Source organism: Onychomys torridus, chromosome 17 (assembly GCF_903995425.1).
Source record: "Onychomys torridus chromosome 17, mOncTor1.1, whole genome shotgun sequence".
NCBI classification, from domain to species: Eukaryota; Metazoa; Chordata; class Mammalia; order Rodentia; family Cricetidae; genus Onychomys; species Onychomys torridus.
Genome location: NC_050459.1, coordinates 10,233,245 through 10,303,484, shown reverse-complemented (window position 1 = coordinate 10,303,484; position 70,240 = coordinate 10,233,245). Strand labels below are relative to the sequence as shown.

Genomic DNA, 70,240 nt, shown 5'->3' with positions numbered 1-70,240 from the left:
GACAGAGAAACCAAGGGGACGTGGGAGGAAAAAGATACTCCGTACACCAGGATCCAGTCTGGCCTGCCTGCAGGCTCACAGGCAGCAAAGCCAAGATTGCCGTAGAGAAAGGTGTTTCTGAAAGACACCCTAGGCCAGGGTGCTGCGGGCGGCAAGTGAGCTGCGCCCACTCAGGGCCTTGAGCTCAACTCCATCAGCATTCCTCAGCTCAAACAACACACCACATATGGCCACCTTACAGCTGAATTCACACAAGCGATTCTCTAAGACAGAGCTAAGGAAACCAGTTCATAAGTAAACTTGCCCTAATTGTTAAACTGTGCTTAATCAATCAATCAATCAATCTCTCTCTCTTTCTCTGTCTCACTGTCTGTCTCTGTCTCTCTGTCTGTCTCTCTGTCTGTCTCTCTGTCTCTCTCTCTCTGTCTCTGACTCTCTCTGTCTCTGTCTCTCTCCTCTCTCTGTCTATCTGTGTATGTATCTCCTGCTTGGACAGGTGTTTTGTTGTTTTGCTTTGCTTTCTGAGACAGGATCTCTGACTCGGGCTAGCCTCAAACTCTCTGTTTAGCCAAGGCTAGCCTTAAACACCAAATCTTTTTGCTTCCGTCTCCCGAGGACTGGGATTATGGGAGTTCAACACCATGCCCAGTTCAGATTGCTTAACCATTAAACTTTGTCATAAACTACCTTATTTGAGCAATGTAACTTTCAAAGCCTGTGTGGAGACACCTGAGTGTGCCCCCTCCCTCTGGAGAAGTCCTCATCTCTGCCTTGGGTGTCTAATGTCCTTTTCTCCGTCTCTCTAAATGCCCACACTTAAATCTGCAGTGTTCTCTCCCAAGTCTCTGCTTGATAAACTCAGTAACTTTCCTTCAGACTCATCTTAAACTCCTCTGGGGCAGCAGAGACAAGACCCAGAGTTTCTTCAGTGAAGTTCCTAAGTGGAGAATGTCTCAGGTTCCCAGTGGCAGTTTGTTCGGGGCTGCATCTTCTCACCAGCACCAGCAGGACCACAAGCCTTTGCTCTTTAGGTGACACTGCAGGCCTCCTGGACTCCAGCACGACAGTGCTTGAATCTGGGACATCTCCAAGAAAACCCAATCGCAGAAAAGAAAAGAGGTAGAGTTTGCCTCCCGGGACAAACTTCCGTGTGTAAGGAGCATTCTCATCTCTGGCATGGATCCATGGATCCATGGATCCAGCGTGGATCCACTGACAGCAATAAACTGGAAGAATTGCTACAGCACAAGAACAAAACAAACCCACGAAGCACTGATGCACAAAGAACCGCAGATCAGGAAGTAGAGGATGAAGGAATGGAAAACTAAACCAAGTAGGTCCCAGGGAGAGTTCAAAAACGACCATGGGAGCCGGGCGGTGGTGGCGCACGCCTTTAGTCCCAGCACTCGGGAGGCAGAGCCAGGTGGATCTCTGTGAGTTCGAGGCCAGCCTGGGCTACAGAACGAGCTCCAGGACAGGCACCAAAGCTACACAGAGAAACCCTGTCTCGAAAAACAAAACAAAATGCCATGGGACTTCAGTACCCAGGGGCCTAACTCAAGCTTAGGGGCTGTGTGGAGTTTGCTCATCAGAGGGAGAAATCAAAAGCTCGGGCAATGCCGCCACGGGGGAGGGGGAGAGCAGGTGTGAGGGAGTAAAAGTGCCCGCGTTCCACAAGTGCGCAAGCCCTGGCCCAGCACAGCCCCCTGGCTGCAGAAACCACCCCGTGGACGGGCGGTCAGTGTTCACAGCTGCCCTCGAAAAGCCTCCGTGTGACGACCGTCCATGAGGACGGGTTTACTGTCATGGGAGACACTCCCGGGCATTGGGAAGGTAGATTCCTGCTCTGAGGCTCACACAGCAGAGCCACTGTGAAAACCCTGCCACCTGGGAGCTTCAAGTGGGTGAATTTTATTGTATGTGAATCTCATTTCTATACCGCCAGGAGAATGGGAAAAATTACCGGAATTAAAAGGCAGGGTGAGCTGGGCGGTGGTGGCACACGCCTTTAATCCCAGCACTCAGGAGGCAGAGGCAGGTGGATCTCTGTGAGTTCGAGGCCAGCCTGGGCTACCAAGTGAGTTCCAGGAAAGGCGCAAAACTACACAGAGAAACCCTGTCTTGAAAAACCATTAAAAAATAAATAAATAAATAAGGGAGTGGGGTGGAGATTTAGCTCAGTGGTGGAGCGCTTGTCTAGCAAGCGCAAGGCCCTGGGTGCTGGACAGATGGTTAGGTGGCTAAGAGCATTTGCTGCTCTTGCAGAGGACCTGTAGCAGCTCACAACTGTCTGTAACTCCAGTTCCAGGATATCCAATGCCCTCTTCTGGCCTCTCTTGGGCAGGTCATACATCAAAACCCCTCATAAAATAAAAACAAAGAAAAGAATGTCTTACATGGCAGACAGTAACAAGTAACAATTTATCACAAGCGAAGAATACACACTCACATACATGCACATAAACACAACACATGTGGAGAGAGAGAGAGAGAGAGAGAGAGAGAGAGAGAGAGAGAGAGACAGAAAGACTCCCCGCAAAACAGAGAGGGGACTGGTTGACAGCTGTTAAGTTCCAAACAGCTGAGGTGCTGATTTAACATATCCAAGCTGGACCTGGCAGACAGGGTCTCCCAGCTTCCCTCAGTCTCTACCTGTTACAGGGTATGGCTGGCATACCCCACCCTCTACCCTGAACTCTCCAGCCCAGGGCCTGGGCTACCCTTCCCCGAGAGGTTCTTCCCTATATAATCCAGACACTGTGGTTACCCGCCCTTTTGGACCTTTGGCCTCCTGGCTGTGGCACCTGGTTCCCCTTTCTCCCCTCTCTCCCTCCCCTCCCCATCCCCACACACGGCCCAGCTTGGCCTGGTCCTGTCCACTCTGGACTCTCCCAGATGTCCGTGCCTCTGACTATGCTCTCCCACATATCTATAATAAACTTTCTCCTCCATTGTACCTAGGAGCAGTCCTTTCCTCTCCTTCCTTTTTTCACTCAAAAGTCCCTTGGGATGGCCTGGGTCTCTTAAGTTTTTATTGTTTTGGTAGCTAACACAGGGTAAGTTCTCCTTCCCTAGTATATTGGGCTGGTCGGCTTAAACAAAGAAAGGGACGCTGATAAGCCCACAGCTCTAGGTAAACACGTTCAGGACAGGCCTGGTACACATCTGACCAGCCTGGACCGGTCTCTGCCCCTCCCCCCCAGGCCTTTGTCTTCAGGTCAGGAGGGCGAGGAAGAAGCTGGAAGTTCGCCATCTTGATTATTTCTCTGTGACCCCTTTCCTATTTGTCTGCCTGTCAGGGATTTTTTTATATTTTTATTTTTATTTTTATTTTTTTTGGCTTTTATGCCCTCAAAAGGACAGATCTGACTCCTGAGCATTGTTCCTTGACCTCTCCACAGATTCTGTAATGTGCCCCTCAAGACAAATAAATAAATATAATAAAGAACTTAAAAGATGAAAGTATGCTTGCCTTTTCAATGACTCTGATAGAAGAAAATCAAAATATTCTATTTGCACATGCAGAGTTCTCCAGACTCGCTGAGCCCCTTGGGGACACTCCTCCCGGTCTCCTCCGACGCAGGTTTCTTCTGCAGACACTACCTACCAAGCAGGAGTTTGTCCAGGAACTCGGAAGGATCAGCCAACATGTATCTGGTGACCTGTCGTCCCCCCCCCCCCCCAACACAAGCCCCAAGAGAGTGTCCACACCTTGTGTCCTACCCCTTAGATCGACCTCCTTCGTAACAAAAAGATGAGGGAGATAAAAGGACACAAAGGAGAGGAGTAGGATTCTATCACGTGAGGCGCCTAGCATGGGCACACCCCACAGGAGTAGCCACACTGGCTGCGGAGGACTGTGGGGTGTGGCAAGAGGCCAAGCTGCAGCATGGGAAGTCGGGATGTGGTGATGGGCACACAGCTGTGTGTGTTCTGCCAGTTTGAAGGAGGGTATGAGCTGGAAAGGTGGTTCAGCCATTAAAGAGAACTTGCTGCTCAATAATCATGAGGACTGGAGTTTGGATCCCTGCATTCATGTTGAGTGGATCACCTGTAACTCCAGCTCCAAGGGATCTGATCTGATGTCTTTTTCTGGCCTCCTCAGAGACCTCCATAAACACCATCTTAGATACACACACACACACACACACACACACACACACACACACACACACACACACACAGAGTACAGTGCAGCCCTGACATTGGTGGGAAAGGTTGGGTAGGGGTGGTTGAGGCTGGGAGCAGACACTATCTTCTCCTATGCTTAGGGACACTGACACTATCTTTTCCTATGCTTGGGGACAGCTGTAAGACTTTGGCTTAAGGAGTGGCAGGGGTGGGACTGGCTGTTGACCATTGACAAATGTCAACAGCTTCTAAAAATAAACGGGCCAGAACCCTGGTGCTCAGAGTTTGTGAGCTTAGTCTTCACTCAGTAAGTTCTAGAGGTGCAGGCAGCCCCTTTGGGGCATGCCAGCTTCCCAGCACCAGTTCCAACCTCACCAAAAAAACCCCAGGCTGCTGTTATAGATCTGAGACACATGACCAAGCTGCCCACTGTGTTTGAACTGTGTTTTTATGACACACCTGTCCCCAGGATTATGCATCAGATGCTAATGCACAAGGCTGTGGCCATGCCTGCTTATAATCCCAGCATCCAAGAGTCTCGGAGGGTTGTGGGGTGAAAGAACCCCCCAAAGCTTGAGGCCAGCCAGGGCTGTGTAGTGAAGTCCTCCTTCAAAAATGCAAATCAAAACAAGGTTAGGGGAGACAGTCAATTGAGTAGAGGCTTCTGCAGCCAAGTCTGACCATCTGAGCCTGATTCATGAAACCCGAAAGGTGGAAAGAAACTTGGAAGGAAAAAACTATCTCCTATGAGCTGCCCTCTGACCTCCACATCTGTGTGTGTGTGTGCACGCACACGTGCACTCTGGCATGCACCATGTGTAGGTGTGCATGCACCATGTGTATGCATGCATGCATATGAAATAAATAAATAAAGCAAATAAATATAATAATTAAAAAAAAACCAACAAACAAATCAGGGAGATGGACAGGGGTAGGTGGAGGACTTGGTAAACCAAAAATAAGTATGTTTAAAAATGCCACGAGGAAACCTGTCACTTCATATGCAAATCAAAAATATTAAATTAAACTTATGCCAAAAGGAGAAGGAAGAAGTGTCCTGCTGGAGAGGAGCCAGATGCTCTCCAGGCTGTTTGGCAAGCTGTCAGAGGCGTGGCAGGCAGGGAGAGCCACATTCTCTTTGTGGGAGGAGCCTCTTGACCCAGCAGATGTTCACTGTGGGGAGGAGCAGGTGACTTCTCCAAGAAACAGGGCGAGGCTGACAATTCTGCATTTTCTGGAGGCCTGACATCACCCAGGACTCTGCTAAACCCACCCAGACACAGACCCGGCCCCGGGGGACTGGACAGAGCCTCAGTGCCTCTTTATGGCATTCTCAAGGCTTATAAATACTGCAACACGTATGGTTTTATATTTAAGTGTCTCACCAGTAGCATTTTCTTCCACTGGCTGCCATCTCCAAATGTGCTTAGTCACCGATGGGTGGCAGGGCCAGAAAGCCAGATGTGGTACTGTAAAGTCCCTGTGTCTAAACATGCATTGCCAAGGCTGGCTGCTCGGCCCCCAAAGACGGCGGCCAAAACCTTTACCCCGCTCCTCTCTTTTTCTCTTCTTCGAGGATACAGTCTCACTACCAGGCTCAGGCTGTCCTGGTGCCCCTATATAGTTCAGGCTAGCCTCAAATTCATAATCCACCTGCCTCAGCATCCCTAATACAAGCATGACCAGCTATGCCTAATCTATTTCAAACATTTTATTTATTTATTTGTTTGTTTGTTTGGTTGGTTGGTTTTTTAAGACAAGGTTTCTCTGGGTAGCTTTACGCCTTTCCTGGATCTTGCTCTGTAGACCAGGCTGGCCTTGAACTCACAGAGATCCCCCTGGCTCTGCCTCCCGAGTGCGGGAATTAAAGGCGTGCACCACCACCTCCCAGCCTATTTCAACATTTTATTATTATTGTATGTGCCACAGTGTGCATGTGAAGGTCAGGGTGCCTGTGTGTGAAACTTTCAAGGTTCAGCTCTCTTCTTCCTCTTTGTTTTTCAGGCAGAGTCTCCATCATTGCTTCTGGCATGTTGTGTCCTCCAGGGAGCGTGGTCCTAGACCTCCTGTCTCCATCTTCCATCTTGATGTAGACGTGCTGGGATTACAGCACATTACACTGGGATTACATTGAATCTGGCTTGATTCTCACATGAGTTCCAGAGGTGGAACTCGGATCTCGAGGCTTGAGCTGCAGGCACTTTACCTCTGGAGCCTTTTTTGCCAGCCCTGCTTTATTTTTTATTATTTTATTTCATTATATTTTGCGACAGAACCTCATGTCTCAAACTCAGGCTGGCCTCAAACTCATGTCATATCCAAAACCTAACTCTCAGGGGCGGTGGAGGCACACTCACCCCTTTAATTCCAGCATTCGGGAAGCTGAGGCAGGTGGATCTTTGTGGGTTTGAGGCCAGCCTGGTCTACAGAGTGAGTTTCAGGATACCCAGTGCTACACAGGGCTGTCTCAAAAAAATGAAAGCAAACAAAAAAACAAATGTGGGGGCCCAAAACAGCTTGACCACACAGCTGCCACGACAGGCTTACTGGCAGGCAACACCTGGATCTAGGAAAAGCGATAAGCTGACACCACCCAGGGACCCACTCAGGGATGGGCCAGCATCTAAGGGGAAGAACCTGACATCCCAAAATAAGATTAGATAAGATCAACAGATGTCCCTGAGCCTAGCACACACTTATTTCCCTTTTACCAAGATACTCCTAGACAAATGTCAGCCAATCAGGATCCTGAGCCCTGGAAATCCCCTTATCCCAACATCTTTGTTATGATTAAAAACTCTACCCTGCTCACTCACTGCTCTCACCTCTGCATCAGACAGGTGGAGAGTCCAAGCTTGAGCTTGAAATAAAGGCTCTTTGCTTTTACATATGAGATTTGGTCTCCTAGGTGATCTTTTGGGGGTCCCACAATCTGAGCATAACACAAACAAAAAACATACCTCTCTCTCAAAGGAGATAAGAGATACTATTTTTTGGAGCCAAATATGAGTGACCATAGCCTGGGAACTCAGATTTCGCTTACTCTAAAGTCCATGTAACAATGTGGAAGCAGATTTATAAAGTTTGTCTAGTAGCAGAATAAAGTCATAAGTAAATAAATAAAAGTCATAAAAAATCAGTCAAGGTGCTTTTCAAATACAATGGAGGAAGCATGGGGAGGCTGGCTACAGCGAAATGGAATAAACTCTGCTCTAGCCCTCAGATACTGATGACACACAGCTTTGGGGCTGGTAGAAGCTAGTGAATGCATTCCAAAGGGAAACTGGTGTTCTGCTTGTACATTCCAAGTGTTTCACCTCCTGGTCACAGAGCTGCTAGGTCTTAAGAGGGATTAAAGACGTCATGAAATGATTTGGCTCTGAACTTGCAACATTCCAACTTCTTCATAACCATTGGTTGCTCCAATCAGTTAATCAGCCTTGCAGAAGGTTCAGTTAAAAAATGCAGCTTCTTTCTGGGAAATTTTGTCCATTTTCACCATGTAGCTGAGGCTAGCCTTCAATTCTGGGTCCTTCTAGAGTGAGAGGGAGTAAGCTAACATTCATCTGCTGCTCCAGACATTCAAGGTGTGTCTCATAATGAATGTAATGTCTGGACCGTCGACTATTAAGTATCTATTTCATAGGTAGACATCATGTTCAGAGTTTTAATGTTTTTGTTACTGTTAGATTTATATCGTTGTTGTTTGCTTTTGGTTTTTCAAGACAGTATTTCTCTGTGTGGCCCTGGCTATCCTGGAACTCAATCTTTAGACACCAGGCTAGCCAAACTCAGACATCCACTTACCTCTGCCTACCGAGTGCTGGGATTAAAGGTGTGCTCCACCACCACACTGCTGGGTTTTTATGCTTGTTTTTTTTTTTTTTTTTTTTCTTTCTTTTTTTTTTTTTAAGATTTATTTATTTATTTATTTACTATGTATACAGCAGGCCAGAAGAGGGCACCAGATCTCATTACAGGTGGTTGTGAGCCACCATGTGGTTGCTGGGAATTGAATTCGGGACCTCTGGAAGAGCAGCCTGTGCTCTTAACCTCTGAGCCATCTCTCCAGCCTGGGTTTTTATGTTTTAAACCTATACTCTATCAGGATGAACTCAGTACCTTTCATCACACACTCGCCTAGAGTGCTTTTCAACTTGAAGAAACCTGTCTTCCAGGTACCCTGGAGCCATGGGAGGGGATTCAAGGTGTGTGGTGGAAGTATGTGGATGTTAGGCCTTCCTCTGGGCTACTGGGGCAAAGTGCTCTTCATCTGGCTTGAGCGAAAACTGGCCACCACCGGACTCTGGTCTGTCTGGCCATGCTGCACAGAGGAGAGGATCCCCAGTGACTCAGACTGAACCAGACAGAAGGTCTTCCTTCCCCCAAAGAATTCTCAAGAGGTTGTCTGTCTTGTTGCCATGGAGAACAACTCTGCCTTTTCTTTTCTTCTTTTGTTTTCTGGAGACGAGGTCTTGCCCAGACTGATCTCAAATTTGCAATTCCCCTGCCTCTGACTTGTAAATCCTGGGATTAGCAGCTTCAAGGGACTTTCATCTCAAATCTCTCTCTCTCTCTCTCTCTCTCTCTCTCTCTCTCTCTCTCTCTCTCTCTCTCCTTCAAGATGCTGTCAAGGCTATCTAGCCCAGGCAAGAATGTGATCAACACAGTGTGGTGTCTTTCAAGGGGAATGATGGATGTTCCCTGCCCCCTATCCTCTCCATCCTAGGGATAATCAGGCCACACGGGGCTGATGGGAAGTAGGCTCTGCCTACATGAATTGGGATCAACTCTGGGCCGGTAGGTTATAATCCACATTCTACACATATGGGCATGTCAGAATGAAACCCATTATTTTGAGTGACTAACATAGACTAATAAATTGAAAAAGAAGCCTTAGTCTGTTTTACAAGCTGCATTTGGGGCCAGTTCCCTGGTTCATGATGGCCCTTAGGAGCTCCACTCTGGGAACTGGAAGGTCTGGACTCACCCATCCTCCCCAAGCCCTACCCATTCACCTCCTCAAACCTGTTTTCTTTCTTCACAGTACTCCTGGACACAATCTCAGGGGAGGGGCTGTCAGGCTCTGGGAGGGCCTTCTGGATCAGGCCAGGCAGGGAAGGCCCTGATTTTGGAGAGTTCAGCATCTGGCAAGGATGAAGTTGCCAGCTCAAGAGACCCCAGGCTGACCACAATGCCACCACTGCTCTCAGTCCTGTGAGCCAAGTGATCCTGTTGAAGTGACTCTTACCGGTGTAACTATGTCAGCCCAATGCATCCCAGGACCCTGTGGCCAGGGTGAATTGGTCCCCTCCGTGATTGCAGTCTTGGGCCCTACTTTGGCCACATGTAAAATGTTAAGAGGAAGCTCAGGGGCTCTGGAGGGAAGGTCCCAAGTTCTGCCAGGATCTGGAAATTCAATTTATAGATCTGTAGAGCAAAGTGGCCTAGAACTCACAGACTTACCTCAGGACTCATAGATGCTGGGATTAAAGACATACAAAACCTGGGCATTTTCTGAGATCACTGGGGAACCCCCTTTATACTGATCCATTTATCCCTTATTCATGGCTCAGCGCTAACCCCACTGCATCGGACACAGCAGCAACATGTCACCTGAGCCCTTTGCAGAGAAAAGTACAGTTTCTGTCCTAATCCTCAGGACCCCAGCATTTGGACAGATGGGGTTCTGTCTCATTTCCACATTAGGAAGCTGTCCAGGGCACAGGGCTGGGGTGGAAGCCAGTGATTTGTTCCAAGAGGAGAGATGGAAAATTTCAAATACAGACAAAAATCTCCCCAGAGGCTCATTATCCAGCCACACAGAGGGTGTTAGAATTCTCCTTCTCCTTTTCACTTAGCTGAAGGGGTTGCGTTTGCTTTTGTGTGTTTTTGTGTTTATCCTAGCGCTGGGTACCGTAGGCAAATGTTCTACCTCTGGCCTGTCCCACGGTCCTGCTACTGTCCCTAGCCCCCACCAGTCGCATCATCTCTAAAGCCACTTGCAAACTTTATGTTCTTCTGTCTTGTCAAGTTTTTCAGAGCCTGCCAAACTCACAGATGCTGAGAGCTGAAGGTGGTCAGTTGCTGGGGCTGTAAGGGATAAACACAAAATTAAGAAAACAGGAATGCACGGAAGCTCTGGCCATCCTGACTGCAAGGTCACGGGATGGACAGAAGGAAGCTCTCTTCTGAATGGCACTCAGATCAGAAGGGCAGCACGTGAGGTTGGGTGAAGGGCAAGCCAGAGAACCTGCTCCCCAGAGGGGCCCTGCTCAGGGGAGGCTAAAGGTGAAGGGACAGAGAGGCACTCGGATCAGCAAAGACACCTGCACAGGCTTCATGAGGCAGAAGGTGGAGCTGGAGGACCTATGTCTGGCCTGTCACATGGGCCATGGCCAGTCTCATCCACAGCACATAGATAGGCAAGGAGCTGTTTCCTATAACACAAATCAGGGGGTATTCTTTATCCGTCTACTTTCCAACTTTAAGGGCTCAGATAAAGTCCAGCAACATCAATTTCTATTACAGATAATTAGCCGAAGAGGAAGAAAAGGACCACAAGTCTCCACCCACAGCTTCTGGAGGAAGGAGGGGCAGTTTCTTTAAGGGCATGGCCCCTGGTGGGTCAATCACACTCCCCTGGATGGCCCCACAGCCATGAGTGTATGGGCCGTGCAGACTCTGCAGGTTATGTGGAGAAGGGGGAGGGCAGGAGAGGTGGTTCAGAAGTTGAGACCACTTGCTGCTACTGCAAGGGACCTGGGTTCAGTTTCCAGCAGCCACATGGTGGCTCACACCATCTGTAACTCCAGTTCTAGGGGATCCAGCACTATTTCTGGTCTCCAGGAGAACCTGCATATGCATGATGTTTGTATACACACACACACACACACACACACACACACACACACACACACACACACGTATACATACATACACATGTATATACACACATATATATATGTATGTGTGTGTTTGCATGTGCAAAACACTCATTTAAAAAACTCCTTAGTGTTAGGTGTGGTGGCACATGTCCTTAATCCCAGCACTTGGGAAGCAAAGGCAAGTGGATTGCAGTTATTTTGAGGCCAGTCTATTCTTCATAGAAAGTTCCAGGCCAGCCAGGGTGATGTAATGAGACCCTGTTTAAAAAAAAAAAAAAGACACGAAGTTAGGAAGGGTGAGAAGTGGGAAAAGTTATATGGAGTAGTCATGGGTGAATATGATAAAAATATTTGGTATGGTGGCTGGAGAGATAGCTCAGAGGTTAGGAGCACCCACTGCTCTTCCAGAGGTCCTGAGTTCAATTCCCAGCACCCATAAGGTGGCTCACAACCATCTATAATGAGATCTGGCGCCCTCTTCTGTATACATAATAAATAAATAAATCTTTAAAAAATATTTGGTATGAAAATATGAAATCTCAAAGAATTATTAATAAAAATACTTTTTTGATAAAAGGCAAAAGCTGTAATAAGACACCACAGCCAAGGCCACTTTATAGAAGAGCTAGTCCCAGAGAAGATCACAGCCCCAGAGAGCTGGAGTCCATGACCGTCATGGTGAGGAGCATTGGCAGCAGGCAGGCAGGCAGGACACTAGAGCAGTAGCTGAGAGATTACATCCTTATCCTCAAGTAGGAGGCAGAGAGAGCTAACTGGAAACGGCCTGGGCTTTTGAAACCACAGAGCCCCCCCCACCCAGTGACACACCTCCTCCAACAAGGCCACACCCCCTAATCCTTTTCAAACAGTTCCACCAACTGGGGATCAAGCCTTCAAATATCTGACCCTCTGGGGGCCATTTTCATTTAAACCACCCCCTAAGCTGAGCACAAACATTCACTGCTTTCTCCTTCCCGACTGCCACTTAATCAACGGCTGCAAACTCTTGCTGCCCTGACTTATATGCCATGATGGCTATACCTGGAACCATAAGCCAAAAACCCAAATCAGCTGGGCCTGATGGTGTAGGTCTGTCATTCCAGGCGGAGGCAGAAGGATCACAAATGTGAGGCCGTGTGGACTAGTGAGTGAGTTCAAGCCAGTCTGGCCAACTTAGGGAGGCTTTTTCAAAAGAAAAAGCGAAAAGTGAGCAGGGTATATAGCTTAGCGGTAGAGCACTTGCTTAGTAAGTATGAACATGAACTCCAAGATTCGGTTTCCTGTACTACAAAAATAAAATCCCACACATGGAAAAATACCCACCAGATAAGAAGGCTGGGTACAGAGACACACCATCATCCACACACTCAAGAGATGTGTGGCTCCCTAAGCTCCATGTCCAGATTCCAGCCTGTCACGTCTCTAAGGGCCAGTAAATCTGGCCCCTGGTTCAGTAGCTCCCATACGGCACAATGCATCTCAAGCCTCCATTAAGCTACAATACCTGCCCCTCCCTTTCTGCCTCAGGTCCTCTGTTGAAAACTAGGGGACATGGGTCTGTAGCTTGTCACACATGACCTGTCCAAAGACCAGCTAACCAGTCTCTGTAAATTCCTAAGTCCTGGTGTAACATTACGGCATTAAGACCCACAGTCCCACACACTGTAACTTGCAGCCCCTGGGGGTTTCAGACATTTTGCTCTGTAATTTCTAAGAGGAAAATGTAGGCAACCCATCCCCAGTGACCTGTTCTGAAAGTTCTGTCATGGTTGGTGTATGAGAGACAGATTGGCTCCAGATTCAATGAGCCCTTCCTCCTCACCCCAGTCCATCAGTGGCGGCCGGGGTTGGGGGGACATATTTTGAATGAGAATGGCCCCAGAGGCTCATATATTTGAAGGCTTGGTCCCCAGTTGGTGGGGCCATTTGAGAAGGATTTGTGGCCATGTTGGAGGTAGGTGTGTCACTGGGGGTGGGCTCCAAGATTTCAAAAGCCCATGTCATTCCTAACGAGTTCTCTGCCGCCCGCTTGTGGATGGGATGTGAGGCCTCAGGTACTGCTCCAGGGCTGGTCTGCTGCCATATTCCCTGCCACGGTTCCCATGGGCTCACCCTCTGGAACTGTAATCCCCAATACACTCTCTCTTCTATAAGTGGCTTTGGTCATGGTGTCTCTTCACAGCCATAGGGACATAGCTAGGATGGGGTGGGCGGCATCAGGGAGCACATGATGCCTGGATGGCCATCTAGGTAGTTGGCATTGAAGATATGCCGGTGAATTCAGTGGTTGCCATCTTCTTCACCAATGCCCCGTCCACCCACCTTGGGCCTATCTCACTTTCCGTTAGTCCGAGGGACACGCTTCACTCCTGAAGCAAGGCTGGGTTTCCCTCAGACTCCGGGTCACTGTGCCGAGTGCTGCTGTATTCTCACGTTCCAGTGTAGGAGGCCAGTGGACACTTCCCGGTCTGCCTCAGAGCCCCAGGCCAGGCTCTTCTCTGAGGCCGCAGAAAGGACCCAGGGTGGGACTCCTGCGCTCCATCCACAGAAGGACAGGAGCTCCAGAGAGCGCTGTTGAGAATGCCTTTGGGCTGGGGTGCTGGAGAGGGTGGGAGCAGGCCACAGAAAAGGGACCAGGAGGCAGGGGGCGGCACCCAGCTTTGTCTCTTTTATTTTTACTGCAAGAGCCCGTCTCGGAAGAAAACAGAAAACAGGCTCGGGAGGCAGAGGCAGGAGGATCCCTGTGTGTTCAAGGCCAGCCTGGTCTACTCAGTGAGCTCCAGGACACAGACTGCATAGAGAGACCCTGGCTCAAAACCAAAACCAAACCAAAAACCTCAAATACATAAATAAATAGAAGAAGAAGAGAAGGGGGAGAGAATGTGGAGGAGGGAGAGGAGGAGGGGGAGCAAGTGTGGAGGAGGGAGAGGAGGAGGAGCAAATGTGGAGGAGGGAGAGGAGGAGGAGGAGCAAGTGTGGAGGAGGGAGAGGAGGAGGAGCAAATGTGGAGGAGGAAGAGGAGGAGGAGCAAGTGTGGAGGAGGGAGAGGAGGAGGAGCAAATGTGGAGGATGGAGAGGAGGAGAAGCAAATGTGGAGGAGGGAGAGGAGGAGGAGCAAATGTGGAGGAGGGAGAGGAGGAGGAGCAAATGTGGAGGAGGGAGAGGAGGAGGAGCAAATGTGGAGGAGGGAGAGGAGGAGGAGCAAATGTGGAGGAGGGAGAGGAGGAGGAGCAAATGTGGAGGAGGGAGAGGAGGAGGAGCAAATGTGGAGGAGGGAGAGGAGGAGGAGCAAATGTGGAGGATGGAGAGGAGGGGGAGCAAGTGTGGAGGAGGGAGAGGAGGAGGAGCAAATGTGGAGGATGGATAGGAGGAGGAGCAAGTGTGGAGGAGGGAGAGGAGGAGGAGCAAATGTGGAGGAGGGAGAGGAGGAGGAGCAAATGTGGAGGAGGGAGAGGAGGAGGAGCAAATGTGGAGGAGGGAGAGGAGGAGGAGCAAATGTGGAGGAGGGAGAGGAGGAGGAGCAAATGTGGAGGAGGGAGAGGAGGAGGAGCAAATGTGGAGGATGGAGAGGAGGGGGAGCAAGTGTGGAGGAGGGAGAGGAGGAGGAGGAGCAAATGTGGAGGAGGGAGAGGAGGGGGAGCAAGTGTGGAGGAGGGAGAGGAGGAGGGGGAGCAAATGTGGAGGAGGGAGAGGAGGAGGAGCAAATGTGGAGGATGGATAGGAGGAGGAGCAAGTGTGGAGGAGGGAGAGGAGGAGGAGCAAATGTGGAGGAGGGAGAGGAGGAGGAGCAAATGTGGAGGAGGGAGAGGAGGAGGAGCAAATGTGGAGGAGGGAGAGGAGGAGGAGCAAATGTGGAGGAGGGAGAGGAGGAGGAGCAAATGTGGAGGAGGGAGAGGAGGAGGAGCAAATGTGGAGGATGGAGAGGAGGGGGAGCAAGTGTGGAGGAGGGAGAGGAGGAGGAGGAGCAAATGTGGAGGAGGGAGAGGAGGGGGAGCAAGTGTGGAGGAGGGAGAGGAGGAGGGGGAGCAAATGTGGAGGAGGGAGAGGAGGAGGAGCAAGTGTGGAGGAGGGAGAGGAGGAGGAGCAAATGTGGAGGAGGGAGAGGAGGGGGAGCAAGTGTGGAGGAGGGAGAGGAGGAGGAGGAGCAAGTGTGGAGGAGGGAGAGGAGGAGGAGCAAATGTGGAGGAGGGAGAGGAGGAGGAGGAGCAAGTGTGGAGGAGGGAGAGGAGGAGGAGCAAATGTGGAGGATGGAGAGGAGGGGGAGCAAGTGTGGAGGAGGGAGAGGAGGAGGAGCAAATGTGGAGGAGGGAGAGGAGGGGGAGCAAGTGTGGAGGAGGGAGAGGAGGAGGGGGAGCAAATGTGGAGGAGGGAGAGGAGGAGGAGCAAGTGTGGAGGAGGGAGAGGAGGAGGAGCAAATGTGGAGGAGGGAGAGGAGGGGGAGCAAGTGTGGAGGAGGGAGAGGAGGGGGAGCAAATGTGGAGGAGGGAGAGGAGGAGGGGGAGCAAATGTGGAGGAGGGAGAGGAGGAGGAGCAAGTGTGGAGGAGGGAGAGGAGGAGGAGCAAGTGTGGAGGAGGGAGAGGAGGAGGAGCAAATGTGGAGGAGGGAGAGGAGGGGGAGCAAATGTGGAGGAGGGAGAGGAGGGGGAGCAAATGTGGAGGAGGGAGAGGAGGGGGAGCAAGTGTGGAGGAGGGAGAGGAGGGGGAGCAAATGTGAAGGAGGGAGAGGAGGAGGGGGAGCAAATGTGGAGGTCTCCTGTGTGGCTAGGCCAAGGGAAAAGTCACGAATAGGAAAGAATGAAGTCCTGTCTGTGTGCCTGAGTCCCCGAGAGGGAAAGGCCGAGGCCTGAGCACTGGCAGGGCTGGCAGTCCCAGGAGTGAGGACACAGTGTTAAAAAGCCACTCACTACCAGGCTGAGCTGATCTCTGTAAGTTGCCCTAAGGGCAGCAAGCAAACTGGGCATCAGTGGGAACTGGAATCTGGTTCTGATCATGCCAGCACTCAATTTCATCAGCTGTGGCTCTAACTGGATCCCCAGGTTCATTTCTTGCTGTTTCCTAAAAGAAAGATGGGGCCAGACATGGTGGCTCATGCCTTTAATCCTAGCCCCCAGGGGTGAGGGTGGGGTGGGGTGGATGGGGCAGAAGCTGGCAGATCTCCCTGAGTTCAGTACCAGCCTGGTTTACATAGTGAGTTGCAGACCAACCAGCGCTGCATTGTGAGACCCTGTCTCCTAAATAAATAAATAAATAAATAAATAAATAAATAAATGAAAAATAAAAGAAAAAAGGATTAGATAAATACATAGAAAATAAAAGAAAGATGGGGCACCAAAACTTAGTAAAGGGAACTTGTTCATTACAGTTTGGTCAGAGCAAGGAGAGGGTAAAAAATAAAACCGAACCCATGTTCTTTCCGGCTGTCTTACAGGAGTCTCTCAACCTATAGAAAATGAAACGAAGGCCTAGAGATATCCAGGGAGCCCAGAGACAGTCTCAAGTGGTGCTGGCTCTGTTCTCAGCTCTGAGGTCAGGCCGGCTAACACTGGGGTGTATGGAGAAGAGTGCTGAGCACCAACACAAGGGTCCCCAATGGACCAAGCGAAATTCTACTAATTTCCCCGCAGGTTTCCTGTTACGTATTTCTTCGAGGCTTCTATCTAGTCCAAGTTAGTTCCCAAAGTCCAGCTGAGGGTCATTCCTACCACAGCTCATGGACGTTTTCAGAAGGGACTTCTAGAAGGTGAGTAGCTGTCAAGGGCTCAGAGCAGAACATCTTCCCCCCGCGCCACCCCCCCACACGCACAAAATGCTTCTGAGATGTCCAATCCGCCCCATCGCTGACCCCAGGGGCCGAGGCGCCAAAGGCTTTACCTCGGCTCGTAAATAAATCACAATTCAGAAGTGTCTCCATAGGTTTCCATTGGCAACTCGCTAAGAAAAGCGGTCAGCTGATTTCCATGCCCAAAGTCTGAAATCTCAAGAAACTGATGGCAAAAAAAGGCCAGGACTGTGGCACTATGGCCCTGCAGTAGCGCACGGCGCGGGGACTTCTCCAGGCGACTCGTTCCAAGGCTAGACCTCGGATTCCAAGGTTTGGAGAAGCGCGTATCCGTAGATGGTGGCCTTCAAAGTAGTATGTTCTCAGCTTTGAAATTCAAGGGAGAAAAGTTTTAAAAAAGGAAAAAAGGTTCCTTTTTCTGCAAAGGAGCTCCAAGTCCGAAGTCCAGTCAGCCAGGCACTGAGGCTCTAAGGATGCTTAGAAGACTGCAAAGTGGATCCCGGTCTTCTAACCTCGGCGAAGGTTCTCATGTCGTTGGATTTTCAGATCCCTAGTGCCAGGCTGCAGCAGGTGCACACGGTCCGGGCCCTGGAGTTCCTAGGCCCTCCCCTGCCCTGCAGGGCCCCCACCCCATCCCCGCCCAGTCCACCCACCCGCCCCGCCCCCACCGCTAGCCCCGCCCCTAGTCCCCGTCCCGCCCCCGTCTCGGCCACGCCCCCGCCGGAAGCACTCGCGCGCCCCGGGGCCGGCGGCGCACCGGGGTCCAGCGCTCGGGGCTGCGCTGCGCTGGAGTCCCGCGGTCCGCGGCCCTTCTCCGCATGGATCCCGCAGAGCGCGCGCAGGCGGCGCGAGCTCGGGTGCCCAGGTAGGTGCGGAGGCCGCGCGCGGGGTGCCGGGCTCCCGCTCCGGACTGGATCTGAGCCGGTCGCTGCTGCGCGGGGTCGGGGGGGGGGGGGGGGACGCGCTCGGGTCCTAGGAGAGGAGAGAGGGGAATGAGGGGCGGAGGAGTGGAGGGGATGGAGGATAGAGGAGAGGAGGAAGCGAAGACGGACCGAGGATGGACGGAGGGGCGGACCGAGGGGTGGCGGAGCTCCTGGACCCCAGCCGCATCCCTGCGGGCGCGGAAACTTGGTTCGGGAAACAGGTTCTTTTTGTGTGTGTAGGATCGATCCGTATGGATTCGAAAGGCCCGAAGACTTTGATTATGCGGCTTATGAAGAATTCTTTTCCATGTACCTGGTGATACTCACCAAGAGGGCGATCAAATGGTCCAAACTTCTAAAGAGAAGCGGCGGTGTCCGAAAAAGCCTGACAGGTGAGAGGCCTGGTGCTGGCTGGCATAGCAGCCATTCAACCAAACTCGATTTCCCCCAGCCGCCAGGCCCCCTGGGGCGCGATCCCGAGCGCGACCTCTGGACTGCCGGACCTCCTATTGAGCTACTCTGCTGCAGTTAGATTCCCTGTGGCCTGACTCTCCAGCAGTAGAACCCTGTGTAGGGCAACCCGCGAGTGTAATCCTCCCTCCCCGTCCCCCAGCAGCAGGACCCTCTACAATGAGACTCCTCAGCGGCAGGGTCCCCATCACCGGAACTCCTAAAGCCAGACCTTCGAACACCTCGGCTTCCTGGTGCGCCACACGCTTGCGCATACACAAGAAACTCCCTAGGAGATGGACCCTCTATAGTTGATCCCCACACAAGATCCTTGCCTAAGCATCGACTGAAGGTGTGTGTGTGTGTGTGTGTGTGTGTGTGTGTGTGTGTGTGTGTGTGTGTGTGTGTGTTGTGTGTGTTGTGTGTGTGTGTGTGTGTGTGTGTGTGTGTGTGTGTGCCACAGAGCAGGCTGGGGAGCTCCACACCTCACCACGCCCTCTTAACTGAAGATGGGCAAAGTCCACACTTACTTGGAAGCCTGGAGGAAGCCTCGTGTTCTGAGGGGGTTTAGGACAGCACCTATTCCCCAGAGATCGGTAAGGGTAGGGCACTCAGAGTGGGGCTCTGGATATGTCCTTTCCTAACAGGAGCTGCCTTGCGGGACTGGACACCAGATAGGTCTCATGCTTCAGCATCCGACAGGCTGGGCTCCTGGTTGGTCCCATTCTGAGACCAACCTTCCTCATGCTCTGAACAGGAACCACTATGCCTTTCCAAACTCATTTTTTTTTTCCTTCCCCTACATCATATTTGATAGAAATTTGTTTCCTTGGTAGAATCAAAGGCCCCTCCCTGCTTTCAGGGAATTTTGTTTATTTCACTGTGGAATCCTGGATACAGGGGTCATTGCTTTATAATAGGGACTTTGTATTTGTTAAAGGCGTGTGTAAAGGCGTCTGCCAGGTGGCCAGGTAGACAGACCTGCAGTGTAACTGAGGGCATTAGTGATGTTTCTAGAGCTGGAGGGCCCAAGCGGAAGGGGTAGTAGCGAGGGGAGGGGAGAGAGGACACCTCTTTCCCCATCCTGTCACTATGCGCTAGCATGCTTCCGGCGAGCACCTACTTCTTTGGTCTTTTAATGTCAGAAAGTTTTGTTTACACTTAATACATAATTCATGTACATGGTAAACATTTGGTTAAATGGAAAGGTATGAAATGAAGTTGCTTCTCTCTCACCCTAGGCTCTGGTCTACCACAGAAGTAACCACTGGGGACTACCTAATTTTTCCCCCAGGAACACTTGGCCTTCAGTACATAGGAAATGACTCCTATGGCTGGGAGCGTAGGTAAGGCCAGACTGATCACTTCTGGAAGGTGTAGGTCTGTGCAGATCTCTTCTTACACATGCCAGCACGAACTCATCCTGAGGGCCAGGCAAGCCTTGAACTTGTGGTCCTCTACAGGCCTCAGCCACTAGGTCTGGTTAGCAGTTGCCTAGTACCTGCTTTTGAACACTTGTCTCAACCCTCTGATCGTGTAACTTGCTGGGCTGGAAAGGAAGTTCAGTGAGTAAGCGGCTGAGTGCTTCCTGCTCTCCCGGAGGATTCAAGTTCAATTTCCAGCACCCATATGGGGTGGGTCACAGCCTCCTGTAACTCCAGCTTCCTGGGAATCCAATGCCTCTGGCCTCCGGGGTCACACATGCTCACGTATAAACACCCACATGCAGACGCACACCCATACACACACACACACACACACACACACACACACACACACACACACTAAAAATTAAAACAGCTGGCTTTATGGCACATGCCTTTATCCCTAGCTCTTGGGTCGATCTTTGTGAGTTCAAGGGGACTATATAGTAAGGATAGCCAGGGCCACACAGAGAGCACCGCCTCCTCTTTCTGTTTTGTGAGACAGTGTATTACTGTGCAGCCCGAGCTGGAATAGAATAGAACTCTCTGTGTAGACTGGATTGGTTTCGAACTCACAGAGGTCCCCTGCCTCCATCTTCTGAGCGTTGACCGAGATTAAGTCTGCATGACACCACATCAGGCCTTGCTAAAAGTAAATCTCAAAAAAAAAAAAAAAAAAAAGGTTTAATTTGTTTTAACCATCGTTTTGCTTTAATATTATTTCGATTATGTAATATTAATTAATTAGGCTGTAATTATGGTAACAGGTATAAGTGGTGTAAGCAGATGTGTCTGGCTCCTGGCGGACCCTTAGCCTGAGGCAGGGTGAGAGCTATCCTGACGTTCTGGCAGGAAACAAGCCTAATTAGTGGTATGGGAGTCTACTGAGTGTCCCGTTTCTAGGTTTATAGTCAGGGAACCTGTATTGCTGGGGAAGTCCAATCAAGCATAAAACAGGAGTAGACAAGGTATTTCAGAAATGGGAATTTCCTGCCAGATGTTCTAGGTTGACTGTAGTGTAGATCAGCAGGGCTATGTCACCAGGAGAGAGATCACATGACCAAGGAAGCCGTGTCCACGTATGGGGTTAGGAGCTAAGGGCTCAGTGTTAAACCCACTCTTGAGTTGCGGTAAGCACCCCTTATATCTGCTGATTCCCCACCCCCACCGTGTGTGTGTGTGTGTGTGTGTGTGTGTGTGTGTGTGTGTGTGTGTATGTCTATCTGTCTCATTGTGTTTTTGAGTCTTGGCTATGTAGTCCAGGCTAGCCTTGACTTTGAGATCTCAGCCTCTCGAGTACAGGCATTATGTCTATTTACCACCATACATAGCTTTCTGTTTTGGGAGGTGTTTTGCTTGTCTGAGTCAGTAGAGGATACAGAGTCCCTTTTGAAGTTCTTGACCTCACTGGTAAATTTCTGTTTGTTTGAGATACGGTCTTTCAAGCCTTGGCTGACTTAGAACTCGCTATATAAACCAGGCTGGCCTCGAACTCACAGACATCCATCTGCCTCTGCCTCTGGGCTTAAAGGCGTACATTACCATGCCTTGGGGTTGGTAATAGAATTTAAGCAGGTTTGGAAGGAAACTCAAAGACAGCTTACTGGTGTTCAAGAGAGGAAACTGTAGGGCAGACAAGCTGTTGACCCCAACAGCTCCCAGGAGATCGAAGACGGGGAGAGAGTCACCGTTTCTGAGTTGGAAGAGGAAAAGCTGGGAGTCTGTAAGCAGCTGGATGAAGGGGAGGTTTGGGGGTCTGTAAGCACACATCCTATTAAGGGCTATTACCCCTTCCACTCTCCTCATCACATATTCAGGTGCCCCGCGCTTCTTTTCATCATCTGACGTTGGGCAGGTCTTCTTGACCCTGTCTGTGTAAGGCAAGCACCTTCCATAGCAAAAGGGTGACAACCACTGGCCAAGCCGTCTGTGCAGAGGTCACTGACCTCTGCTGTGCCAGAGGATGTCACCATGTTGGTATTCTGTATGTCCCCAAGAGGTTTCTGATTCTGAATGCGCCCCCCCCCCCCACATCCGAGAAAGGATGTTCTCGGTCATAGTTTGTGCCGTTGGTATTAGAGAGACTGACAGTGTCTCAGATGGTCACCTGGGAGGAAGCCGGCCATGTGGGCCCTTTTCCTCTGAATGTCTCCAGTTACCTGCAGACCTTGTTATCTGAGACATCTCATCTGACAGCTTTAGGTCACCCCACTGATCACGAGCAGGCACAGTGAATATTGTTTTCCCGTCCTATGTAAAGTTTGATCCACTCGGAGCCCCCAAGAATAGAGCAGGGGGAGTCTGAGCTCCAGCCCTTTGTCCTGCCTTTCTCTGTTTAGTGTCCTTCTTGGTGCGGAGGGCAAGCAGTGGCACTGTTTGCTTCTTTGTCCATCCTGGTGGCTTTAGTGTGTCACACACCTGAACTCCAAGTGAATCGTGGAAGCATGTTCGGGGCCAAATGCCCCAAGCCTAGCTTTTGTTTGACTTGGTTGGGGCAGAGAGGTGGAAGCTAGTTCTCTGGGGTTCTCTGCAGGGTTTAATGGCTATCCATGGGGGAACGGTACCCTCAGGAGGAGCTCGGTCTGTGAGGGCAAGAAAGCTGACTTGATTCCCCTTGAAGAAACACAGTGAAGATGAAAGTGGCCGTGGAGACGGGCCTCCGGGCCAGCAGGGAACCCCAGCTCTGCTGCAGCTGCAGTGGCTGGGCTAAGTGCTGTCTCTCTTTTACAGTGAGGCAGGCTCGGGTGTGGACGCCACAGCAGAGCAGGGATTGGATGCCAGAACTGATGTGTGGGACTGTTTTTTCTTTGCTTAAAACCAAACAAACAACAAAGACACCTTACATTACAAAACTATTTTTAAGATTTACAGTGGAACTCACTGTTAATGAATGCACAGTCTTAAGGATTTTAGACAAACAGCAAAACACAGTTCACATTCAAACCAGAGCCAGAGTGACTTTAATCCCAGTTCTGGGGAGGCAGAGGCAGAGGCAGGAGGATTGCTGTAAGGTCGAAGTCAGCCTGGGCTACATTAGCATTCTGCATAGACGTCTAGGCTAGCTAGGGCTACATAGTGAAGTCCCTATAATACAGTTCCTCATGTTGTGGTAACCCCAACCATAAAATTATCTTGTTGCCACTTCATAGCTGTAATTTTGCTACTGAATTTGTTATGAATTGCTATGTGAATATCTGATATGCATCCTCAGTGGGGGCTCAGGGCCCACAGGTTGAGAACCACCACACTAGACGCCCATCTAGGGTCTTGTGTGGGTTGGTGGCTCATTCTTTCTGTTGCTGATGTGTTTCTCAACTCGTCTGCTTGTTAGTTGACTACTGGGTATGAAAGCCCATGGTAAAGGGCACACAGGCTTTTGTGTGAATGTAGATTTTCTTAGGTAAACGCTTAGTGGGATTGCTGGACTGTATTAAAGGCTTAGCAAGTAAAACATTGCGTTGTCTAGCATGGGTAAGGCCTATCTGATTCCAGAATCAGAAGGAGGTGGGAGGGGAGCCAGAGAAGAAATTGTTTTCCAGAGTGGCCTGTGCATTTTTGCATTCCCACCATGCCTGGAGGCTTCAGTGGCTGCAAATTTTACATTGTTGGTGTTTCTATTTTAAACATTATTTATTTGGACAGACTATATATTTTTTTGCATTGAATTTCCTTTGCCACTTTTGTAAGTAGTTGGCTTTCTTTCTTTCTTTTTTCTTTTCTTTTCTTTCTTTTTTTTTTTTTTTGGCTTTGGATCTTGTCCTGGAACTTACTCTGTAGATCAGGCTGGCTTTGAACTTACAGAGATCTGCCTGCCTTTGCCTCCTGAGTGTTGGGATTCTGGGAGAGGGGCTTGGACCTGCCTCAACTGAATGAACCAGGCTCTGCTAACTCCCCTTAGGAGGCCTTACTTACCTTCTTGTAGGAGGGAATAGGGGGTAGGTTGGGGGAGGGAGGCTGGAGGGGTGGGAGGAGGGAAGAGGGGGATCTGTGATCGGTATGTAAAATGAATAAAAGGTGTGTGCCACCTGGCCTAAAAATTTCTTAATGATAATAATAGTAGTAGTAGTAAAAGGAAATGCAGGAGCAGTCCCAGAGAGGAGACGCCCAACACTGGTGGACAGTAAAGGCAAGAATTGAATTCAGCAACACAGCACCCAAGCCTGAGCTGTTTACTGCTCCAGTTAACACAGAGAGTGGCTACTAAGGGGTATGAGATTTGTTTTGACAATAACAAAAATATCCCCAAATTAAAACAAACAAAAAAACAAAAAGGGCATGCGCCACCACTGCCTGGCCTGCGTTGGCTTTCTCTGTGTGAGTCTGGTTTTCTGCACTGCTTTGCTTTTTAAAAAACATGTTTTTTAATGTTCATGAGTGTTTTGCCTGCATGTATGTGGGTGCTGGTAATTGAACACAGATCCTCTGGAAGAAGCAACTAGTGCTCTTAACCACTGAGTCAACTCTCCGGCTGGCTGTTTATACATTTTGTTTATTGTGTACCATGAATCCAGGGACCTGACCCCTCACCAATACCATGTTGTTTTTGTTACTGTGAGTTTATAGTCAGCTTTAGAATCATTATATGGTGTGTGTGAGTGTGTGTGAGTGTGTGTGTGTGAGTGAGTGTGAGTGAGTGTGTGTAGGTCAGAGGACAACACTGTGGAGTCAATTCTCTCCTTCCACCTTACCATGGATTTATACAGATTCAGGGGACTAAACTCACCAAGCTTTTGCTGCAAGTGCCTTTAACCTGCTGACCCTCATGAAGTTATTTTTTATGATTTATCTGTTGGACAAAGCCTGCTGTATCAGATCTTTCCTTTTTTTTGGAGTGCTGGGAATTGAACCTAGGACCCCATGATGCTAAGCAAATGCTGTACTGTTAAGCTGTATTCTGAGCGCAGATTTTTTTCTTTTTTCATGATGGCCTGTAGAATTTCACTAGGTGCGCACACTTTTATTTCCCTTTTCCCTCCGTGTTAGTCACCTTTCTTTTTCTTTTTCTTTTTTTAAAGATTTATTTATTTATTATGTATACATGCATGCCTGCAGGCCAGAAGAGCGCACCAGATCTCATTACAGATGGCTGTGAGCCACCATGTGGGTGCTGGGAATTGAACTCAGGACCTCTGGAAGAGCAGCCAGTGCTCTTAACCTCTAAGCCATCTCTCCAGCTCCCACCTTTCTGTTTCTAACACATACCTGAGAGAAAAGGTTTGTTGGGGCTCCAGGTTTGGAGGTTGGCTCTGCTGCTCCGGACCTGGCATTGTATATTCTGGCAGGAGACACAGAGTTGGGTATACCCACTCACCTCATGGCCAGGAGAGAGAGGAAGAGGAAGAACACCCACAGTCCTTCCGGGGCAGAACCTCCAGTACCTGAAGACCACGCTAGATGCCACCTTTAAAAGGCTTCTCCTAGTAGCACTGCCCTGGGGACCACGCCTTAGATACATGGGCCCGGGGGATGGTTAACATCCAAATCCCCAAAGTTAATTACTTTTAAAAGTATGAAGTTAGCCGGGTGGTGGTAGCGCATACCTGTAATCCCGGCACTTGAGAGGCAGAGGCAGGTGGATCTCTGTGAGTTCGAGGCCAGCCTAGTCTATAAAGTGAGTTCCAGGTCAGCCTCCAAAGCTACAGAGAAACCCTGTCTTGGGGAGAAAAAAAAAAAAAAGAAAAAAAAGTTTTTTTATGTTTATTTATTATTTATTTATTTATTTTATGTGTGTGAGTGTTTTTCCGCATTGTGTGTGCACACATCATATGCATGCCTGATGCCCAAAGAGGTCAGAAGTGGGCATCAGATCTCCTGGGACTGGAGTTATAGATGGTTGTGAGCTGCTGTGTGGGTGCTGGGACTTGAACCTACGATCCTCTATAAGAACATCAAGTGCTGATAACCACTGATCCAACACTCTAGCCCAAAGTAATGGTTTTTAAAAATAATACAGAGTCAAAGGAAAACAGCAAAGCTTTGACTGTTTGCTTTGAAGAGGCAAATAATGAACCTGTCATTAAGGCGTCAGGTGTAGCTGTGAGAGGAGACGAGGTTGTGAATGTGAGGAGACACCTTGTGGGCATCCAGTCTCTTCTCCCATCTCATTGTGAGGGTCAATTCTAAGTCATTAGGCTTGATGGCAGGTGCTTTTACTGCTTTCAATAAAAGTATCCCTACAAGATGAAGTAGTGACCAACAAGGCAGAGTTCCTAAGAAAGAGATATAGACCTGTGCTAAAGTTGTGGTCCCTTTGGGCTTATGGGGTCTGCAGAGTGGGCACCTTTGGCCTCCCACTGGTCCTGTAGCCATGTGCTGGGTGGGTTGTAGTGGATAGCCATCCCAGCATTGGCCTGGAAGTTCCAACCCCCATTGAGGCTTCGGTAATGGTCACGCCCACAAGGCGGGGCGGAGGAGGAAGCGGAAGACCCAGGATCGAGAGGTCTCTCTCTTGGTTCTGGGACGCTGGACGCAGGAGGTAGACTGAGCAGAGTTCTCCAGAGAACACCGCCAGACTGCGCCATACCTTTGCCAGACCCTGCAACCTATCCCTTCATTTGTAAGTTACCCCACAAAATAAACCTCCCTTTTAACTGCGTGGAGTGGCCTTAATAATTTCACCAATAGTGGGTGGCTGTCAGACCCAGCCTGGGCCTCTTGCTTCCCTTCTTCCAGGTTAGGACCTGTGCCTGGTTGGTGTCCGAGGCCCCTGATTGGTTGTTTTTGTTTTTGTTTTTGAGATAGGGTCTCTCTGTATAGCTTTAGAGCCTGTTCTGAACTTGCTCTGTAGACCAGGCTGGCCTCGAACTCACAGAGCTCTGCCTGGCTCTGCCTCCCGAGTGCTGAGATTAAAGGTTGCCCCACCACCGCCTGGCCTGAGGTCCTTGAGAACAGCCTCCCTGACGTCCCTTGGCCCTTGCCTCCCACCGATGCTCCGGTGCTCAGCAGAGAATCCACACCTTTATCTGCCTCCCCAACTGAGGCATTTTTAAACTTTGTTTTTGTCTCTTTTGGTTCTGAGCATTGAATCCAGGGCCTTGTACATGCCAAACACATGCTATTCCACTGAGCCACACCCCAGCTAGACTCTTTGGTCTTGTACCGGGTCTACTCAGTGTGGTGCACACAATGGCCATTTAGAGCCAAGAACAAGAGCTTGGACAGAATCCATCTTTCCTTAGAGTTGAGGGTATGTAGCTTTCAGGGCTGGTAGAGGTTGAGGATGAGCATGCAGCCCTCTCCTGTCCCCTCTCTTGCTAGTAGGTGCATTGGAAGTGAACAGTTAGTGTGTACACCTGCTTGTGCTCCATTTCAGAGGTCTTGTGGGCTATTTCTGCTTCGGCAGAGTTCGGCATCTTGGTCCTTTCTGGATTGGTTTAGGAAGACAAGTGCTCGGGAAAAGAAGGAAGACTGGGGCCTCGTTCTGATCCGCTGGGCTCCGAGCTCACCTCAGTCTCTCTGGGTTTCAGTGAAGCGCTATGTCCGGAAGGGAATCCCGCTGGAGCACCGGGCCCGTGTCTGGATGGCTGTGAGTGGAGCCCAGGCCCAGATGGACCAGAACCCTGGATACTACCACCGACTGCTCGAGGGAGAGGGTAGCCCCAGCCTGGAGGAAGCCATCAGGACAGGTGGGAGGCCTGTGCTCTGCCTGGTGCCCGTGTAGCTTGGATGGGGAAGGTGGACTAGGGAACAGAGCCCCATCCTTACCCAAGTCCAAGGCAGTGCAGAAGCCTGCCTTGCTAAAAGATGCACCTGCAGAGTTTTGGGTGGAAATCAAGACTAAAGTGTTCACGGGGGAACAGCAGACGTTTGGGCGGCTGCCAGCTTGTGAGAGAATGAGCGCCAAGATCGAATTCCCTGGTTTTAGGAGCCTATGCAGCTGGCACCACCATGGCACCAGGCAGCAGTGGCCTTGGCCATGTTCACTTGATGTCACTGTGGAGGTTGCACCTGGTGTCAGGTGGCCGTTATGACTGATCTGGGTGCTCCCTGTGCTGTTCTTCCCTGTCCTCTAGGACCCCAGTGACAGGGCTTTACTGGATCTCAAAAAGCTCAGAGTTGCCAGGTAGGGTGGTTCACACCTTTGGTTCCATCACTCAGGAGGTAGGGCAGGAGGATCTCTGAGTTCGAGGCCATCCTGGTTTACACAGCAAATGCAAGGACGACCAGGGCCACATAGAGGGAACCTGTCTCAAAACAAAAAAACCCCAAAGCAAAGACCAAACAAGAACAACAACAAACCCTTCTACCCCCAAAAGCTCAGAGTTCAGCATAAGTTGAATATTATTATATTAATATTTAGGAACTACAGCTGCATTTCCAAAGTACAAACTCCAGTGAACAATGCCAGTGTAAACACAATGTGCTGGAGTTTTGTGTTACCTAACAGCACAGAAGCCGAGGGCACAGCTTGGTCCTGCCATGGGCAGGACCGTCCTGCAGCCCCCACTGCCCTCCTGAGTCTCCATTCACACGGCCAAGGCCTGTGGGAGCTGAGGCAGCCTGGAGCGGGGAGTGGGACAGAGACAGTCCATGGGGGCTGAGGCAGTGGGGGGGGGGGGCTGAAGCAGCCTGGGGGGAGGGGGCTGAAGCAGCCTGGGGGGGGGGGCTGAAGCAGCCTGGGGGGGGGGGGCTGAAGCAGCCTGGGGGGGGGGGGCTGAAGAGCCAGTCTGTAGGGGGCTGAGCCAGTCTGTGGGGGGCGCTGAAGCAGTCTGGGGGGGGCCGTGGAACCCAGCCAGAGGTCTCAGAACAGAAGCTCTGCCCCAGGTTCTCAGCAGAACCTCACCTCTCAGATTCTTCCCCCGGGTTCCTCTCTGTCCCCAGAAGTCCCGCCTATCCTCTCCTGCCTAACAGAGCCACGCAGCTCTGTTAAACCAATCAGGGGAGCTGGAGAGATAGCTCAGAGGTTAAGAGCATCGACTGCTCTTCCTGAGGTCCTGAGTTCAATTCCCAGCACCCACATGGTGGCTCACAACCATCTGTAATGAGATCTGGTGCCCTCTTCTGTATACCTAATAAATAAATAAATAAATAATAAAATAAGATAAAAATTATATAAACCAATCAGAAGGTGCCTTGGCAGAGACATCTTCACAGTGAACAAAAAGGTTATCCCACAACATTCCAGCTCTGCCACTTTGCTTCTGTCTCTTACTGTGTGCATATCCTGTGGGACATGTGTAAGCACCATCCCGTAGCCATTTTAAAATTGTTTCTTTTTGAGACAAGGCCTCACTGTGTAATCCTGGGGCCGGCTTAGAATTTGCCTTGTAGACCAGGCTGACCTCAGTTTACAATCTGCGTGCCTCTACCTCCCAAGTGCTGGGACTAAAGATGTGCAGCCACCACATCTGGGTTTCGTTACATTTCTTTTTCACTACATTTATTATTATTTTGTGTGTGTATGTGTATATGTGTGTGTGTGTGTGTGAGTGTGTGTACATGCATGTGTTCACATGGATGCATATATGGGGGTTAGAGGACAGATTTTAAAGAACAACTTATGGGAATTGGTTCTCCTTCCATCGTGTGGGAACCGAGGATAAAACTCAGGCTATCAAGCTTGGTGACAAGCACCTCTGTCTTTTAGACAGGATGGTCTCCCAGACTGGTCTGGAACTGGTCCATATGTAACCAAAATGACCTGCCTCTACTTTTGTTTGTTTGTTTGTTTTGTTTTTATTGTTGTTGTTGTTGTTTGGTTTTTTGTTGTTGTTTTTGTGTTTTGAGACACGGTTTCTCTGTAACAGTCCTGGCTGTCCTGGAACTCGATTTGTAGCCCAGGCTGGCCTTGAACTCACTGAGATCCACCTGCCTCTGCCTCCTGGGTGCTGGGATTAAAGGTGTGCGCCAACACTGCCCAGCTTCTGCCTCTACCTTCTGAGTGCTGGGATTACAGGTGTATTCTATCACACCTGGTTTGTGTGGTGCTGGGGATCGAACCCAGGGCTTTCTACATGTAGACAAGCATTCTACCAACTGAGCCACATCCCCAGCCCCCGTTTACTTTTGAATATCTGGGTAAACCATCCTAGAGGACCACATGGTGGACTTCCCATGTCCATGGAACCACTTTGGTGCTGCACTAACGGTCACAAGCCTTATCCACCCTCGGCTTTACCTATGTCCTAGAAAGACACTGACATGTGGGGAAAATGCCACAGTCAAGGTACCATAGAGGGTGAACACAGTCTGCATCGCTAGTCTGAAGTAGCAAGACGCTGCTGTTCCTGTGACCAGTCTGCGTCATGGAATGTTTATAGTTCCAGGGGAGATGTTTTGGGTCTGGGAGGCTCTGGAGGGTGAAGGGCTGTGAGCAGGAAGGGGCGGGGCAGAGAAGCTTTTGCACAAAGCCCGGCATCGTGAGTTTACTTAATTCCTGTTATCAGTTTATCTCTGAAGGGAGTCTTGGCCTGTTCTTCTTCCTAAGTTTCTGGACATTTTTGTTTCAGTGCTTTTGAAACTGCAGCTCACTCTGTAGCCCAGGCTAGCCCTGAACTCTGCAGTCATCCTGCCTTGGCCTCTTGGGTGTCATGGTTACGGGTGTGAGCCACCAAACCTTGCCTTTTGATGTTGTTGTTTGTTTGTTGAGACAGATTTTCATCATGTAGCCCTGGCTGACCTGCAATTCCCCTATGTAGAGCAGGTTGTCCTTGAACTCATAGAAATCCGACTGCTTCTCTTTCCAGAGTACTGGGACTAAAGGATTAGAGAGGGGTGTGCTCCATGCCTAGCCCCAGTCTTATATGTTTGATCTTTGAGTCTGGAAGCTTTTTTCCATGTTGACAAGGTAATTGGAAGTGTCCAGGGGAGACCATAGCTCCTGCCATTCCCGATTCTGAAAGAACATGGGACCCATCCCTGCCCTCCTTCCTGGTGCCCCATATCTGGTCTCCTGGGCTAAGATCAAGTGTGCAGCATGCCTGAGGTGGTGGCTAGGTTTTCGGAGGTGACTCAGGTGCAGCCAGGGTGGTGCCATTCCTGAAATCCGAGACAGTCTAGCCACCTTGGCAGAGGCAGAGAGTCATTGATGGTGACGCTGGTGAATTTCTGTGTAGACCTGAACCGGACATTCCCTGACAACGTGAGGTTCCGGAAGACGGCGGAGCCTTGTCTTCAGAAGACCCTGTATAACGTGCTGCTGGCATACGGGCTACACAATCAAGGTGTGGGGTACTGCCAGGTGAGCCCCCAGAGTCTCAGAGCTGACATATGTTGGGAGTCATTTGATCTGTCTTCAAATGGAGCCATACTCAGAGGCGGAAGACTTCTGGCTTTGGGGACTGCCTTAGTTATGGTTTCTGTTGCTGTGAAGAGACACCATGACCACAGCAACCCTTATAAAGCAAAACATTTGATTGGGGCTGGCTTACAGTTTTGGAATCCGTTCTCCTCATGGTGGGACATGGCGGCATGCAGGCAGACATGGTGCTGGAGAAGGAGCTGAGAGATCTACATCTTGATCCACAGGCAACAGGAAGTGAACTGGGATACTGGGCAAACTTGAGCATAGGAGACCTCAAAGCCCACCCCCACAGTGACACATTTTCTCCAACAAGCCCACACCTGCTCCAACAAGGCCACACCTCCTAATAGTGCCACTCCTTATGGGGGCCATTTTCTTTCAAACCACCACAGGGACAGTCTTGCTCATAACATGGGGAGTCATAAAGGGCCTGCAAATGGCTTTGCATTCTCTTGATGAAGCCGTGCTGACTTCACACAGGGGCTTCTACGTGAGCACTATTCCCACACTGGCATCTTCCCATACCGTTACTCTCAGGACTCAGGAACATAGAGCTGTTACTGGCCTCTGTGTGGTCATGGTGCCTTGTCTGTGTACTTTCTTTTTCTTTTTCTTCTTTTTCTTTTGGTGCTGAGCATTGAATCTTTTGCACGCTTGAAAAGTTCTATCACTGGGCTTCATCCGGCCTTTGTGTACAAGACATACGCCTGTCATGAATTTGTGTATGCAGCTGCCGTGGAGGCCAGAGGTTGACATCCAGTGTCTTACCCTATAGGTAACTCCCCATCTTATTTTTAGGATGTGGCCCTCTGAGCTCACTGAACCTGGTGCTTGCTAACTTAAGCAGATTGGCTGGTCAGCCATTGGAAATCTGCCCTTCTCCACCTCCCAGTTCTGAGATTATCAGCAGCACATGCTACAGTGCCTGACTTTCCACATGGGCACTGGGGAGCCAAATTCAGTTGTGGGGCAAGCACTTTACTGGGGCCATCTCCCTGGCCCTGTGCATCTTTCCTGTGTGTGGAGTCTTGGTCTTGGGGACATTCTGCGTGGAGGTACAGAACAGAGGTATTGGAGGCTGTGTGCCCGGCGGCTGGCGTTGGCTCCTGGTAAGTGTATCTTGTGCAAACCACACCTGCGGTGTCCATTTGGTGTTACTGGAGCCTACCCCGTTGGGCCGTGGGAAGCTGGATCTCTTCCCTTGTTTCTAAAGGAACGCAGGTTTGTTTTAGAAGGACAGACAGAGCGAAAGGGAGGAGGACAGAAGTTGTGCAAAGCTTTATTCTCCCAGAAGTGACAGGGGCACACAGTCCTAGGTCCCACCATAAGCTTCGAGGGCCTTGGCTCTGCCTGGCTTCCTGCCGGTCCCTGTATTCTGGCAGCGTTTTTGTATTGTTTGCTCCTTTGTATTGTTGGCCTTTTGGGGTGACTGAGGATTGAACATGTGAAGCGAATGTCTTACTGTTGAGCTATCCCATAGGCTTCTCACTTTTAATTGAGTCGGTCTCCATGAGTTGCCTAGGCTGGCCTTGAACTCCTGGTCCTCCTACCTCCGCTTCCTAAAACGCTGGGGTTGTAGGACTGTGTCACCAGGCCAGGCTGATCTTGGCTGCTGTTACTAACCTGGTCACTAGTAGGTTTCCCTCTGCTCAGTGCCGGTCACCACCGACAGTGCCATAGGCCAGCAGTAGGAGAGAGCGTTCGGTTTTATGTTCCGAGTGGCAATCGGTGTTCTTCAGGCTGAATTCCCTCTTTCACATTGAGGGGCTGAACAGTACAGACAACCAGCCTTGGGTCCCTGCTGTGCTGTGCAAAGGTGGGTCTAGAGCAGCTGTTCTCAACCTGTGGGTCTTGACCCCTTTGTGGGGGGTCGTCGCATATCAGATATTTACAGTTCATAACATAGCAGAATCACAGTCATGAAGTAGCAGCGAAAATAGTTTTAAGGTTGGGGGGTCACCGGAACATGAGGAGCTGTGTTAAAGGGTCGTGGCCGTTAGGAGGGCTGAGGACCACCGCACCCGAGCGTCCCAAATTCCCAGGAAGGGCAGAATGGAAACTGCTCTGTGAGCGGCAATGTTGCACTCTGTCTAGAGCTCAGGGTGAAGTTCGCTTTCCGTTCTGATCCCAGGGAATGAATTTCATAGCAGGATACCTGATCCTTATCACCAAGAACGAAGAGGAATCTTTTTGGCTTTTGGATGCTCTTGTTGGAAGAATACTACCTGGTAGGTTGAAAGTTCTCTTTGCTCCGCCCCCGCCCCGCCCTCCCCGCCCCCATCCCTGCCCCCGCCCCCATCCCCGCCCCGCCCCGCCCTCCATCCCTGCCCCCGCCCCCATCCCCGCCCCGCCCTCCCGCCCCACCCCATCCCTGCCCCGCCCCCCATCCCCGCCCCGCCCCGCCCCGCCCTCCATCCCTGCCCCACCCCTCCCCCTTGGTGTCTTTGAAAAGGTCTGGCTGACCAGTCAGCATACTCAGGGACGGAGCCCTTTCTGGCTTTTGTGAAGGAAGGTCTTGGAGTTAATTCCCAACACCAGAGAGAAGGAGAAAAGGAGAGGGAAAAAATGTAGTGAAAGCATGGTTGATTTCTGTGCTCTCTGCTAAGGGCCACGTGTCCTCCTGCTCCCTTCCCTGTGTGTGTGGCCTTTGTGGAGTCGAGTTGATCACACATGAGCCGCCCGGCCCAAATGTTTTTACTGAGTTTGTGAGAACTCAGCATATTGTTGACCAATGTTGCTGCTTTGTAAGTTGGAGGTCTTTTCAAATCGGTCTGCCTTCTAGTCATTAATAGAGAAGAAGAGTCACCAGTTGTAGTAAAGCCATAGACCAGGGGCTGCGGTGAGGGCCACTGGGAAGAGCCGGTGCAGTCCTCAGGGCGGTGACTTGGGGACAGAGAGGATTTCCTGCCTGCCCAGCCCTGTGCCTGCCCCCTCAGAAAGGTGTTTAGAGCACGAGAGTGTGTGTGGCCTTGAGCCTGGGCTGTCTTCCTAGTTTCTGGATCCTGCTAAACTTCTAACATATCCTTACGTCAACCTGAGTTGCGCGTACATGTTGGTCAAGCACATTTCCCAGAGGAGGAGACTGGAGGCCTAGGGAATGTGTCCGCTCAAGGCCGATCTACTGCTGTCTTTTCTGAGCCTGGGTTCTGAGGTACAACCGAAGGATGTGTCCTTGCTGAGGCTTGTGGTAGGAACATGCTGGTGGCCTGGGTCCCACCAGAGAGAAGCAAGCTCACCTTACTGCTGCTGTTAGCCCACAAGGCACAGAGGTGGGGATGTGAGCTGGCTGGTTTAACGTCAGCTTGACACAGCTAGAGTCATTTGGGAAGAGGGGCCCTCAACAGACAAAATGCCCCAAGACTGGCCTTGTAGGCAAGTGTGTAGTACATTTTCTTGATTGCTAGCTCATTGTGGATGGTGCCATGCCTGGGCTGGTGGTTCAGGGTTCTATAAGAAAGCAGGCAGAGCAAGCCATGGGAAGCAAGCCGGTAAACAGCACCCCTCCATGGCTTCTTGCGTCAGCTCCTGCCTCCAGGTCTCTGCCCTGTTTGAGTTCTGCCTCGACTTCCTTTGATGATGAATTAACCCTTTCCTTCCTACCTTGCTTTTGATTATGGTGTTTCATCACAGCAATAAAAACCCTAACTATGACAGGGGAGGCCGAGTACGGAGGCACAAGTCCTTAATCCTATCCCTCAGGAGGCAGAGGCAAGCTCTGTGAGTTTGAGTTTGTGTTCAGCCTTGTCTGTATAGGAAATTCCAGTTCATCCAAGGCAACCCCATCTCAAGGAAAAAAAAAAAAAAAAAAAAAAAAAGCCCATGCCAGTAGTTTTGATTAAAGATGCCACGAGTGAGGTAGCTTCTAGTGTGGAGAAAGTGTGTGTGGTCCTTACGGGTGACATGGTTAGTATCTGGATTGTGTAAAGAAGTCCTAAGGGTCTGAGGTACAGGAATGCAGCTTGGAGGGAGAACCTGGAGGCCCTGTAGTACGGAGAGACAGGCTCATGTAGAGGCGGATTTTTCTTTGAGCTGCCAGCTCACAAAAAAAAAAAAAAAAAAAAAAAATGACACAGAAGCCGGGGGCAGTGGTGGCACACACCTTTAATCCCAGCACTTGGGAGGCAGAGGCAGGCAGATCTCTGAGTTCGAGGCCAGCCTGGGCTACAGAGTGAGTTTCAGGAAAGGTGCAAAGCTACACAGAGAAACCCTGTCTCAAAAAAAAAAAAAACCAAAAACCAAAAACAAAAACAAAAAAAAAGCACAGAGATTTATTATTAATTATGGAAGCTCAGCCTTAGCTTAAGCTTGTTTCTAACTAGCTCTTGTAACTTAAACTAACTCATTCATATTCATCTACTTTTTGTCTTGTGGCTTTTTTTTTCCCTTCGAGACAGGGTTTCTCTGTGTAGTTTTGGTGCCTGTCCTGGATCTCATTCTGTAGACCAGGTTGGCCTTGAACTCACAGAGATATGCCTGGCTCTCCCTCCCTCCCGAGTGCTGGGATTGAAGGCGTGTGCCGCCGCCGCCGCCACCACCACCCAGCGTCTGTGGCTTTTTACCTTTCTTTCATCAAGCACCTCCTGTTTCCTCTCCATGTCCTCTGATGTCTCCATCCTTCTTCTTCCCAGAACTCTCTCTGTCCTCCAAGTCCCGCCTAACCTCTTCCTGCCCGGCTGTTGGCTATTCAGCTCTTTATTAAACCAATCACAGTGACACATCTTCACCGTGTAAAGGAATAGTCCACAACACACATGCTGTATGAGTTGTCCAGTGACTTTCTGCCCTCACGGGGCACATGTGGTCATGATCTGCTGAAACCTGTTGGAAATGCCGTGGTCTCTTCAGGGATGTGAGACACTGAGTGACTTTCACTGGCCACTTGACTAGCCCAGGGTTGTCCCAATCCCATCCCCAGGCCTCTGATTGAGGCTGGGTCCGCCCCTCCCTCCTCTGCCTCCCTGGCGTTGTACCTGTCAATCAGAAGTTGACTCAGGACTTTTCTGTTTTGAGACGGGGTTTCACTATATATCCCTGGCTATCTTGGAACTTGCCATATAGACCAGGTTTGGCCTGGCACCCACAGAGATCCCCAGGTGTGTACTGTCACGCCTGGCTTCAGACTAAGGACTTTGCTTTCACCGTCTGTTACCTCTTCTTACCCTAGTGTCCCAGAGCACGGGAATCTTCCATCCTGGTAGGCTTGCAGGTCCCGATCTCTAAGACCCCCGTAGTGCTGCTCCATCAGTCTGTCATGATGGAAGCTTCATGTCATTATGTGGAAGGACTCTGTCACCATGCTGATGGCCTCTCTGGAGTGGAGAATCCCTGTGTCTGCCTAGAGGGCCGCCGGTCCCTTAATGAATAGATTCCTGCATGTCCAGGAAACAGTTTGGCTTGTTCTCCCCTGAAATGTAGGGAGATAGGTTGCTAACTGCTGGTCACAGCAACATCTCTGCCTATGCCAGACACAGCCCTGATGCTAAGGGGCTCTACATCTCTGCAGGCCAAGGGTCCAGCTCCTAGTGCAGGAGGGATGGAGTGGGGCTCCCTTGTCCTGCTGGTCTCTGCCAGGTCTAAACAGACTGAACCTTCCTGGTGGCTTCCGATGGCCACATGTCCTGCCTGTGGGTTGGCTCATGTGTCATATAGTTTTAATCCCACGGTCAGCAGTGCCCTTTGGGAATTAGACCTTGTGAGTCTGGCTCTTCCTTTGAAGCCAGGCAGCAAAAATAATCTGAGCAATATTATCTCAGTCTCCCTCTTCCAGACATGGCAGTTCAGAAGGAAGTGGTGATCCCAGTACTGTGTGCTGTGCCAACATATTGGGGCACCTTCATTCTGGAAGGAGGATTTGGGGTTTGATCTCCCCACTGGGACCATGTTTTTCATTTTCCAGTAATTATTTTTGCCTTAAAAACTATTATTATTAATTAATGGTTAGGAATTAGGAAAGTATAAATATTTAAAGATGAAAATAAAAAGATTTTATTTGTTTATGTGTATGGGTGTTTTGCCTGCATGCATGTCTGTACATCACGTGCGTGCCTGGTGCCATTGGAGGCCAGATTGTGGGGTCCCCTGGGACTGGAATTACAGTTTAGAGCCACCATGTGGGTTCTGGGAATTGAACCCAGGTCCTCTGGAAGAGCAGCCAGTGCTCTTAAGAGCCATCTCTCCATCCCTATTTACTTTTTTGAGGCAGGGTTTTATCCTGTAGTGTTGGTTGGCCTCAAACTCTCTATGTAGATCAGGCTGGCTCACACTCACAGAGATCATAGAGATCCACCTGCCTCTGCCTCCTAAGAGCTGGGATTAAAGGCGTGCACCACCACACTCGTTTATTTATTTATTTATTTTTCAAGTAGCCCCCGCTGGCTTTGAACTTGCTATGTATTGGAAGATGACCTTGAACTTCTGACCCTGCTCTCACATCCACAGCTGAGATTATAGTCATGCATACCCAGCAGTGCATGCTGGGTATGGTGGCACACTCTGTAATCCCAGCACTTGGGAGACTATGAGTTCAAGTTCAGGAGTTCAAGGACAGCCTGAGATACCTAGGGACTTCCTACCTCAAAGTGCTAAGAGGGAATGTGGGAGACTGCAGCGCCACTTCAGACTGCAGGGTGCACCCCAAGACACGGACTCTGAGACACCCGGCCTTGTGCGCCGTGTTTCCTGGGTGCACATGCCTGGGATAGTGTGTGGGTTAGGCACCAGAGGGAATAGGTAACTGGTGAGACAGAAGTTGAAGCAGTGTGCTGAGACACGCCAGGGAAGACAGTCTTTCCCAGAATGCCTTGTTTCATTTGCCCTTGGGATCAAGGAGACTCCGTGCAGGCACTGTGACAGAGGATCTGTATTAGAAGCACACAGTTGACAGTGTGCAGGTTGGGGCCCCTGTGGTGGTGAGCTGATGGCCGTTTCTCCTCTCTCTTGTGTGCAGTCACTTACACTATGGCTAGGGTTTAGGACAGAATGAAGGAACCCAGATCCTTTGTCCTGAAGAGCAGGTAGGTGGCACATATCCCTGGACTCCTCTGTCTCCACTCTTTAGCTTCAGATCTGGGAGCAATCCTCGGGATGTCCTTTGACTAGGGATGTGGCTGTGTCCTGGTAGGTAGAGCTAGGGGTGAGCATCTGTGGTCTGGACACAGAACTACAGAGTAGTAACCCGAGGTCACAGCAAGGGAAAGAAAGGCTGGGGCCCTCACTGATAGCAGAGCTATGGCGATCTGTCTGTAAGGCCTGGGTGTGCAGGGTAAGGTACTGTTTCATAGGCTCGGACAATGTGATAGCTCTGGGGCCCAAGGCTGAGCATTCTTCATTGTCCCAGGAGTTGATGTCCATGGCTTTCCCCACACTCTTTATCTGTAGGCAGGCACCCCCAGCTTGTCCCTTTCTTTCTGTAGACCCCGACATCACCCAAACCCAAGGATTCCGTCTACTGGGTCTGCCTTGGACTCTCAATTTGGGCTTTCTGTCCTTTTTTTTTTGTGTTTGTTTTACACGCATTAAACAGCATTTGCCAGCATCAGGGATCATTCATATTCTTTCTCCCTCTCTTTACCCCTACCCCCAATGATACTCTTTCCCATCCCCTCTGTGGCTCTGGCTGGCCTGGAACTCAGTATATTGACCAGGCTAACAACATTGAACTCATTGGCCCTGCTTCTGCCTCCTGAATGCTGGGATTGCAGAAATGTGCCACGGTGCTCAGCTGGATCTGTTTTTTATTTTCTCTCTCACTTTCTCCACTTCCTCCTCTTTTTTTTTTTTTTTTTTTGCGACAGGGCTTCTCTTGGCAGTCCTGGAACTCACTCTGTAGATCAGGCTGGCCTTGAACTCAGAGATCCGCCTGCTGAGTGTTGGGATTAAAGGTGTGCACCACCCACACCAAGCTCCTTTTTTTCACTTAGGCTGCTTGCAGGGCCAAGTGGCGTTTGTGGCGGTGTCTAACAAAAGGTGAGGGCTCCTGAATTTCCAGCAGAGCCTCTCTGCCAGCCACTGTGGGCTCCTGCATGACTGGTGATAAGTGCTCTTGTCCTTTAGCTGTGATTGGGAGCAAACAGGTGGAGTCTCAGCATGTACGACACAGAATGCATACATCTTCACTATGGAAATCATGCAGAGTGAAAAGTGTGAGAAAGTCAGTCACCTGCAGACCACACCACTGTCTGTGGCTCTCTTCCTGGAGTGGATAGCGGAACTTGGAAGCCACTACCTTTTCTTGGTGCAGCCAGGATACTGTGGCTGAGCCTGGGGTGTGGGGCTATGAACAAAGGCATAGATGCCCTAGAATAGGAGAGGCACTCCTTAGAGCTAGGGTTGTGCACGGCTCTGGCCCCGTCTGTGCACTGTGGTCATACCTAATGTCTGAGGGTGGTATTGCACTGACTTCCACCAGAGATGGGTAGGAAAGTGGAGAGGTGAGCGGGTTAATGTAATCCTCCCCTAGGAGACAGTGCCATGGAGTTCGGGGCATGAGTTTAACGACTCTATTTTTGGAAGCCGGTCTAAGCTTCCAAGCGGGGCCAAGGTCATGAAATGCTCCTCTGCAAATCTTGCCCGCTGTTCCCGCTCAGCTCCTTTCCCTCTGCTGAGCGGATGATAGAGCTGGGGATGGCCCTGGTTGTCTCTGCACATGCCTCTCCCAGCTAAACAGGATGAGTGGTTAGGAAGAGCTGGCCATGTAATCCCAGTTTGTAATCCGGGCATTTAGGAGGTCAAGGCAAGAGAGTCAGTCACATATTGCAGGTCCTCCTGGGGTTCAGAGTGAGAATCACCACCACCCCAAAACACCCAGAATAAGTTAAGAACAGAAAAAAGAAAAGGGTGCAGATGGTGGCATGGTTCCAAGAGGCAGATTCAAAGCAAGTATGAAAAAGGACGGTCTGTCCGTCGTCTTCCTTTTTTTTTTTTTTTTTTTTTTGAGATAGGCTGCCCTGGAACTCCATGTCAGTAGAATGATTCAGTTTCAGCCTGGATGTTAAATGAGTGTGGACTGCTCATCCTGTGCCACAATCACTGTTGTGTGTGTGTTAACTTCACGGACAAGACACTGTTGGTGTGTATTTAATGTGCCATGGTTTTCTGTTTTATCATGGACTTACTGATTTCTTTTGTAACATAAACAGTGCATTAAAATGTGTAACAACACATTGCCCTAACAAGTTATAAAAATTAAGTAGGATGGCTCAGTGGGCAAAGCCACTCGTTTCCAAGGCTAAGCTCCCAAGTTTGAGTCCCAGGACCCACACTGTTGAACAGAGGGAACTATAATTCATAAACTTGTCCTTTGATCTCCATATATATGGCTGTCTAGGCCCACATCTGTTGTTCTAATCTTAGATGGTCTTTTAATTAAAAAAAACCTAGCAGATATCAGGGTGAAGGCTGAAAGATCAGAGAAACAGAACAGCCCCAGCCACCACCCATCACCTCACCAACTCCACGAATCCTCTGAAAGCCTCGGAGTCCTCACTGGAAAGGGTCTCAGCTCAACTGCCTTAGTTCCTGTTTCCTTACGCCTTATATACTTTCTCCGCCCTGCCATCACTTCCTGGGATGAAAGGTGTGTGTGGTTCCCAGTACTGGGATTAAAGGTGTGTGCCACCACTGCCTGGCCTCTGTCTAATCTAGTGGCTGGCTCTGCCCTCCAAACCTCAGTCAAGTTTATAGAGTATACAACATATCACTACACATATCCCCATCCCCTTGAGTAGGAAGGAAACCCAAAAGTACTTGTGTAAGTGTTTTCAAATGAAATGCCGTTGGAAGCACTTGTGAGTGTGAATTGGATTGTTGTAATATGAAGTTTGCCACCCTAACATTTCCTTCCCCATTCTTTCTCTCCACCCTCCACCCCACCATGTAGCCCAGGCTAGTCTCAAACTCATTGTGTAGCCAAGTGCATGTCCCAAGTGTTGGGATTTCAGATGTGTGCCACCATACCTGGTTTTATGTGACAATGGGTAAAGTTCAGGGTTTCTTGCATGCTGGGTAAGACAAGCACTGTGCCAGCTGAGCTGCATCTCAGCCCCGAGAACCTGAAACTGCCCCATAACCTGTGACTCCATTCCTCACCATGCAGTGGTGGCCTGAGTCTTTCTGTCCTGAGGACCTGGCTCTTCTGACTTAGTTTACTAAGCTGGGTATCCTCCGGGCTCCTCCATGGGAGCTTCTGTCAAAATTCCTTTCACAGGTGATGAATCTTTTTTTTTGTACAGATGAAACCTAGGGGCCTTGCGCATGCTATATAAGTGCTCTACCACTGAGCTGCATCGCTAGCCCTCTTAAGTTCCATTTTGAAACAGGGGGTCATGAAATTATCTGGGCTGCCCTTGAACTCTGTCACTCAAGCAGGTGTTGAATTTAGTCTCCCAAGTAGCTGGGAATATAGGCCACTGCCCCTAGGCCCCACTGATCTGAGTCTCAGCTCCTCTTGTCCCGTGTGGCAGATTACTATAGCCCAGCAATGCTGGGGCTGAAGACCGATCAGGAGGTCCTGGCAGAGCTGGTGAGGATGAAGCTCCCAGCGGTGGCAGCCCTGATGGACGGTCATGGTGTGCTGTGGACCCTGTTGGTGTCCCGCTGGTTCATCTGCCTATTTGTGGACATCCTGCCTGTGGAGGTGAGCACCATGATCCACCTCAGGGGCTGTGTGGGCCGCTGTGGAGAGTGACTGGGCTTTTCGGTCTCTACAGACTGTGCTGCGGATCTGGGACTGTTTGTTCAACGAAGGCTCCAAGATCATCTTCCGGGTTGCTCTGACCTTAATTAAGCAACACCAGGAATTCATATTGGAAGCCAGCAGTGTTCCAGACATCTGTGACAAATTCAAGCAGATCACCAAAGGGGACTTTGTGACCGAGTGTCACACATTCATGCAGGTAAGTTCTGGGCTGCTTGACTTGTAGGGGGGTGGGGGGAGATGGGACACGGGGAGCTCAGCTCTGTAGATTTTCCCCCCAGCCAGCAACTGCCGAGTGTCCCTCTCCCGGTGAGCAGCTCCCTCCCTCTTTGAGCTATGGCTGGAGTCCAGGGCTGCCAAAGTGGCTGCCAAAGTCCCTCTGACCTCATGTCTGAGGCTACTGCTGTTCACCTGGAGAGCCTGTTCTGGTTCATACTGGTTGGACGGGCCAGGGTTTCCCTGGAGACTGGGAGAGGAGGCAGGCATGTCAGTGAGGCCTCCATGTCCTCAGCTAGCTCAAAGCCTCTTCCCTGGCTCTGTTGACTACCAGCCTTCCGAAGGCATGGACTCCCTCCTGCCCTGATAAGCCAGTCATCCTTGACACCTAAGAGGGTCACTTGTGAAGCTAGGACGTGCAGGTTGTGTGGACTGGGAACTGCTGGATATGAGGTGGGGGTGAGGCTGGGCAAGACCTAGGCTGGAGGACTGAGAGCCAGAGCCCAGCACTGAGTGACCCTGGCAGGAACCCATGCAAAGCAGAACCTGAGGGCTCCTTTCCAGTTTTTGTTTGATTCAGGACTGGCCTGGACCTTCTTATGTAGACCACACGGGGCTCAAACTGCAGAGATCAAGCTGCCTCTGTCCCCTGAGTACTGGGGTTAAAGGTGTATACTGTCACTGAAGTCAGAGGATGTGGCAGAGACCTCTTGCATGCAACTATTCTATTCCACCAAGCTGCAGCTCGAAGCCCTTGCTGGCAAGAAGCACCCTTGGCAGCATGGGAGTGGGGGGGGATAGGGAGGGGGGGGGGAGGCACGGCTAGGGAGAGGGTGACTCATGCCTTTATTCCTAGTACCCAGGAGGATCTTTTTGAGTTCAAGACCAGCCTGGTCTATATTAAGTTCTAGGATAACCAGGACTAGAGACCATGTCTCAAAAAAACCAAAACGAAGTAGGGTGTAGTAGTACACGCCTCTTTAGTCCCAGCAAGAGTTCCAGGACAGCCAAGGCTACACAAAGAAACCCATCTCCGCATGCGTGTGTACACACACACACACACACACACACACACACACACATTACCATCGAGGTACATACATACCTTGAGGGTAGGTGGTGCTCATACACACCTGAGTTTGTTCTGACTTTAGTAGTCCAGATGAAGTGTGGGCAGTTCTGAGTAGGTAAAGGGACAGGAACCTGTGGTGGGGCCTAGTAGGGACCTTTGACCCCATAGCTGTTTCCTGTTCCTCATATTATGATACTGAAGCCAAGCCAGGATGTTTTGGGTATGATGGAGAGGGCTCTTCCATAAACTTCTTGGAGTTGGGGCTTCATCCCAAGGTGAAATACAGCAGTAGCGTGGAATAGGACCCCCAGAACCAGGCTGCAGAGGATCTGTGCTCTCACTGACGTTTGAATCTGGACTCAAGTATGTGAACAAAAAAACAGCCAGAGGGACCCTTCCTCCTGTCTACATGCAGTCCGTGTGCCCATGGAGACTGGGGCTCACTGACGGTCTGCAGCTCTTGTCATCTTTGCAGTCCTCAATTGAATTATTTGGTCTGGTGAGATGGCTCAGTGAAGAAAGGCAAGCACCCTGAGCTTGGTTCCTAGAACCAATACAGCTTGTCTTTCCACAGCCATTTAACATGGTGCTTCTTGGAGAATGTGATGAGATTGTTTTCTCAAGGAGTTGCAATGACTTCTGTGCATCCACGGTCTTCCCTCACAGGCCTGGTATAAATAGGCTACATTCGCGGGTAGAAGCTTAAGTGTGGCCCATGCTGTGTACCTCCAGTTAGTCTGCATTTGGATGCCAAGTGAACAAACTCAGACAAGCTTTGATGCGATGAGTTTGGCTTAAGGATGTGGTGTCAGGAATGCTCAGGCTCTCTTACCTTACCCAGAGAACTGTCTGGTCTCCATTCATCTGGCCTCCTGTGACACTATCACATGCTTCATGGGGCAAAGCCAGACCCTGAGCTCCATCCAGTGTGACACTCTGGGGCCGGGAATCTTGGTTGACTTGACCTCTGTACCTCAGGATTGTGGTAATCAGTGCTCTTGCTTAGAATTTGTAGGAGCCAAAAGTAAAGTGTATTCAGTCCCGTTTTGGAGTATCCCTCTAGTGCAGCACACTGTGCTGCCATATCCTCTGGGAGACGGAATCCTCACCCAGGCCACCTCCCTGTCAAAACCATACATAATACACAGTGCTTGGCAGGTTGGTCTGCCCTTTTTTTTTTTTTTTTTTTAGACAATATTTCTCTGTGTAGCTGTCCTTGAACTCATAGAGATCCACCTGCTTCTGCCTCCCAAGTGCTGGGATTAAAGACGTGAGCCACCATCTCCCAGCTTTTAATCACCCTGGTTGGCCTGGGACTCCTTATGTACACCAGCTGGCCTCTAAATCAGAGTGCTGGGATTAAAGGCGTGTAACACCACACCCAGCCCTGGGGCCTTGTATGGGACAACTAAAGTCTAACGTGTTACAAGGGGTTACGAGGGGTCGTTTGGAAAAGCTCATTGTCTCTCTTCCAGAAAATATTTTCAGAACCAGGAAGCTTGTCCATGACGACCATCAGCAGGCTCCGTGAGAGCTGCCGAGCTGCGCTGCTGGCACAGGGCTGACTGCAGCCACACGCCTCTCCCACTACCGCTTCCAAAGCAGACACTTCGCCAATTCCTGCCACTGCGTTCCTGTTGTAAATACTTGAAACCATGACCCCTACTGTGAACTTTTCAAAGATGGTTTAAAATCACTGTTCTACAACTTTTGCCCGTCTTTGGAGTCATAAATTGAATTATCTGTCCAGTGAGATGGCCCAGCATACACCTACCAAGCCTGATGACCTTAGTTGAGTTTTGGGTGGGACCCGTATGTGGAAGCAGAGAATACTCTTTGATGTTGTTCTGAGAAATGCACACATTAGAAAAGAATATATATATACAACCTGAGATGTTAGAATATGAGCCATGAAGTGCACATTTTGTTGAGTAGATGTCAGCACTGTGTCATTCAACTGACAGTTAAAACAGTGACTGTCATGTGTGGCTTTGATGTGGTCTGTCTGGAGAATAAGGCCCACTCCCTCCCACCTTCCCAGCATACTTTCCCAGCCAAGACTATGTTATGTGGCGGTGCCTACATAGACAGAGGCCTACCCACTTGCTGAACATGGCTACTTGTGGTGATCCCTTGTTTTTTAGAAGTGGATCTAAACAGACCAGTTAGGCCTGTCACGGCCCTGTCCTAAGGCTGTCCATCACGCAACGGACAGGCTCTTCAGCAGGCTGGCCTTCCAAAACACCCACCTTAATGTCCCACAGAGCCAGCACAGACTAGCAGGCCATGGCTAACCCGCCCTGGGGACAGGCTGTTCATGAAGCTGGATGTCTTAATCAATGGCAGCTGTCATCAGTAGCAAACAAGCATGGAGCCCCTTGTCTTGCAGGAAGCATGACAGCTGAATGGCCCCAGATCCCCTGAAGCATGATGGACTTACTCCATCCAGGAGTGGATGGGCTCAGAGCTGTACCTGATACTACTGTGCATGTTTTTCCCTCGCACACTCCGTCCCTCCAATGTCTAGCTGGAGGGAGGCCTCACCAGCCAGGAAGAGTGCTGGCCAGGCCCTAGGGAGCAGCTGGAATCCAGTCACATAGGGAGGGCTCCTGTGCTCAGTCTGAGTGTGCAGAGAGCCTTTCAAAGGGCTGACTTCAGGCTGCTCCTGTTCTCTTCAGACTGGGAAGGTAAACCCTGCAGCCCTGCCAGCAACCCCAACAGAGTATCCCTGGAGGGATATATTCCCTGTCCCCAAAGGCCCCTGTGGTGACAGAGCAGGAAGCTCAGGTTCCAGGGTTGGCTTCAGAAGTCAGAGGCACATGCTGCTTCTAAGGGCTCCTGTACTGTCTCTTGCACCCCCAAGATGAGGGTGGGGTACGTTAGGATGACGAGCTCTCACATCATGCATACAGCTGCTGTGGTCACTGGAGAGGTTTCCCAAGTCCTTACAGATCCCACCTGGGAGCAGAGGACACTGCAGATGGGTGAGCTGCCTACTCTGGCACAGCCTGGTCTGCTCCAGAGCTTCAAGGAAACAGCGCTGGCCTCTTTAGCTCACCCCATGTTTGATGTGTATGTGGTTCTTATGACACAGGTGTGGCTCACCTGGAGACTCTAATCATATGGCCATATTATCACTAATTAAGACTCACCTAAAAGGTAGGCATGGGGAGTACATGCTTCTTATCCCAGCACTGGGAAGCAGGATAAGCTTAAAGCACTCTGATACACAGAAAGTTCAAGGCCAGCCTGAGCTACATGGAATCTGCCTCAAAACAACAAACCACTTAGCATTTAGAACCACGACAAGTAACATTTAGTTTTCTCAAGAGCTAAACAGAGGCTGGCTATCCCGACAGTGTCTCAAACCTAAGCACATGAGCAGCACAATTTACCCCTCCCCCCCATTCCTAAACACCATCAGCAACACTCCTAAGACTGTCCAGTGGGTCACAGAAGCACACAGGCCAGACAGACAAAAGAAGGAGACTTTTTATTAGCATCGTTACAGGCAATGCATTACGTGAGCTGGTCCTCAGTGTACAACCCACCTCCGCCGCAGGGCAGGTCAGCAGTGTGAATCTACTATTGTACACAGTGCAGAACAGGGCCACCCTGACCGCCAACAGAAGACTGGAGATCACTTTACAAAAAGTAAATAAAAATAATGCCATTTTCTATTTAGAAAAGTGCCAGCTCATGGATGGCAGAGCACAGAAACACTGGTGTTGTGCCCCAGCCAGATGCCAGACTCCGGCCCCCAGGCCAGGCAGCCCAAGCCAAGTGTCCAGAGGTTGACCCTGTGCATGCCTCTACGGCAGGGCTTCCCTGCTCTTCTTCCCTTCTAGCATCTACAGTGTGCAGCCTAACGATCAGCCGCCCTCACCAGGCCCAAGTGTCCGGACCAGAGATTCCCTTTGTAAGGCTTAAATCTGAGTAAAAGAATGAAGAAACCAAACACCAAATCTTAACAAGTCAAATGGGGGAGCCCGTGCAATTCTGAAAAGGCTTCTTGTTCTCTTTCTTAGAGCTCTACTTTGGTAACATTAACATTAACCAGTTAGCAAAATATTTAACCCAGTTAGCAAAATTAACACCGTCATCTCAATAGTTATTCCTCTGTGCATAGTAAATGTTGCAAGATGAACTTCACATTTATAAAGCAGATTTGAAAACAGTTTGCCAGCAAGTGTGCCTCCCTCCCTTCCACACCTATCTAAGCTGGGGGACATAAGAACAGGCCCCTGTGCGTCTGCGCCCCCGCCCCGCCCCAGGCTAGATGGTCTGGTAGCCAGCGTGACTCCTCTTCCTGCCGATGAGGTAGGCGATGAGGACGATGAGGACCAGCCCTGCCAGGGCTCCGCCAACGGCAATGGGGATCAGCATGTTGTTGCCATCCTGCACACACTCTTCCACTGCGACAAAGACAGCCGGTGTACTCTCCAGGGTCACCCTCCCACCTACTTGTTCCCCAGGGGACCTCAGGAAGCCTGCAGACCTGATGCTCTCTATCCAGCTGGGAAAATCCCAGGCACACTCCACCCACATTAGAATGAGCGGGCAGCTGTGCTGTCCCCTAGACACCGGTCCCTCGAGACAGGAAACGCCCTAGAGACCACTTTCCCTCCTCAATGGCTTCCCTCACTCTCGGCATCCTTGCCTGGGACTGCAGTTTCTTCCTCACAAGGCAAGAGAAAGGGAAAGCTCGCTGTGGAGAAAAAGGACTCCCTGCCCTAACATCCTGGTTCCACAATAAGATGGAAGATGCGTCTGCTGCCACGTTTCTACGGATGCTACTTACCAGACCCAAACCTGTCACTTTCCACCTTGAAAGCCTGGACCTGGACACTGAAGACATTAAGGGAAAACGCCTTGCTGACGTAGATGTGCTCTTCAGTGTTGCACTTGTAGGAGTTCCCGAGCGTGGCCTGAAGAGCTCTCAGCGAATGGTTGGAGGCGGTGAACGTGGGCTCTGCAATATGAGAACAAGTCTGCTCAACCGCAGGCTACACTGGACGAGGACAGGAACCACAGGAAGGAGGAAGCGAATCTCACCTGTGGCATCGGGAAGAGTCATGTTCAACTGGACTTCTTGTAGGAAAAACAGGCTAGAACTGGCATTCTGAAAGAAAAGACAACCATCAGTTACCTACAGCACAGGTTGGTGTCATCTGGCCATAGGACTTCTACATTTGTAGCACAAAAACAAAGCATACATTTCGGCTAGCGCATTCCAGACTTTTTTTTTTAAAGTTTTTCTAGACAGGGCTCCTCTATGTAGCCCAGGCTGTCCTCAATGTTACAGAGATCCACCTGCCTCTGCCTCCCAAGAGCTGGCATTAAAGGCGTGCGCCACAACCGCCCAGCTCCAGACTTTTTTCTTTTATACAGGGTGTCACTATGTAGACCAGTGAAGTCTTGAACCCATGCCCCCATCTGCATCTCTCAGTATTTGGATTATGAAACATACATCAATATGCTCAACTCCTCTCAGACCTCTGTTAGGACCAGTTTATCCACTAAAATTGAAACAGAAACCATGCTATTAAAAAAATCTTTTGAATAGTACAACAAAGTTAAAATCTATTACAAGAAATTACTATTAATGAGCTCATTTGTGTGCCATATTAAAATATTTATGTTGGCTGGGAGACATGCAGAGGCTTTGGGCATATACATTATTACCCAGCACTACAGAAATCCACCCCCATTTCCCGACTCACAACAGGTCTTCCCCAAATATGTGCAGACTAAAACACCAGTGGGTACTTGTTGGTGAGAAGTGAGGATGGAGACTTAGAAGCCCTACCATGCAGAGTGGGCAGAAAAGAGGGAGACATCTTCCTGAGGGAGTACTGGACTCTTCCCCTCAGTCACTGAAGCTCACACCAGCCTGCACTCCTGACTGCCGCCACACCAAGGGCATGAACAAGGTACACAAGAGGAGCCTAGCGAGCATGTTCCACGTGATGAGATAGAGCAGAGCCTCACCATCCCAAACTTGAGTTCCAGGACACTGTTCTTGTTCTCCACTCTCAGGGTCACCACATGGAGACTGCAGGTCCCATGAGCTGTGTCATTTGGACTGATGTTGAATGCTCTGGTCACAGTCTGACAAGAAAAGCAAAGGAGTCATCACTCCAGGCTCTGGTGACCCTCTCAAAACACAAGACACCACCACGAATGGCTAATGAAGTAAACACGCCCACTCTAACAAGTCAGGAGAACTGTTAACCACACTTGTGCCGGTTTCTGGGGTCCCAAACGGTGTACTATTCAGAATGCTGCCTTGCACCAGAGGCTTGGACTGGACCTTATGATGGCTATTCTTGGTGTCAACTTGATTACCCCTAGAATAACTAAAACCCAAGAGGTCGGGTATACTTGTGAGGGATTTTTTTTTTCCCTTAATCATTTGAAGTGGGAAGACCCACCTAAAGCTTATTTATTTATTTATCTATTATTTTCTCGTATATTACATCCTGACTACAGTTTCCCCTCCCTGCCCCCATCCACTCTTCCTCTATTTCCCTTCAGAAAGAGGCAGGCCTCCTAGGGATATCAACCAAACATGGCCTATCAAGTTGCAGTAAGACTAGGCACCCGCCCTCATATTAAGGCTGGATGAAGCAACCCAGTGGGAAGAAAAGGATCCTACTAAAAGCAGGTATAAAGAGTCAGAGAGAGACCCTGACTCACAGGAAGACCAAGCAAGCTACATAACCCTAACATATATGCAGAGGTCCTAGTTCAGACCCACGCAGGCTCCCTGATTGTCCATTCAGTCTCTGCAAGCCCCTAGGAGCCCAGATAATTCGTTCTGTGGGTTTTCTTGTGGTGTCCTTGACCCCTCTGGCTCCTACAATCTTTCCTCCCCTGGGAGGACAGACCTTTAATCTCTGTATCATTTAAGGTGGGAAGACCCACCTTAATCTGGTCACACCTTTTGTGAAAGTGGAAGCTCACACTCTGCCTGCTTGCCTGCTTGCTCTTGCTAGCATGTCCGTGCCCCCACTGGCATTAGAGCCTACTTCTTTGGGATTCTGGTGTATCCAGAAGACCAGCTGAGACATCCAGCCTGGTGCACTGAACAGCTACTGGATTCTTGGACCTTGCACTGGTAGACAGCCATTGTTGGGCTAGCAGGACTAAGCCTGTAAGCCATTCCAATAAATCAGAGTGTGTGCGTGGGCGCGCACACACACACACACACACACACACACACACACACACACACACACACACACACACGTTGTGGTAGTTTGAATGAAAATGACCTCCACAGGCCCACAAAGAGCGGCACTATTAGGAGGTGTGGCCTTGTTGGAGGAGGTGTGTCACTAGGGGGCTTTGAGATTTCAGAAGCTCAAGGCAGGCCTAGCGGCTCTCTTCCTGATACACACAGATGTAGAATTCTCAGCTACCTCTCCAGCACCATGTTTGCCTGCATGCTGCCATGTTTCCCTCCATGGTGATTATGGACTAAACCTCTGAACTGGGAGCCAGCCCCAATTAAATGTTTTCCTTTAAAAGAATTTCTGGTTATGGTGTCTCTTCACAGCAATAGAAACCCTAAGACTATCTACCTATCTAAAATATAAATACCTAGTATACACATGTACACATATATATCCAGGGGATTTATTAGAATGGCTTACAGATACATATTCTTTCTCTAAGTTCTAGTTCCCTAGAGAACACTGACTAAAACAGACCTGGTGCTTTTCCTAGCTTCTCCAGCCTCAAGGCCTCAGCAGGTCCTTCTCCCTCAGGTGTCCTTTCTAAATAGCTAAGACTACAGGTGCATACATCCACCCTTGGCCTGGTTCAACCATTCAATGGAAAATGTAATGCTAACTAGGATCAAGGCACTTCTGTGAGATGCCTAGTTAGCATCAGAGGCTTCTGTGGGCAGATGGTGTGCCATAGCCCACTCAGACAAATGCAGCTCAACTCAGAGCAGTGGACAAAGAGCACGTGGGGCTCAGATCAGCACTGCCTCTTGTTCTGCACAACAGAAGGTATATTAAGCAACAACCTGCAGTACCAGATTACTTCATGAATAAATCAAACCCCCATTCCTCCCTACCATGTTGTCCTTCTTGAAGTAGGTGATGTTCATCTGCAGTGCCATAGAGGCAAGCAGGCAGGTTCCGTTTTCACCAGTCACATTGTATTTAGTCACAGTGGGGTTTGTGGGCACAAGTGGTGGCGAGGGGCTGGGCGGCGGTGAGGGGCTGGGCGGCCCAGTGGTTGGAGAAGGTCCATCCTGTGTGCAGCGTGTCTCTGCAGGGACAGGAAAGAAGTTCAAGGTCCAGCTTGCTTCTGACTACCCCAGATGCTGGAGTGCATGTCCGAACTGGAAGCACCACTTCTGAACTCTGCAGGACACTCCACACCCCACAACTGTCAGGTACATGGACAGCAGAGAGAGGACCCAGAGCACCCTAGCGCACCTGTCAGCACCCTGCCCCCAAAGGACACATATTCTTCCATCTTAGCCTGCCTTCTCAGTGGGCATGTAGGCACAGAAATCCTCTACTAGGAGGCCAAGAGAAAGCCTCACCCTACCATAGGGAATGATGTCTAGGTCATATCATATACACAAAAGTAGCATAAATTCAAGTGTTCACATTGAGTTGTCATCACAGGAAGGCACTGTGCTAGAAACAAGACAGGGGCTCTTGACAGTCAGGCCCTGGCCAGGCCTGTCATATATAAGAACACATCGACTAACTACAGCCTAGTACTACTAGCAAGGGTGTGCAAGAGCCTGGAAAGAAGGGGAGGGGAAGGAAGGGAAGGTCTATTTTTACAGGTTGCTTGTTATTTCTAACTTTTCAAGGCCATGGAAGGATCCTCTCGAATGTTTAAGTTTCACCTAACAAACCTTCAGAATTAAGATATGAATACTCGGGCTGTAGAAATGGGCTTGATGGTTAAGAGTGTGTACTGTGAACCTCAGTTAAATTCCCAGCACCTAAGTTAAGCAGCTTACTACAGTCTCCCACAGCTCCAAGGAAGATCCACACTTCTGGCCTCCTCAAGTATGTGCCCATATCCAGAGACGTACACATAACTTAAAAACAAACAAACAAAAAAACCAAAAAACCGCAATGATGACAACAAAAGAGCCCTGAATCAACAGGGTTAGAGATGGTTCAGTGTAAGAGCACATACTGTTTCCAGTACCCAGGTTAGGCCCCCACAACTGCCTTAACCTACACCTCCAGAGGACCCAATATCACTGGCCTCTACAGGCACCCATATTCGTGTACAGACTCTCACTCACACACACTCAGTTAAGAGAACACCCCCCCAACAACATCAACAAAAGGGATAAATAGGAGTCTGCTGGTGAACTGGGAATCCCAGTGCCTAACAGATGTCACTCTGCACCATAAATCTGGTGAGGCCTTGGTATGGCTATTCTCAGGCCTGTAGCAGCATACCCACAGTCCACTACAGGTTGAGAACCCTCTGCCCGACTAAACATCTTTGGCAGAGAAAGTATCTGTTTTTTCACAAAAAAGTTGACAAGAAAGCCAGCTCCACCTACTCTAGCTGGTGCTTTACTTCTCTAAAAATCATTTTATTTTATGTATTTAAGTGTTTTGCCTGAAGCTGGACAGTGGTGATGCACACCTTCAATTGCAGCACTCAGGAGACAGAGGCAGGTGGATCTACAGAGTGAGTTCCAGGATAGCCAGGGCTACACAGAGAAATCAAAAGCAAAGTGTTTGGCTGCATGTATATGAATGCCTGGTGCTCAGCGAGGCCCGAGGAGGGCACTGGATCCCCTAGAACTTGAGTTAAGACAGTTGGCAAGTTACCTGGATGCTTGTGGTTCAAACCGAAGTCCTCTGGAAGAGCTGCCAATGTTCTAACTGCTGCACCATCTTTCCAGCCCCATTTTATTTCCTTTCAAGTAAGGTTTGTCAAGTGCCTATGAGGATTTTGATCTGACCCTTTACAGTTAACAGAAGGAACGATGCATGAGGTGTGTCTGCCCGTCCTTGTCAAGGCACCCCATGCTACTTACAAACAATACACGTGTACACACTCACAGATTTAATACATTTATGTTAAATAACAATTATTAGTAAACCATAAAAGCAGACCAAGACTATAAAAACATATTTCTCAGGCTCATTAGGTAGAGAGGCATGTGCAGGCTTAACGCCTTGAAGGAGAGCTCTGGAGCCCATACAGAAGAACAGAACTGACTCCCGAGGGTTGAACTCTGACATTCCCCTACATGCATACAGGTACTCAAACACACAAAAGGATTATTTTTCAAAAAGAAAAACTAAACCACATTTGCACCCCAAACAATTGAGCAGGTTCTCCAGACAGAATATTAGCCTACAGCTGGATAACCTGGAGCTTTGGCACTGCAGGTACTCACTGCTCCCAATTTCTGTCACTCTACCTAATTCATCACAAGCTGCCTGTGGAGGCACTTCAGAGGATAGCACCTCTTAGAAAGGCCACCACCTGCCTCTCTTCACCTCCAAGTAGACAGAGCTCCAGTTGGTTTGAAAATAACTGCATGGTAGGTAGTCAAAGGACATGTTTGACTCTGGCCTCTGTCACTAACCACACAATGGTAGCAAGACTACACACATCTATGGAAAGGGGCCATTGCTGTAATACCCATAGTTTTGTTTGGAAGAATAGTTGCAGCGAGGTTGGTAGAAGGACTTGACCCCAGTCAGCATCTTTCAGAACCACCCTATTTCTCCTAATTATATCTGGCTTGTATGTGTTGTATGGGGGGTATCTTTTACCCTCTGTTCTATCAAGAACACCATTGTCACTGGATCAGGAAACAGAAAAGCACATCTGTAGTCTGAAGAGATGGATCAGTAGGTTAAGAGCATCTGTTGTTCTTCCAGAAGACCCAGGTTTAATTCCCAGTACCCACTGGGTGGCTCATAAGCGTCTATAACTACAGTTCCAGATGATCTAATGCCCTCTTTTGGCCATCTTGGACACCAAGCATGTACATGGGGCAGACAGATATACATGTAGGCAAAACACATGCACATAAAATAAAAACTATTTTTTTTTTCTTTTTTTGGTTTTTTTGAGACAGGGTTTCTCTGTGTAGCTTTGCGCATTTCCTGCATTTCCTGGATCTCTCTCTGTAGATCAGGCTGGCCTCTAACTCACAGAGATCTGCCTGATTCTGCCTCCCAAGTGCTGGGATTAAAGGTGTGCGCCACCACTGCCCAAATAAAAACTACTTTTTAAAAAAAGGAAAAACCCAGAGTTGGGGATTTAGCTCAGTGGTAGAGCACTTGCCCAGCAAGCGCAAGTCCCTGGGTTTGGTCCTCAGCTCTGGCAAAAAAAAAAAAAAAAGATAAAAAATGAAATAAATAAAAATTAAAAAAAAAAAGGAAAAACCCCTAAAAATCAAACAACCCAGTACTATTTGTAACACGACTGTACATATTTCAGACTGGGGTTCTATCACAACTAGGCTTCACTTAAGTCAGCACATGAACATCTGTAACTAATCCAAGTGGCTATGTTGCCAGGCACAGTAGCACATGCCTTAATCCCAGTACTTGGAAGGCAGAGGGAGGTGAATCTCTAATTTTGAGGCCAGTCTGGTCTACAGAGTGAGTTCCAGGACAATCAGAGTTACATAACAGAGAGATCCTGTCTCAACAAAACAAAAAAAGGGGCTGACCATGTCACAGCAAGGCTATGCTTCTAGACACTGACCTTCTCAGTCAGCTCCATATGCAATGGAATACTTTCTTTTTCAACTTTAGGTGGAAGAACAGGGCCTGCACTAGTGTGCCACCTGCTGAGAAAATATATGCCACATCCCTTGACCTTCAACTGAGAACACTGAGAGACAGCCTGAGGTAGCTCTCTCCAGCAATCACCAGTCTTCCATGAGGACTGCTGAGGAAGCCTGAGAAGGAAAACCAAGCAGGGCAGGTCCAGGGTTTTGGAAGACTGTCAAGGCCAGGTAAGTCTGGGACAAATCACATGTCCTCACCTTTCCATGGACAATTTCAGAGCTGACTGATTGGATTTGGGGCAAAGGGGCATTAGGGCCCACTAATTTGGTCAACAGGTACAGGCCAGAGGTCACACCTCCCTCAGACAGGTAAAGCCAACCCTAGAGCTTGTCTGAGCTGGTTTGAGGAAACTGGCTTGCAGGTAGAGTATTTTGGGAGTCTGAACCCCTAACCACATCCCTCAATGTCCACAAGATCACTCTTCTGCATCTCATAAATGACTGAGACCAACTTGTTTTAATCAATTTTCTACTCTCTTAATCCGAACGTGCCCACTCTCATCATCAAAAGTTACCATCTCATAATAGCAGAAGGGCTAACAGACAGTGGTGCCGTCTCATTCCACTGTGCAGGGTGTCACCTGCAGCCCTCAGCCCAGCACCTTACCTTCCTTGCTGAAGTTGTTATTTGACAGGTAGGCCTGGATAGTGGCATCGTGGAGTGTGACAGTCACATTGCCCATGTGGATCTGGACAGCACTCAAACATCGGTATGTTTTGTTGATGTCTGCCTTGATGTCAGTTATGGAGTCCACAGAGTGGATCCCTGTATCCAAATCAACAAACAAAACAAAATGCAATTTTTAACTGTTTGCAGTACTCAGTTGAAATTGACTTATTTATCATCATCTTGTATTCTTTTCTTTTGAACCTTTAAGAAGGGTTTTACTAGTTTAAAAGAAAAACCTCAGGGCAGGCAAGCTGTAAATCTCAGTGGCTGACTGAGGGAGGAAGGTGGAGAAGAGGAAGGGGAATCCATGCCATCTGCAGCAAGCCAGCATGCAGTCGCCACACAGTGGGGAGTGAAAAAGCCTGAAGTAGCAGAGAAAACATACTTAGCCTCTGGCCAGCATCTACAAGAAAAAGGAAGTCATCATTAAGAAAGGCAGGCAGACCTAACAGACCCTCATGTGGCTCTTGGAAAGGTTAGTGTTCTCCACCCTTCCCTTCGGTTTTGCATTTTGTCCCAGAGGTCTTACTTACCCTTGGTGCTGGCATTGGTGAAATATTGTGTGTCTGACAAGTTGTAAGTAAAATGCATGTGCTGGACACGGTAACGTGTTGCATTTCTTGTGAAGCTGAGCATCAGTGAATATCCGCTTCCAAAAGCAATCGTGAGGCTGGGTTCAGAAGCATTTTCACTACCACAAGAACTGTTACTGTTCAGTACTTCTGCAGAGGGTGGCAGGGAAAAGGTAGCGTTCTGGAACAAATACAATTCGGACATAACTCCGTGAGAATGTACACTGCTAAGAGACAAGAGGGACTATACGTAGACTGATAAAAGCTTAACCTTCAATGTTAAAGTAGTCACTTACAAAGACTTTACTTGGTACAGTATTTGTACAAATTGTTGGGATACAGTATAATTCAATACATGCAAACAACGCATATGACTTGAATTGGGGTGGTCAACATTTCCATCCCCTGTGCACTAGGAACCTCCAAACATTCCTGAGTATTCTGAAATACTAACAGACCGTGGTAGGTATGTGTTCTATAGGAATAGTGTTTTATAAAGTATTTATTCAGTTTTAACATAACCAATAAAAAGTTTACTACAGTGTCACTACTAACAGAAATAGGCTGACAAATGAATCAAGTGAGAGAACTGATTTAGTAATCATAGTTAAATCTGCTTCTCATTCATTGTGTGCCCAGCTTAATTCTAATACTCAGGAGGCTGAGACAGGAAGATGGGGAGTTTGAGGCCAGCCAGTACTGTGCAATAAACCACAACATAAACATATCCACTTATAACAGAACCAAAGTCAAAATTACCTTGAAAGTAAAGAATCTAATTTGATGCTACTACTTTTTTTTGGAACAAAACTATCTCTTTAAAGACTGTTTCCTGGGGTGAGAGATGAAGAGGGGCTGGTAGAGCATCTGTCCAGCATGCAAGAAGCCCTAGGCTCATTCTCCAGTACTGCACACCCCAAGTCAGATGGGGCAAGCCTGTAATCCCAGTACTTGGGAGTTGGGAGCTAGAGGATCAGGGATTCAGGTCACAATGGGGTATGAGAGACTCTGTCACTCACAAACCAACCAACCAACCAACCAACCTATACACCCTCACCAATCCCAGACCCCAAAACCACATAAGAGAAGTCAAAAGCTGAGGAGGGTAAAATACTTCAGTGGGTAAATACACCTGCCATCAGGCCCAATAACCTAAGTTCAATACCAGGGCCCACATGGTAGAAGACAATTTTCTCAAGGTGTCCTCTAGCTTCTATTGATACACTGTTGCAGACTGCTCACAAAGTGTACATGCACACACACATGTACACACATGTAAATGTAAAAAGTAAACTAGAGAGGCTAGAGTGACTGTTCAGTAGTTAACAACACTGGCTGCTCTTCCAAAGCACCTGGATTAAATTCCCAGCATCCACATGGTGGCTCACAACTATCTTGAACTCCAGTCCCAGGGGCTCTAATGCCCTCTTCTGGCCTTCATGGATACTGCACACATGTCCTATGCTGCACTGACATATATGTAGGCAAACACTCATTTACAAAACAGAAGTAGTAGGATTACAGGTGTGGTGTATCTCATGATCCATGATGCATTTAAAAGAGTAATAGCATATAATGAGTGTGTGAAATGCCCACAAGCAGGTAATTAAAAAGACATTTTAAATATAGGTTACTCATCTGCTAGCAATCTAAGAACTATATAAAGTTTGTACTCATCTGTATAAACACAAACTTGTTTTAATGTAACCACTGAGAACATCTTTTTGTTTATTTGTTGAGACAGGATCTCACTGTGTGGTCCTGACTGGCCCAGAACTCTCAGCTTGGTAGACCAGGCTGGTGGATCTCTGTGAGTTCAAGGCCAGCCTGGTCTACAGATGGGAGTTCCAGGACAGCTAGCACTACACAGAAAGAAACCTTTGTCTTCTTTGTCTTGATGGGAGGAGGGGGGGGGGGAGGAAGGTTTGCCTGCCTCTGCCTCCTTCTGAGTGCTCAGATTGTGTGTGTAACACCAGGTTCAGCCCACTAAGAACATCTTCCCCAAAGGAAGGCAGTCTATCGCATTTGCGTGTCAAGCCACCGCTTAGACCCATCTCTTGGGATACAGGGACTGTCTGAAGAAGATCAAAACTCCAGCTGTCTGTGGACCTTGAAGAATGTGAGAAAACTAAGTGGTACCCAGGAAGCATTTGGCCAATGTGCTGACTACCACAAGTTCCTACAAGGTGTCTGTCAACAACCACGATGAAATCCAGACTGTGATCACTCCACACTGGAAGCAGAATGCAAATGGTCTGCTATGGCTGCAGTTTGCAGCAGACACCAGCAGATCACCTATGGACCTAGAAGCCCTACGCCCCAGTGAGAAGGGCAGACTGAGGTACGATAATTTTTCCGAGTCCTACAAGTGCTGGTGTCTCCTACCTGAGAACCATGTTCAGTTTCGTAGGCGGTCCGGAAGAAGGCAGAGAAGTTGGCCATTATACAAGCTGTACCATTGCTGTCTTTCACCACAAACAATGCTGAGGCACCGTGGGCAAGGCCTGCTGCTTCCAGGAAAAGGAAACAATCACATACCTACTTCAAAGTACAACTGTTATTCCTGTTTTCTGTAACTTTCATTAAGATTCACGGTGTTTCATAAACACTGAACCAGACAAGTGGATTATAGGCTCGTGTCCTAATCCTAATCCCTCAACCCTGGATCCCCTAAGAAAACTGCCATCTTCTAGGCTGTCCCATCAATTTGCCAGCCCCGCCTACAGCTCCTGAGTGCAGTTATCAGGGTACTTTACCCTAGGCATATGTCCCTCAGAGGATCTAACTAAGATGTGATGGGGCCTGAAAGGTACACCTCAAGCCAAGCATCAGCCTACTGCAGAAACCCAAGGGAGAATCTGTAACTAGTAGTTACAGTTGGGCTAGTTTTTGTTTTTTGTGAGACAGGGTTTCCCTGTGTAGCTTTGCGCCTTTCCTGGAAGCCCAGGCTGGCCTCGAACTCACAGAGATCCACCTGGCTCTGCTGGGATTAAAGGCATGTGCCATCACCGCCCAGCCTGGGCTAGTTTTTACCTCTCAGACCAGGGAGGGGTGTGGCAAAAGAAGTCATGAGCTCAGACACAGTACATGGACTCCACCAGCTCATGGCTGAGGGTCACTGGGCACATCCTCAATCCATACAAGTGAGGGCTGCTCTATTTGTGGAGGTTCAAGGACTTATGGAAGCACTGAAGTTTCTCAGTAAATAGTCTTTGCAGGACATTTCCTCTCTGGCTGTTTAAACAAACAAATAAATACAGCAAGCTAGTAAGCCTCACACCTGTAATCCTAGCACTGGGGAAGCTGAGGCAAGAGGATCACCAGCCTGCCACCTGCAGTGCAGTGCAGAGACCCATCCACAAACTAATAAACAACCCATGATCCTAATCAAGATGCCCAGCAGCATGTCAGAAAAGCAGTGCTTTTAGCTGGGCATGGTGGTGCACACCTGTATTCTCAGCACTCAGGAGACAGGCAGATTTCTGTGAATTTGAGGTCAGCCTGGGCTACAGAATGAATTCTGGGTCAGTAAGACCCTGTCTTCCTCCCCCATGCCCCCAGCAGCAGCAGAGGACCACTAGTACGTTTCATTACCATTACAGACAAAGCCAGGTACTCTTGCCACACGACTCCACAGGCTTATCAGCCACCCCTGTCCAGCAGCAGGTGGCATGCTGTGGCCTGTCTCTGCGGCTACAAGTTTACGTGCACTCCTCTTCCAAGGACACATCACTTGGGGGTGAGGCAGGAGCACAAGCCCCAGGCTAGGATGTTCTACATAGTAAATTCAAAGCCCAAGAGGGAACCATGGCAAGACTCCATCCTAAGAACAAACGAACAACCACCAATAGAAAAATCTTACTTCCTGAAAAAACAAATGGACTTCAATGAACCCAATTTATTTCACTCCTGCAACTTTGAAAGAAGTAAGAATTTTAGAAACTACTATCCAAACCCAAGAGCCTAACTGGAAGCTCCAATGCTCTCTTCTGACCTCCAAGGACAAGAGATACACATAAACTCTCTCAGGCACATACATAAAAATAAACATTTAAAAAATACATGGTTGTCTTGGTTAGGGTTACTATAAGCTGTGATAAAAACACCATAACCAAAAGCAGCTTGGGAAAGGATTTATTTGGCTTACACTTCCATCACTATTCATTACTGAAGGGAGTCAGGACAGGTACTCAAGCAGGACAGGAACCTGGAGGCAGGAGCTGATACAGAGGCCATGGTGGTTACTGACTTGCTTCCCATGGCTTGCTCAGTCTGCTTTCTTATAGAACCCAGCACCACCAGCTCAAGGGTGGCACCACCTACAATGGGCTGGACCCTCCTCTATCAATCACTAATTAAAAAAATGACCTATAGGCTTGTCCACAGCCCCATCTTATGGAGGCCTTCTCTAAACTGAGGCTCTCTTATCTCAGATGATGCTTGCTTGTGTCAAGTTGGCATAAAACTAGCCAGTATATTGCTGGGTGGTGGTGGCGCTTGGGAGGCGGATCTCTGTGAGTTTGAGACCAGCCTCGTCTACAAAGCAAGTTCCAAGACAGACTCCAAAACTACACAGAGAAACTCTGTCTTGAAAAACAAACAAACAAACAAACAAACAAACAACTAGCCAGTATGGTGGCATCCATGCATAATTCCAGAACTAGATAGGCAAAGACAGATCACACCAGTATTTGGCCAGCCTGGTTTACCTACCAAGTTCTAGGCCAGCCCATGGCTACATACCAAGTCCCTGTTATAGAGGAACAACTGAAACCAGGGGTCAGAGAGATGGCTCAGTGGTCAAGAGTACTTGCTGTTCTTCCAGAAGACCCAAGTTTGAGCCCCAACACCCACATCAGGTGCTTACACTTTTCTGTAACTCTAGTTCCACGGAGTCCAACATCTTCTGGCCTCTGTGAACAGCCCTCACATATACATAAGATAAAATATCTTAAAAACAAAAAGACCAAAAACCAAAACCAAAAAAATTCCCAAATCTGTAGCCTGACCAATGGCAGGAAAGGTCACTATTGCAGGCCTAAGGCTTCCTTGCCTGGAGATGTCCTTAGCAGAAGGCTTTGAGGTCACACTCACCAACACAACTGATACCCCCATGGGAGCACACAGCCCAGCTTTAACCAGGCTGTTTTTTCATGCGTTTTCTTGTCACCCTCGTAATTTGTCAACATCCTTCCCCCAAACTAGTAAACATGCATATTCAAAGGAAAACCAAGTATTACTATAATTTAAAATGGACTCTGTAGCTTTTGAGAACATGACTCTCCTCGGTCCCCAGTTGCTCCCATCTCTGGTGTGTTTTTCTCTTTCTTAATAAACTGTCTTTAGTTCTACTACCTAAAAAAAATAAAGGGGGGGACGACGACATGACCCGGGGACTGGAGAGACAGCTCAGCAGCTAAGAGCACTGGATGCTCTTTCAGAGGACCCAGATTCAGATCCCAGCAACAACTTGTCAGTTCACAAGGATTCCAGAACCACAAGATCTGATACTCTCTTCCAGCCTCTATGAGCACTGCATATACATGATGCACAGACATAAGCAGGCAAACACTCATAAGCATAAAATAAAAAGAAAAAGCTAAAATATTTAAATAAAATGGGGGCTAAGGGGACAGCTTAGTGATTTAGAGCACCTGTTGTTGCAGAAGACCTGGGTTTCTCAGCACCCACATGGTGGCTCACAACCATCCAAACCATCTATAATTCCAGTTCCAGGAGATCCAATGCCATCTTCTGATTGCCACAAGCACTAGGCACATACATGCAGGAAAAACACTCAGACATCTAAAGCAAATCTTTAAAAAAAAATTTTTAAAGGCGTGCAAAACTTAAATCTTTTAACAAAAAGAGCCCCCCCCCCCCCTTACAATGTCTATGGCAATCCTGGGCCTGGGACAGGAACAGCTGTCAGGGACCCAACCTGCCTACTAATGGACAACTTGCTCATTTCCCACTTCTCCAGGGGTCAAAGGGCAATGCTGGCTAATTCTTTCACAACACTATACTACAGGAAATTCCCTTCCCTGCAACTAGTAAGGCAGTGGGAAGCACACATGCTCAAGTCAGAAGCTCTTCAGTTACTAGCTACGTGACCTTGGGCCAGGAGCAGCCACCTAACCACCCTGAGATTACACAAGTGAGACAGGAAGAACAGGGCCCCAAGGCTGGCTGACAGCACTCTCAGCAGCTCGCCATTTCATCGAAAAGCCTTGCTACCTGGTCACTCTTGATCTGGGGGCTCCCTTGCTTCCTTCTTTGCCCAGGATGTCCTGGAACTTAAGTATGTTGCCACCATGAAGATCTGCTTAACAACTACCTATGACACATTCACTCTGTGACAGGCACTTTTCAAAGCATGTTTCCATCAGGTCACTATGACAGCCCTAAAAGGCTGCCTGCCACTACAATGATTGAGATGGAGAGGTCCAGAGACACTAAGTTGCTTCAAGGTCACAGCAAGTGAGTGGTTCAGTTTTTGTTTCTTTGGTGCATGGCCTGCTGACCATGCTGCTTCTCCAGCTCTCGGTGAGGGAGTATATTGGAAACTACCCTGGGTTACATCCATATCCATAGTGAGGCCCCTGTCACCAACCAACCACACCCTAACTTATCTTGGCTTGATTCTTTTAAATCCTGTTTCTTCTTATCTAGGGACACATAAATCATCTTTGAACACTTCAAAGACCAAAGTTCCACTGCACACACTGAACTACCATCTCTAGAGGGAGGGTCCTCCCTCTGCTTCCACAAGGCTGGAACATGCTATGCAAGCTGCTGTGGGAGAAAGGGACATGTGTCCCTTTCTAGAAAGCTGCATTTGCTTAGGACCAGCTCCAGACCACTGCTATACAGCTGGACATGCCTTCATGAAAGCACCATGCACTCCAATGTGTCAGGACAGGAGGCTGGAGCTCTTAAGTGAGCAAGAGACAGGCTATTCCCAGTACAGGTGCCAGATGCTACAGTCTACATGTGCATAGTTAAAAGGCCAGGTCAAGATAACAATGTCTAAGTTGGGTCTAACAGAATACCTATTCAAAGTCATACAACCACAGAACGGTTTTATCACCAATCTAGTGAGGAATTCAAGATCCCATGATCCAGGGTAACATTAATTAGCAAAAAACAGATCTAATACTTCTAGACTGACAGAGCTCATCCAGAAAGGGGAAGGTCATGGGGTCAGTCCCAAAAAACGAACAGTAGTCCCATTAGGCAACCATACACACTAGTTTCAGTTCATACTAGTCTGCTTTCTATTAAGAACTTAAACACAACGGCAGCTCGGAGTTAGCAATTACTGTAGGAACATCAATAATCCCAAAGTTAGAATTTATCTAAAGAAAAAATTATTTCTGAAGTTATGAAATTGAAATAAATAGTTAAGTAAGACCTAAATCAAAGTTGTTAAAGTTCTTTTGTGAAAGCTGGGGCATATAGTATACAGTACTCAATTATTGTCAAGATTTTTCTCTCCACTTTATTTAGTAAAAGGATTTCGCTACCTAACCCAGGCTGACCTTCAATTCGAAATTCCCCTGCCTCAGCCTCTCAAGTCTAACAAGTGTGAGCCACCACTGGTTAGTTTTATTCATCGAGTGCTTATTTATTTATTTAGCGGAAGGCAGTGTTCTAGTCCTGGCTGTCCTGGAACACATTATCAAGACCCAACTGGCCTGTTAAAAAGAGATCCTTCTGCTTCCCGATTGCACCACACCAGCCAGAGGCTAGTTTTAAAAACATGAAATGAGGCCTGGCGTAGTGTCCCACGGCTTTAATCCCAGCACTTGGAAGGCAGGGGAATACCAGTGGATTTCAGGCCAGTATGTTCTCCAAGGTTGAGATCCTATTTTTAAGAGTAAAGAAAAGAGAAAGTATAAACAGCCTACGGGTTTTACATAGTTTTGGCTGTGCTGGAGATTTAACTCCAGGCCCATAAGTAATGTTATTGTATTGCTGAGCTACTTCCAAGCCCTGTGAGCTCTTCTAATAAAGTCATTCCGACACGACAGAACTTGTTTCCGCAATTCCTGTTCTAGTTACAACTACTGAACCGTGAAGGGTCACAGGTCCCTTAGCAAGGTTTGAGACCGCCGAATAAGTGCACCTCTCTTCACTCCTAGATCCAAGAGTTCATCTCATACGAGGGAAACCAGATGCCACAAAGTCACGGTCACAGAATCTGGGGGTCCGATGGGTCTTAAGAGGTGCTCGGGACATCGTGAGCATGTGGCCCCGGTGAACTCTCGCCAGCCACCTCTCTCGGGTCCTGCAGAGGCCGGCACTGCAGCTAAACCCTCCGCGTTATTGGGGTACGGCGGCGAGGGAGGGGGCCAGAGGCGGCAGCACCCATTCCTCTCACAAGGGAGCCCGGGTGCCACCATCTCGGCTCCTCCCGGAGCGTCTCGGGGTCACCGGCTGGGCTCCCACAGCCGCATCTGCGTCCTGAGGCCCGCAAGGGCTCCGGGAAGGCGAGCGCCACTGCGGAGCCGGCCGGCCGGTCGGCTCGAGGCCTACTCGACGCTCGCCCGCGGCCCGGGGGCCCCCTTCCCGTCCGTCCCGAGACGCCGACCCCGCCCGGCCCTCCCTCCTTCCCTCCCTCCCGGGCTCACCCAGAAGCAACAGGAGCAGCGGCCGCCGGGCGCCGGGGGCCGCCATGGCGCGACGCAGCCGAGGCCGGGGTGCGGCGGTTGCGCGGGCGGCGGGGCCGGCGGGAGGGCGCGTCCACCGACTCGAGAGACCCGGCAGCTGCGGCGCCGGCACCGAGAGGACCCTGCGGCCGGCAGCGCCTGTCACGTGAGCAGCGCCGCGCCCGCCGGTCACGTGAGCCGAGGGTCTCGCGAGAGCGGCCCCTGGGCCGGCCGCTTCCTCCCCACATCTCCCGGAGCCTCCGCGCCGCATGTGATTCGGTCACGTGCCGGTCGACGTCATGTGAGCCGCCGGCCACGTGACGTCCCCTCCCCCCCCCCCCCCCCCCCCGCGCGCAGCCCCCAACCCACCCCATCAGTCCTTTCCCAGTGTGTCCCGAAATGGAAAGTAGGTTGTGGCTCGGAGAAAGGGAAGAAGAAACGCTGCCGGAGAAAGTCAGGGTGGAAACGGGAAGCCGTGAAGGCTGCTGGACCGAGGCCAGCAGGCCCGGCTGCATGCCACCAGCTGCAGGGCCACTGCCCAGTCGTGGGCTGACATCGTGTTCAGGTTCATGCCAGTGTTTACATCCAGGACAGTGTGCATATCTGTTTCCAGGTGGGTATTGACATCTGATCCCATGCCCTAGTCCCAGGCTGGCCGCCACTCTCAGGCTCACGGGCTACCTCTGGGCCGGGACTGGTGTCTAGGGCCAGCCACAACTGTGTCTTTTCCGTGGTCCGGGCACAGGACAGTCCTAAAGGGCATGCAGATGGTGCCAAGCGGTGGTAGGAGAGACACATTTACTTTAAAGACAAGAGTTCACTGTATATCCCTAGCTGGCCTCAAAAAAGTTCACCTCCCTCTGTCTCCTGAGTGCTGGGATTAAATGCATGGGTGCAGGGTTTCTGAGCACTCCTGATTGTGGAACAACATCTTGTTGATGGTCATCTCACTTGAGATGATTGAGAATTTCCATGAAGAACTCAATACTAAAACATCTTCCTCTTTTATGGATGTAACACTCAAAACTCCGGGGTTTATTATTTGGTTTTTCGTTGTTTTAGGCTGATGCCACCCTCAAGTCCTCCTGGTTGACCTGGAACACTGTGGACCAGGCTGGCCTCACACTTTGGGCAGTCGCTCTGTCCGTAGTGCGGAGATTGCCGATGTGTGTCATCATGACCAGCAAAATCCAAGTTTTTATGTTACTGTTTTGGGGACAGAGTCTCTCTACACAGCCCTGACTGTCCTGGGACTCATTATGTAGACCTAGCTGGCCTCAAACTCACAGATCAATCAAGTGCTGGGATTGAAGGTGTGCACTCCCACACCCTGCTTGAAATCTCTGAGTGTTAGGTCGAAGATTTTTTCATTCACGCCGAGTTCTTCCTTCCTTTCAGAATTGTGCGCCCAGTAACAAACACCAAAGCTGTTTATGCAGTGGAGGAGTTTTGATTCCTTCACCAGAGAATAAGAAATCCGCAGAGGGGCTGGAGAGATGGCTCGCTGGTTAAGAGCAGTTGCTCTTGTCCAGGACCTTGGTTTCAATCCCAGCATCCACATGGTTCACAACTTTCCATAACTCCAGTTCCAGGGACTCTGATGTCCTCTTCTGATCTCTGTGTGCATATGTTCCTGATGCACAGGCATACATTCAAGCAAAACACTCATACACAAAATAAACATTCTAAAAAGAAAGAAACTGGGAGAAATAGATCAGAGATCAGGAAGACTAGGGTCCTTTTTAAGAGCAAGGTGTAGGTGGGTGGGTAGGTAGGTGGGTGGGTAGTGGTGCATCCCTTTAATCCAAGGACTTGGGAGCCAAAGGCAGGTGGACCTCTGTGAGTTCCAGGACAGCCAGGGTTATAGACCCCTATCAAAAAAGGGGGTGGGCATGGTAGAAAACTAGAAGGAGGCATGGTGGCATGAGCTTGTGATCCCAAGACTTTTGTTACTTGTCTATTATGGTGATAACACAGTTTATGACAAGGCAATGTAGAGAAGGGTTTATCTGGGGCCAGAGAATTAATAATCCATCGCCATCCTGGTGGTGAGGACAGCAGGAGGGAGGGAGGTGTGGCACTAGAGCAGCAGCTGAGAGCTCGCATTCTGATCCATAACAGGAAGCAAAGAGCACACTGGGATGCCTTTCTTGTGAAGTAGTCTGTCCGCAGTAAGGTAGCAATGTTGTCCAGTAAAAGAAAATAGTGTCAAGGGCTGGAGAGATGGCTCAGAGGTTAAGAGCATCATCTTTTCTTCCAGAGGTCATGAGTTCAATTCCCAGCAACCACATGATGACTCACAACCACCTATAATGAGATCTGGTGCCCTCTTCTGGCATGCATGCAGGCAGAACACTGTATACCTAATAAATAAATCTTGAAAGAAACAAAGAAAGAGAGAGAGAGAGAGAGAGAGAGAGAGAGAGAGAGAGAGAGAAAGAAAGAAAGAGAAAGAAAGAAAATAGTGTGTCTTTGGATTGTTCTGTGAAGCAGAGAGCCAACTTCAGATAGAGTTGGAGGACTTCTAAGATGTTCATTTTCTCCTAAATATCCTGATGTTGAAAACCTACCAGGTAATTTTTTGGAATGGAAACAAAAGCCCCCTATTGAGTTGTGCTTCCCAGCCTCTGAAGTCCCTTTAATTTCATCAGTATTGGTGATGTACAGACCCCCTGAAGCATTCCCAACAATCCTTGCAGCTAAGGTGTAGATATTGGCCAGAGTCCCGCTTGAGGCAGAATAGCCAGATGAATGTAGAGACATTGAACACCTGGTGTCAGTCAGTGTTGAGTGATGGCAGTGGGAGCTGGCCTTGCCTGGCCCTCACTGGTAGAATCTGTGTGTTTCCGTTGCTCCTGGCTGTCCATGTTTGGTACTTGGCCTGATTTCTTCTGTATCCTTTTTGTAAATTGCTTTGAGCCCCTTTGGTATATCATTTTTTTCTTTCTCAAGCATGTGTGGATAGTTTGCTGTGTATAAGTAGAGCCCTTATCTAACACAATGCTAACTTCTGTGAACCAATAAAAAAATCAACAAATAAACACTAAGGTCAGGTCTTGCTTGAGTGTTGTTTGAAGTGCATTCCTCATGATGGGAGACACAGAATGGGAACTGAAATTCTCAAGAAGCCACTTCTCCATTTGTTTTTATGAGTTTTTTCTGGAAGGAGCTGGGGTTGGGAGGGTGCTCTACAGAATGGAGCTCTGCTTTCCAGGCACTGAAGGACGGAGCTGCCAGGTTGGAGCCTTGTTCAGAAGGAAGCACAGGGTGTGAGGAGGCAAGACACTTCAGTCAGGATTTGTCATCTCTGGATTTGTTGTGAAGACTGAAGGTGGTATCAGCCTGGCCCATCTGTTCCTGCTTCATACAAAAAGGAAACCAACCCTACAATGAATGGAGACTCCCACTAATAGCACTTCATTCAAAGAACAGGGTCTTCTTGACTCAGGCTATTGGAGGAGAGTCAGGGAAATGCCTCCATAATTTTTCTTTTTACTTTCTGAATCCACTGAATAGGGTGGGGATGTGGTTCAGTGGCAGGACGCTTGCCTGGAATGCATGAGACCATGGGCTCCTTGAGCCTCGGGACACAGTACAACAGGGCTGGGGGATTGCTCAGTGGTAAGCGTGCTTGTGCGAGCTTGAAGAGCAAATTCAAACCCCTAGCACTCCCACAGAAAAGCTAGTGTAGTGGCAAAGCACTCGGGGCAGAGACAGGAGGATTGTCCGAGCTTACTGGTGACTAACCTAGGTCTAGGTTCAGCGAGAGATCCTGTCTCAAGGTATTAGAGTGGTAGACCAGGGCATCTGGTGTACTCTTCTGGCCTTATTCCCGGGAGGATAAAGGGTCCCACCCTATACATTTATTGAGATAAATACAATTTTAAATTACATTAAAGTCTTATCAGGGAAACTAGTCCCAAGAACTTACACAGACACAGACCAAGGAAAAGGAATAGCAACTTCCTTAGAGAGACCTCATAAAGGTGGAGGCTTGTCTGCAGGTAGCAGCTGTCACCAATCTGTGCTCAGACTACCCAGTGTGTACATCCAAGACTGAGAGAAAACTTCCTGGTCCCTGGGGCTTCAGCTAGGCTAGGTCCCTGCTGTTAACATGGCTTACTATGCCCATCTACCCATCCTCCCATTTGCCTGTCTGGTCTGCTGCCCATCACCTGCCTGTTCCTTTGTCCAGGCCTTGTCCTGCCTTTCTTTCCTACAGCTAGATTCAACTCCACACTTCCACTCTTAACCAGTGACACTTGCAAGCCACTTCTTCCTTGCAACTGGGTTTGAGTTTATTATCAGTACAGACTTAATTAGTAAATTCTGACACTGTAGAATAACATAAAATATATCCTATATAGAACACACAGAACAGTGAGGTTCATATGGATTCCTCCTTGTTCTGTTTTGTGGATGTGTGGGTGAGGAGTATATGCCCACCTGCACATGTGTGTGCTTGCTCATGTGTATAGAAGAGGTTGATGTCTGGTGTCTGCCTCTGTCACTCTCTACCGTATTTTTGGAGACAGGGTCTCTCACTGACAGGGTCTTTCACTGATTCTGGAGCTCACCAAATTCAGCTATGCTGGAGTCGAGGTATCTGCCTGCCTCTGACCTCTTTTGTGCTGGGATCACAGGGTTTCTTATGGCAAGTCCTGCTTATGTGGGTGTTGGGTTCCTACCTCAGCTTTCACAATAAGCTCCCTAAGCTTTCACAATAAGCACTTTACACACTGAGCCATCTCCCCAGCTCCTTGTTCTCAAAGAACACAGTGTTAACTTTCTCTGTGCCGGCATTTACCATCCTGGTCTCCAGCCCTCTGCGCCCTTGCAGATCCCGTTCCAGTTTGCTTCATTTAGGAATGTTTTTTCAGTGAATAGAGTTCTAGATTGGTAATTTGTTTCATAGTGTTTTTAAATGAAGGACTCAGATTTCTGTGGTGACTTCCTCTATTGGTGTGTGGTACGTGCTGTAAGTAGCTTTTAAGATTATTATCTCCAACTGGAAGATAAGAAAACCAAGGCTCAAAGAACTTAAGCAATTTGCCCAGGAGCACCAGCCCAGCTAAGCCAGAACTTTCCTGTCTTTTGACTTCAAAATCACAGTGGTTGGCCATTGTGGACCCTTGTCTCTTCTGACTCCTGAGCAGGTGTCCACAGCCCGGTGCTATCCTGATGTAGTTTGCAGTTAGCCTTCATTACTGTGCCCCTGAACACCCCTTCGAGCCCCCTCAGCATCTCTTGCAAATAACTGGCTTTGCTGAACTGAGCTGCTACCTGAGGCACATGTCACACCCAGACTCCAAACTATACGTGCACACCACAGCCGAGCGTTCTTTCACTCCTGTTTTCTCTAGAATGTGACCGGAATATTCTTTCCTGGACTATGTCCTGGTCATCTTCCTTGCTGTATTTGGATTATGTCACCTCTTGCTCTGCTTCATCATCCTGAAGAAACTCCTGGTCTTGGTCTTAGACCTCTGCTACCCTGCTGAATCTGCCCTTCTGTAGACAATAAACTCTAACTTGAGTTATTGTCCAGCTTCTTTCCGGTTCACCACACTTTTCACTTGTCCTTTAAAACTTCCTTCTTTGTGGGTTCCTGTTCTTCCGTATTTTTCTGTATTCTCTCTCGTCTAATGTCATTTGCTTCACTGGGCATCACACATATACATTTGGTAAGAATCTACATTAAGAGTGTCTTCT

The 70,240-nt window shown here is 49.2% G+C and overlaps 2 protein-coding genes across 4 annotated transcripts; one reads left to right on the top strand and one right to left on the bottom strand.

Moving 5' to 3' along the window:
• Positions 1 to 17,524: 17,524 nt before the first annotated feature.
• Positions 17,525 to 44,529, top strand: Grtp1 (growth hormone regulated TBC protein 1). Of its 2 annotated transcripts, XM_036166964.1 has the most exons (8): positions 17,525 to 17,662; positions 17,961 to 18,112; positions 27,061 to 27,219; positions 30,649 to 30,773; positions 32,968 to 33,064; positions 41,297 to 41,469; positions 41,543 to 41,728; positions 44,293 to 44,529. In XM_036166964.1, exons 1-8 carry the CDS (start codon positions 17,616 to 17,618, stop codon positions 44,380 to 44,382), a joined length of 1,029 nt encoding a protein of 342 aa, XP_036022857.1. In that variant the 5' UTR covers positions 17,525 to 17,615; the 3' UTR covers positions 44,383 to 44,529. The 2 variants fall into 2 exon arrangements, with proteins under 2 accessions (XP_036022857.1, XP_036022858.1); XM_036166965.1 differs by lacking the exon at positions 27,061 to 27,219 and having other exon boundaries at positions 17,527 to 17,662.
• A 1,758-nt stretch (positions 44,530 to 46,287) lies between these two features.
• On the bottom strand, positions 46,288 to 64,780 carry Lamp1 (lysosomal associated membrane protein 1). Of its 2 annotated transcripts, XM_036166958.1 has the most exons (10): positions 64,511 to 64,768; positions 58,263 to 58,384; positions 55,839 to 56,058; positions 55,691 to 55,708; positions 55,243 to 55,401; positions 50,907 to 51,103; positions 48,809 to 48,928; positions 47,873 to 47,939; positions 47,619 to 47,789; positions 46,288 to 47,232 (listed from the first exon to the last, which is right to left on the bottom strand). In XM_036166958.1, exons 1-10 carry the CDS (start codon positions 64,554 to 64,556, stop codon positions 47,093 to 47,095), a joined length of 1,260 nt encoding a protein of 419 aa, XP_036022851.1. In that variant the 5' UTR covers positions 64,557 to 64,768; the 3' UTR covers positions 46,288 to 47,092. The 2 variants fall into 2 exon arrangements, with proteins under 2 accessions (XP_036022851.1, XP_036022852.1); XM_036166959.1 differs by lacking the exon at positions 55,691 to 55,708 and having other exon boundaries at positions 64,511 to 64,780.
• Between the last annotated feature and the right edge of the window lie 5,460 nt (positions 64,781 to 70,240).

Excerpts from the sequence above, each read along its gene's own strand:
- Grtp1 (XM_036166964.1), top strand. The coding sequence starts at position 17,616 with ATGGATCCCGCAGAGCGCGCGCAGGCGGCGCGAGCTCGGGTGCCCAG. Across the intron at positions 18,113-27,060 it reads TGTCCGAAAAAGCCTGACAG|TGAAGCGCTATGTCCGGAAG; the intron begins GTGAGAGGCCTG and ends TCTGGGTTTCAG. Across the intron at positions 41,470-41,542 it reads TGGACATCCTGCCTGTGGAG|ACTGTGCTGCGGATCTGGGA; the intron begins GTGAGCACCATG and ends CGGTCTCTACAG.
- Lamp1 (XM_036166958.1), bottom strand. The coding sequence starts at position 64,556 with ATGGCGGCCCCCGGCGCCCGGCGGCCGCTGCTCCTGTTGCTTCTGG. Across the intron at positions 58,385-64,510 it reads GCTGCTCCTGTTGCTTCTGG|CAGGCCTTGCCCACGGTGCC; the intron begins GTGAGCCCGGGA and ends TCCTGGAAGCAG. Across the intron at positions 48,929-50,906 it reads ACTTCAAGAAGGACAACATG|ACTGTGACCAGAGCATTCAA; the intron begins GTAGGGAGGAAT and ends TTTTCTTGTCAG.